The sequence below is a fragment of the Neovison vison genome, chromosome 8 (assembly GCF_020171115.1).
Source record: "Neovison vison isolate M4711 chromosome 8, ASM_NN_V1, whole genome shotgun sequence".
In the NCBI taxonomy this organism is placed as follows: domain Eukaryota; kingdom Metazoa; phylum Chordata; class Mammalia; order Carnivora; family Mustelidae; genus Neogale; species Neogale vison.
The window spans coordinates 142,058,606-142,117,500 of record NC_058098.1 but is presented as its reverse complement, the minus strand read 5'-3'; the positions used below and the strand labels follow the sequence as shown (position 1 = coordinate 142,117,500).

General features: G+C 56.3%; 2 protein-coding genes and 1 pseudogene across 3 annotated transcripts; all 3 read left to right on the top strand.

The window, feature by feature from the left end:
* Positions 1-277, top strand: part of LOC122915501 — a 76,385-nt pseudogene extending 76,108 nt beyond the window's left edge.
* Positions 278-9,115: 8,838 nt separating this feature from the next.
* Positions 9,116-13,911, top strand: RPS7 (ribosomal protein S7). The gene is made up of 7 exons (XM_044262135.1): positions 9,116-9,223; positions 9,444-9,530; positions 9,719-9,790; positions 9,983-10,126; positions 10,429-10,493; positions 13,061-13,211; positions 13,803-13,911. The coding sequence occupies exons 2-7, from the start codon at positions 9,456-9,458 to the stop codon at positions 13,878-13,880; spliced, it is 585 nt and encodes a 194-aa protein (XP_044118070.1). The 5' UTR covers positions 9,116-9,223; positions 9,444-9,455; the 3' UTR covers positions 13,881-13,911.
* Positions 13,912-22,988: 9,077 nt separating this feature from the next.
* On the top strand, positions 22,989-58,184 carry COLEC11 (collectin subfamily member 11). 2 transcript variants are annotated; one of them, XM_044262134.1, is made up of 7 exons: positions 22,989-23,132; positions 26,848-26,991; positions 36,553-36,624; positions 50,950-51,021; positions 53,308-53,361; positions 57,528-57,623; positions 57,793-58,184. In XM_044262134.1, the coding sequence occupies exons 2-7, from the start codon at positions 26,874-26,876 to the stop codon at positions 58,182-58,184; spliced, it is 804 nt and encodes a 267-aa protein (XP_044118069.1). In that variant the 5' UTR covers positions 22,989-23,132; positions 26,848-26,873. The 2 variants fall into 2 exon arrangements, with proteins under 2 accessions (XP_044118069.1, XP_044118068.1); XM_044262133.1 differs by lacking the exons at positions 22,989-23,132; positions 26,848-26,991; positions 36,553-36,624 and adding an exon at positions 46,143-46,192.
* The last annotated feature ends 711 nt before the right edge of the window (positions 58,185-58,895 follow it).

Here is a 58,895-nt window from a genome sequence, read left to right as displayed (position 1 = left end):
CACTGACAAGCCTCGGTGTTCCAACGACCCTGGTTTCCTCCGGGCGCTCAGTCGGGCGAACCTCACCCGACACCTGCCGTCCTCGGCCCAAGCCCGGGGAGGCACGGCTGAGTGGGGCGGGCTGAGTGCGGGCATCCGCACGGACGGGGACGCGCGGGGGACGGGGACGCGCAGGCGAGGGGTCAGCCGGCCCCGCAGGGCGGACTCGGACAAGGAGACTGCGGGCAGCGGGCGAAAGACGGCCTTGAAGGGCGGAGAGTTCGCTCACGTGCATTAGGCAGAGCGCGGAAAGAAGGGGCAGCAAAGGGCAGACGGGCCTTGCTGTGGTCAGGTGTGTGTCTGTGAACTCAAAGAACATCCATTTAAAAAATTTCCGCTTTCCTCATTTAAATTTAAATGGGCTGCAGTCCATTCCTCCTTTCTATTTTTACTGCACTTCTGGATAGCCTCTTAAAAAGTCGTCCTGCGGCACCTGGCTGGCTCACTTGGAAGAGCGTGGGCTTCTTGATCTCTGGGTTCTGAGTTCGAGCCCTATGTTGGGTGTAGAGCTTACTAAAAAAATAAATAACCTTAAAATATAATTTAAAAATTGTCCCTAAAAATCATTAATGGTTGATCATGATATATCTTCTCATGTAGCTGTGAAGCCCGGAGATGCCCCTGCGCTCAGGGTGACAGCAGCCCCTCTTTTTACTGCAGTTCCTTCTGCCTTCACTCGAGGCCGTGGAGCACCAGTGGCCTCTGGGTGACCTCAGGCTACACTTAGGACAATTTATTTCTAGACTTGCTTTCCTCAGAGACATCACAAGCTCATCCTTTCTGGGTGGCAACAAGTTCGGTTAGGGACGCAGATGGCACTGGAAGACCTGGTTCCAGGTTAAGAGGCTGACTGGAAGAAGATCCGGGCAGTGGGCGGAAAGCAAAAGTCTTCACTTTAAAACTCTGAGCTGGCATAGTCAGTCTGCTCTGAAATGTTGACAGAAGTACAGGTTATCGACACAGCTGTGCCCATCGTGTTCCCCTGGGGAGGAGGAGGCTGAACCCCTGGCAATGTGCTGCCCCTCCCACTGGTTGATCCTGGGGTCAGATGCACCTGGGACTTTCTTCTCCATGTAAAGTGGCTGGCTGTGGTCCTTGATCACAGAGCACTCCTCATCCTGCTAAAGTTCTAGGTTATATCTGAATATGTTAAGAAAATTACCCATGTGGCTTTCTATAATTCCAAAACTGTTTCTTCTGGTGTTTCATTAACCAATTGCTCATCTGAAAATCTTTCCGATCTTAAACTCTGGCTCCAAGTGGATGTGATTTACCCATCCTGGGCAAATGCTGGCCCATTCTCAAGAGGGCACTGAGCACCGACCCGGAAGTCAGTGAGACTCGACAGCATTCCAGATGAGTGAACTAGGTTTCACTGACACACACAATCATGGATAATTATTAGCAATATGATACTAACTGAATAAAGCAAGTCCCCACGTGGAGATAGGACATCCTTTGTATAAATGAAAACGTGTACTCCCTGAGTTACGCATGCATGCAGGAAGCCGTAAATCTAAAGGTAGAGAGGCGTGTCCTCCACATCAGACATTACCGACATTTGCAAAACGTAAATCACTGTTACTCTTCTCACTTTGGGGGCAGAGATATGGTTTGTTTGGTTTTTTAAAGATTTTATTTATTTATTTGACAGTGAGAGACAGAGATCACAAGTAGCAGAGAGGCAGAGAGAAGCAGGCTTCCAGCTGAGCAGAGTGCCCGATGTGGGGCTCGGTCCCAGGATCCTGGGATCATGACCAGAGCCGAAGGCAGACGCTTAACGGATTGAGCCACCCAGGCGCCCAGGATATGATTATTTTTAATAAAACATATTACTTATATTAACTTGAAGTGCGTTTACTGTTTTAATGAATAATTTAAAAATTTTCTCCATTTTATGTTCCACGTGGTAAATATCACTAGTCATAATGTTAAAGAAAAAATTCTCCAAGGTTTTCGATAACTTTTAGAAGTTCAAGAGCCTGAGGCCAACATCCTAGGAACTGTTGACCTAGAAAATAATTATAGATCAATATAGGAACACATGAAAAATAATATATTCAAACTCTGTGCTTGTAATTCCTGTTTATACTTTGCATGCAAATTGTATTTTTGAATAAAAATTTCTACCAGTCTATAACATGCTTCTGTAAAACACATTAGGATTTCCCAAAATGTGCAGTTTGGGATAGGTAAGTGTATGAAGCCATCCGTTGCTTTGGAAGAAACACTTTTGTTCATTAGCTACCTGCAGTGTGCAGACGCTGTGGAATCACTTTTTACCGTCAGAGCAGATGCTCGGGAAGCCAGCTCAATGTCCCAGGCACTATACCAAGTACTACTCTATGCGCACAGCCATATATGACGACCCTCACGGAGTTGTACTAACGTCATCTTGTTTTCCGATGAGAAAGCTGAGGTTTTGAGTGATCAAGTACCTTGCCCACAGCTGTGCAGACAGGCAGGGCTGCAGCCAGTACTCAGGCCCCAGCCCAGCACCCATCCTGGTAAACCTGTCACGGCTCTCACAGCGTGGCCCTCAGACCAGCCACGAAACCATCACCTGGAGCTTGGCAGCAATGGGAATTCTGGGTCCTGCCCCACAGCAGCAGGGCTGGAACTCCGCCAGCTCTGCAGGGGAGTAGGGGAAGCGAGGGGGGAGCTCAGCAGTGTGTGTTTGGGCAGCCCCCCGCCCCCGGGGTTGAGGACACCCCTCCCCTCGTAGCCGGCCGCACTGCTTCATTTCTGGCACTCTGTTTGCTTCCCGCCCCAGTCCTGGCAGACCTTAGGTTTATTTGACAGAGAAGGCAGGCTCAAGGAGCTTTTGATGACTTGCCCAAAGTCACCAACTTAATTCTGGTACTGGAACTTGGTCCGCAATCTTCTCGCTGTTAACTTGAAGCTGTGACCAGCATCAGTGAGGAATCCGGGGGCAGTAAGGTGAGAGCAGAAGCCAGCGAGCTCATTTTGCTGCCTTTCATCAAGGAAGAGAGGTGGAGCCCCAGAGCCAGGGTTCTCTCCGTGGGCCTGGCCACTCTGACAGCAGCCACCAGACTCCATCCCCTCTGAGCCACCCACGGGGCACGAGGATCACCTGCTGCATTCAGGATCTTACAGCTCACGCCCTGAGGTCCTGGGGTTAAGACAGTCAGCTCATCCAGAATCTGCATGAAGTGTGGTTTGCCACAAGGGTCAGTTCCTCATCTCAGTCCTCCCGAGAACTCGCAGTCACCCAGTCGGCTCCCGCAGGCATGCACTCCCCGACAAGGGCACGGCTCAGGGGCTCTGGTCTTGCGGCAGGCACGGCTGGGTGCAGCTCTAGGCGCCAAGTTCTCTTGCATTTGGACCATTTGTTGAAGCCAACAGGGGCAGCTCAGTGACTGTGAAGACAGAGAAGTTGTACTGGAACTTGCCTTACTTCACTGTGTCATTTCCTGTGATCACTTGTGTTCTAACTTAGTGAAATGGCTGCGACGGATTTTGGGGGCACCTGGCTGGCTCCGTGGGAGGAGCGTGTGACTCTTGATCTCAGGGTTGTGAGTTCCAGCCCCATGTGGGGTGTAGAGATGACAGAAATAAAAATGAAGAACAGATTTTAGTTTGTACATTAAATATTTTACTGAATTTCAATGATGCTTTGAAGATTGAAATTTACTCTTTTTAGGGATGCCTGGGTGGCTTAGTCGTTAAACATCTGCCCTCGGCTCAGGTCATGATTCCAGGGTCCTGGGATGGAGCCCCGCATGGGACTCCCTGCTCGGCGGGAAGCCTGCTTCTTCCTCTCCCCCCCCCCCCACCGTTTGTGTTCCCTTTCTCGCTGTCTGTCGATAAAATCTTTTTTAAAAAAGCAAAAACTAAACTTCTAAGGTTTAACAAATTATTCTTTTAGATGTTAATGATTGATTTTAGAAGAGTGAGTTAGGAAGATAATGATGACCACGGCATGGTGGTAACTGCAAATACCGTTGACTGGAGGACGGGAATCATAAGCCCCTCGGCATCACACATGTGGGGGACGCCCCTGCCCCCTGCTCGCCCCTAACACAGGCACCCAGGTTCCTACTGGTTGTGGGTGGTTCCCAGTCTCGGTCTGAACAGTTGCAGGAAATGCCCCCATGTGGCCCCAGGAACATGGTTACTGGGCAGAGGGCATTTCAACTGCAGTCTGTTCCAGAGACAAGGACTCCTGGTATCTCCCTAAAGATGACCTGTTACCAAGAACAATACCAGCAAAGTGTGGTAGCGGAGGACCAGCAGGTCTACAGGGCTGTCAGTCACCTTCCTCAACCTCCGCAGGCCCTTGGTAATGGGGGTGTGGTTACTGGTGTGCTAGCCCCGCGGAAGGGTTGTGGGACTTGTGGAGTGCACAGGATGAGCACACTGGAGTGCGTGAATCCTGTCCCCCAGACCCCTCCCGTTCTCCTCCAGCCCTGACCTGTGCAGCTCACACACACGGGACAGCAAATTCCAGCTCTACAGTTTACTACCTGGATACATTCGGTGAGTTGCCTCAAGTCTGTTCTCTCATCTGAAAACTGGAGACAATGACGCCGTGTGGGGGGCTGTGAACACTGCATGCAGCTTCTAATCTGGTCTGATACACTAGCGTGTTCCCAATGTCACATTCCTTCTTTCATCCTGTACATGTTTCATGAAGGCTCATGAGAATGATGTTGCTTTTGCTGAAATATGTTGAAGATGAACAGATTATCAGTTTATGATAAAAATCAAGTGAACTTCTCTGTATCTTAAATATTCGTATTTGAATGATTACCTCTCATCCACCTGATAGGTCACCCATGTCTACAGATCAGACACTGCTACATGGGAAGAGTGATTGAGACCTTCCAGAAGCCAGTGACCTTGCTTCATTCTAGGCGTGGGTTTTCACATTCGTCGCAGGCTTCCGACTTCACTTCCTTCCCATGCTCCCCACCCGCCACCGAGTAATGATTTTGAAAACCCTGGCAGTAAGTGGTTGGGAGAAATGAAATCTTTTGCTAAATTCAATCCATTAATTCTTGATCGGTCAGACAGGTCCATAAATTTGTTTTACTTGCAAGGACTCTGCGGTAACTCTTGTCACTTCATCAGTAACACGGGGAGCAGCCGTATGGAAAGGAGCAGCTTTGCAGTCTGGGTGCGCTCCTCTGTCTGACCTCTAGGCTTTCTGCCTCAGGGGCTGACATTACACATCCGCCCTATGGGGTCCCTTGACTTTACACAATGGAGAGCTAATATACAGAAAGGGGAACATATCTTTGGTGTTTAACTGCACCCCCACCCCTGCAATATTCTGTCCTGGACCAGAACCACCCGGGCAGTCTCTTGGTTCGTCTAGGATGAAACTATAGATTCCCTAATTCATTTCCTTCATGCTGAAAGGGATCTTTCTTGGTTCCCTGTTACTACTGCAATTCCTCTCGACATCCGGCCCCCTTGTTACTCACTGTGGTCCCTGGATCAGTCTCAAGGGCATAATCTGGAGGCAAGTTACAAGTGTAAAATATGGAGCCCTAGCCCAGAACTTCTGAATCGGAATCTGTATCTTCCAATGATTACCAGGTGATTCCTCTGCATGTTAAAACATTGATTTTTTAAAAATATTAATTTTGTGTTTTAGTGACAAATGAATGCATAGTTGGGGAATTCAGGACATGACATGTTTGATTTCAAGTAAGCATTTTTTTAAAATAGCTGAAGATTTATGGAATTGTGATGTAAAACACGAGACTCAAATTGCAATTACACTGTTATAATTACACATATTGGTGTCTTTTATGAAACAATTCTAGCAGGATTCAGACAATCTGAAAATAACGTAAACCTATGGGAAAATTTCTACTTGAAATGCTAGATATGATTTAAAGGTATAATATATAACATGTTTCCCAGGTATTTAAAAATTTGATTTTATATACTCTGATCATACTTTCTAACATCCCTAATTGGCTTTAGGAAGTTTCAACTGGATTAGCATTAAATACTTATGTTTACCCAAAGTCTTCTGAGAAATCTAAGTTCCAGTTCCACATTTATGACTTTCTTTCATGACCTTATTTGTTTGACAAACAGAGATCACAAGTAGGCAGAGAGGCAGGCAGAGAAGGTGGGGAAGCAGGTTCCCCACTTAGCAGAGCTCGATGTGGGGCTCGATCCCAGGACCCTAAGATCATGACCTGAGCCAAATGCAGAGGCTTAACCCACTGAGCCACCTAGGCACCCCAACATTTATGACTTTTTTGAGATTTGAGGGAGCAAGAACATACACATGCAAGTGTTGGGGGGGAGGGACAGAGGGAGAAGGAGAGAGGGTTGTGTAAGAGATGTAAAATTGCTGTTCTGTGACATGTGTTTTTTTTTTTTTATTCTCCTCCTGGAAAGAACTATAAGGTTATAGATACACAAGGAAGGGTAGTAATCAGTCACAGGAACTTTTTTAAATTTTTGTTTTATTTATTTGACAGACAGAGATCACAAGTAGGCAGAGAGGCAGGCAGAGAGAGGAGGAAGAAGCAGGCTCCCTGCTAAGCAGAGAGCCCAATGTGGGGCTTGATCCCAAGACCCTGGCATCAGGACCTGAGCTGAAGGCAGAGGCTTTAATCCACTGAGCCACCCAGGCGCCCCAGTCATAGGAACTTAAGAACACTTACTGAAGATCATCATACTAGGTATGAAGACCAAGGCGGCCTCAGGAGAACCTTCATGAGGTACCCTTGTGCCAAGATTCTGGTCTCTAATACCATTTTTCCAATAAAAGGAGCCAAGGCTTTTTGGAGAAAAGGTTAATCCCATGTCTGAGAATGGTATGAAACTAGCCTGGGTTACCGTGTGCTAGAAAAGCAAGATGTTCAGAGATGAAGAAGCTCATTTAAAAGGGGCTAATGTCCACAATACTAACAGGCTAGGAAGAAAACCCCATGTGATCCTATTGACTGGTGCATAAAAAAAAGCTGACATAATATCACTGGAGATAAACTCTCAGGAAAACAGGGATAGAGGGGATCTATTCTTCCCCAACCTGATAAAACACACCCACAGAGAAACCTAATGCTAACATCACACCTATGATGGACGATGCTTTCCCTACTTTGCTACAGTGTGGCAGGGATGAAGGCCGGGCATGCAGCAAGGACACCCACACGGTTCAGCAAGCATGCTCAGGAGGACTTGCCCAGGTGAGACCGTGAGATCGGAGGAGCAGCTCTACTTTTCTTTCTGTAACAAGTTTCAAGTTGACTCTTCATTTTGCAAGGAGACAGTAGCTTTCTTTTTCCCCCCCGCATTAAGAAAACCTATCTAACTTTACAAATACGATGAACATGGGGCACCCGGGTGGCTCCGTGGGCTAAGCATCTGTCTTCTACTCCGGTCATGAACCTGGGTCCTGGGATGGATCCGCACAGGGCCGTCTGCTCAGTGGGGAGTCTGCTTCTCCCTCTGCTTCTCACCCTGCTCAGGCTCTTTCAAATAAGTAAGTAAAATCCTTAAAAGAAAAGCTGATGAATGCAATAGGTCCTGTCACCTAGTGTAGTGTTCCCAGCATCTTCTCGTGCTTGGCCTGTAGGGGACACTGACTGCTGACTCTGAGACATGAGGAGACTGAACCTCAAGCAGATGAAATCTTGCGACCACAGGCGGAGAATCGGACACAAGGAGTTCCCCGTCTGGAAGGCTCTTCTCCCCGGTAAATAGTTCTTCCTTCGCTTCCAAAACCTTCCCCGACTTCTTAAAGCATGAATTCGCCTCGTCCCCTTCGATGTGGGAAACAAAGGCAAAATAAAAACTCAACTTCCTACTGCTCACGGCCCACCGACAAGCCCTTGAAACAGGGGGCGGGGCTTTCCTCTGGGAGCCTGGCTGCCTGGACACTTTGCTGAGGACACAGCTGGCCTGGCCCCCGGAATCCTGGGCAGGTTTAAACACACAGGACTTCCTTTGGAATTCCCCCCAATCCACATGCTGACAATCGCCCCCAAGCACACGGCTCCCTGATGCACGTCGGAAGGGCCTCATGACTCGGGTTCTATCAGACCCTAATAAATGACCCTTTCTCAACAGCAGCTGCCCCTGCAGGTCCGGAGACCTGCTCGCAAACGTCTGCGGGCCTGCGGCTACTCCACCCAACCCGGGCGTCCGTGACCGGCCGCTCCTGACCCCGGGGCAGCTCTCCGCCCTCAGGTCCTGTCCCTGTCCTTTAACAAATTCACCTTCTCGCACCCGATTGTGTCCTGGCCTCGGCCCCAGGCCCAGCGCTCCCAGCCCCTCGCCCAGCCGACTGCGGGGCGCCCCGCGCTTCGTCACTGCGCAGGCCGACCTGACCTCCCCGCGAGCAAGGACGCGGCCTCGCCGCGCGCGCCCCCCGCAGAGCTCGCAGAGCACGGACGTCACACACCGCCCGTGAAGCCCGGTTCGGGTCCTCTCGGGGGCACAGTCCACGTCCACGCGGGAGCGGGAAGCGGCAGCGCGGCACAGCGCCGGGCACCCTTCCGGTCAGCGCGCTCTGAGGGCAGCGGGGTCTCCGCGCCCTACCCCAAGCTCCCCGCGGGCCGGCCTGACGTCCGCCCATCCGCACAGACCCCCTCTGGCACTGGCCCCTGCGCTCGTCGGGGACACCCCAGCCGGCGCCGTGGGGGACAGCGGACGCCCGGCACCTGCCCGCGGGCCCGAACGACGGCCGACGGTTTACGGCCTGAAAAGCACGTCCAGTCGTAAAGCACCTCGCCTCCGAGGCGCCCTGACAGACGTCAAGCCAACGGGCTCTCCACGGGCACAGATGGACTCCGAGTCTCTGGTTCCTTCCATGGCTTCAGCGGGGAAATGAGTCCTCGAGTTAACTGAGTGTTTTTTAAACGTCGTCTTCGGGACGGAGTTGTTTTTCGCGGGTCCCCGACTCCGCTCAGACGCCGGCCCCGCCCGGCCGCCCGACGCCCGTCCGGAACTTGCGCCGCTGCCGGGCCACGCCAGCCAACCACAGCCGACAGGAAACGCGGCGGGCGGAGGAGCGTTACCAACGCACCGGTCCCCCGGAGCCTCTTCCTGGGACTGTCTAGGCTTCGACCGCTTTTCACTCGTCCTTCCGGTTTCTCTACTCGCACTGTTCCCGCCTCTTCCCTTTCGCCGTCGGGATTTGAGGAGCTCTCGCGAGACTCAGGCCTCTTTCTAGGCCGGCGTCCCCACCAAGGTAGGTTGGCGGTCTTCTCGCTGTTGACTTTTCGTCCAACTCTGAGGAGAACGCGTGTCGGAGTTTGGCCTCCATGGCTGGGTCCTGCTCGCCCGGCGGGGATACGGCCGATTATCCGGGCTGTGTCCCCCGATGGCTTCTGCGGGGTGGCGCGGGGCCCGGCTGAGGGCCGGCGGGGGCCGGCGGGGGCCTCCTCAGCGGGGACGCTGTGTGCTTGCAGGAGAAGAAGGCCATGTTCAGTTCGAGCGCGAAGATCGTGAAGCCCAACGGCGAGAAGCCGGACGAGTTCGAGTCCGGCATCTCCCAGGTGAGGGGGCAGGGCCGGCGTCCGGGCGGCGTGTCCCCGTCCCCACCCGCCAGCAGCGGGACCCGCGGGGAGCTGGGCACGCGGGTCCCGGGGGAGCCCGCGAGGGGCGGCGGGGCGGCGGGGCGGCGTGCGCGCGTGTCCCCCGCCGGCCGAGCGGGCGCTGAGGCGGCTCCGCTGCTCCCCCGCAGGCGCTGCTGGAGCTGGAGATGAACTCCGACCTCAAGGCGCAGCTCCGGGAGCTCAACATCACGGCCGCCAAGGTGAGGCCCGCCCGGGAGGAGCTGCTCGCGCGGGGCCCGGGCTGTGAGAGGAGGGGCCGGGGGGCCGGGCCGCTGCGGGTCCGTGCTGCCCCCGGTGCCCGCGCGGCCGTGCGGTGGCGCACGTGTAGGCCTCGCGGGACGGAGGCGGCGTGGCCGGGGCGGGCGGTGACGTGCGCCGCTGTCCTCCCTCAGGAGATCGAGGTCGGCGGCGGCCGGAAGGCGATCATCATCTTCGTCCCCGTCCCTCAGCTGAAGTCGTTCCAGAAGATCCAAGTGCGGCTGGTCCGCGAGCTGGAGAAGAAGTTCAGCGGGAAGCACGTCGTCTTCATCGCTCAGGTGTCGCGTCGCGGGCGGGCCGGGGCGGGGGGCGGCGGCGGAGCCGGCCTCGCGCGCTCCGGTCTGTGGGCCGGACGGGCCGGACTGCGGGGGCCTGGCCGCGGGCGGTGGGCCTGGGCCGCGCAGGACGCGCAGAGAAACCCGGAAGCACCTCCCGGCTCTCGGGGGCGGTGGACCTTCGCAGACCCGGGGTTCGTCCTGAAACTCTGTCTTCTGAGTTCGGTTTTAAGGCTGCTGGACGGCTCTGAGTGTTCTCTCCGCTAAAGGTTTTTCTCTTTTCCGCGGTGACTTTTCCCTTCCAGAGGAGAATTCTGCCTAAGCCAACTCGGAAAAGCCGCACAAAAAACAAGCAGAAGCGCCCCAGGAGGTGAGTGTTTTGTGGCTTCGAGAAGTGCCCCGCAGCGCCCGGCGCTCAGGTCTCCGCCTGCGGGTGGTGAGTTCAGGCCCTGGGCTGGGCCCCTCGCTAGGCTGTGGGGCTCCATGCTGGGCGTGGAGCCGGAGTAAAAGAAAATCCTGGCTGGCGTGGGGTATTTCTGGAGCGAGCCTGGCGGTGGGTTTCTGAAATGGAACAGTCGTAGTGGAGGAAAACCTTTCACGGGGGAATTTTCACTGAGGGACGTTTTCTCTGTAGTTACGTAGGTTCTAAAATCCCAGAGGCGGGAATCGCGCGTACTTACAAGGCAGGAAACACAAGGTAGCCGCTGTCTCCAGAGACGAGACTCGTGTGCGGGCGCAGCTGCGGGCCCTGCGGGGCGGTTCATGCAGCGCCGAGGCACCCAGCGCTCCGGGCGTCCTGCAGCTGCGCTGGGAGGCGTGTTTGCTTGGTTTCTGCCGTGAGTTAAGGCTGAGGAATGAGGTGGATTTTCCAGGTTGAAAGGGCTCCTGTGAGTGTAGACACCGTGTCCTTTAAGCTCGACTGACTGACAGGTCATTTGGCATAAACTCAGGTGCTGAGTGTCGTTGGCTTCCTGAGCTGGGCCTTGTGGTGTTTCACGGACGCGTGGTTTCGCAGACGGGTCCCTGATCCCTGCGGGGCCTGCCCGGTGGGCCAGCCTGGGAGGACCTGGACTGGCGTCGCTCTTGCCAGATGGGCAGCGGTCTCAGCGGGTCTGCGCTTGGTAGGACTTCTCCCACATGGAGGAGGGAAAGGGACGCAGGGCCTGGGGAGGTGCTGTTTCAGCGACTGCTGCTAGTGCCGGGATTTCTGACACCCAGTCTGGCTTGCAACCCGCTGGGAGGTCGTGATGGGGCTCCTGCGGGCAGATGTCGCCGTGAGAAGGGTGGTGGGGAGCCTGGAAGGACGGGAGCGGAGTTCTGGAACTTGAGTCGTCCGGTGCAGTACTTGAACCTGCTTTGTGGGCAGTTGGAGTCCCTAAGAATTGAGGGATTTTTTGGTATTCTGGATAGTTTGTGAGGAGACCATTAAGAACATCTAGTCTGTTAGAGGCCAAGTTCCTGCTTCGAATATGAACACAGACCCTTGCTTTGGCTCCAGCGGAGTGGCCCGTCCACAGCCTCTCATCCCAAACTTGTGTTTTCCGCATGTGCTCAGGGGACGGCTTGCCTGGGTTCCTGGTGGCCTACTCTGCACATCGGGGCTTCTGTCGAAGCTCTAGGCGGCAGGCACGGCGGTTCTGCCGCTTCTCACTGCCTGCAGGCCTCTTCTCCGTCCTCAGCCCTTCACGACTCCTGCACGGACAGGTCCTGACACTGACCTGTTTTGGTTTCTAGTCTCAGCAGGGTTTCCGCCACCTTTCCTCCGCGGCCTTCAGCTCTGCGGCTGGTGATGATTAGTGGTGTGGCCTTGACTTCCCCCTCGTTAAAGCTGGTGTTGGGATCTAAGAGGAGGTGCTCAGGCTGGCTTTGATGGCGTGTGGATTTGTTGTAAAGGAGACAGTTGACAAATTTCTGTATTTGTGCGCCTTCCTAGTAATTCACGGTAGCAGTGATCATTCGGGTCCTCTGTGTCATTTGCTTTCTGGAAGGTGATGGAGGCTTTGGGAAGTGGATTTCCTTGAGCTTGTGGAGCAGTAAGACCTTTGCAGTAAGATCTTTGAGAGCCCCCACAAAATGTGGGAGCTGCCGGATCTGAAATGCAAACGCGTGGGGTGCAGCGTCTCTCTGCTGCGCGTGAGACGTTCTGGATGAGTTCTTACTGCAGGGTAGGTCTAGAAGCACTGGAAAGAACCACCTCTTCATGCTCTCATTCTTGGCGTCTTGGTGGACACGACAGATACCCCCAAAGCTTGGAATTGGTCGAATCTTGCTGTTGGCATGCAGGCAGATGGGTTTTGAACTCGAAGTGCCTCCAGGAGAGGAGTGAGGTCACTGCGGCAGTTTATGTGATGGGGTGAAGATGGGGTTCCAGGTGGGGCCGCCATCACAGAGCGGGTAACGGAGCAGTGCGTCCCTTGCCCTAGAGAACAAGGAGGAGCCTTGGAGGTGTTTTGGAGGCCATGGAGAGCTCTCGAAGGGTCTTTCCTAGTAATGTGGTGTAACCGTAGGTTTTTTAGATGAACTTGGCAGCCTTGGAGGGGGTGGTTTTGGAAATGAGCAAGACGTAAAGAAGCTTCTGCAGCATTTTAGTTGAGAAATCATGAGTGGAGAGAAACCCAAAGAGCCCCTGAAAGGGGAAGCCCTCGTGAGCCTCCGTTCCCTGGAGACAGTCACCTGGGACTTGGTGTGAGTGTCGCCTGTACGGTTTTGTGGTTAACATATCCTGCGCTTCCAGAACAAATCAGTATGGGGTTTGTTACCCTGTCTGGTGTGGCAGCGGCTCTCGTGTGATCCGTTAAGTGTATGCGTCCTGTTTGAAAAGTGGTGTTAATTTGGTTTCAGAAATCTGGGGTTTGCTGTTGACGTTTGGACTTTGGAGGGGCTCCCCGGAGGGCAGGTCTTCCTGAGCGTCTTACTTTTGTGACTGTGTTCTTTCAGCCGCACTCTGACAGCTGTGCATGACGCGATCCTGGAGGACTTGGTGTTCCCAAGCGAGATTGTGGGCAAGAGAATCCGTGTGAAACTGGACGGCAGCCGGCTCATCAAGGTCCATTTGGACAAAGCGCAACAGAACAATGTGGAGCACAAGGTAAGGGGTGGCAGTGTTGCCGGAGGCTGTGCGCGGGTTGGGGGAGGCAGCAGGACCCGACTCCACGTGCCGCCAGGGCCAGTAAGAGTGACCTCAGCCCGCCCTCTCCCATCCGAACCTCTGCTTGCTTCCCTGCAGATTGTACGTCGGGTTTTATAGTGGGGATTGTTTTGAAAATTGGAATTCTCTGCCTTTTAAATTAATAGGAAAATTAGAGGTAAAGGAATTCCTTTTAGTAAGTTGTTACATCCTTTGGGGGTGGGATCTTGGTAGTGTTAGAATCTGAGAGGACTGTCCCCTCACGTCGTTCCTGGTGAAGTGTTGCTAATGTGGACAACCCCTGGGCCCATCATGGACTCTTGTCTGCATGGCCCAGAGGAGCGCTGCGCTCCGGCTCCGGGATGTGACTAGAGCCCTGTCCCGTAGCACTGGGGGTGAGCCCGTCCCCAGGCTTGTATATTCCTTGTCTCGTCAGTCCCTGGTTGCTGAGCGGAGGAACCATACAGGGTACAGCCTCACAAAACCATCAGGCTTCAAGCAGGATGTGTATGTGTAAAAGTTTCGTGATGAATTTTTTTTCTTTCCTTGTAGGTTGAAACTTTTTCTGGTGTCTATAAGAAGCTCACAGGCAAGGATGTTAACTTTGAGTTCCCCGAGTTTCAGTTGTGAGCAAAAATGATTAAATAAAACTTTGACAGTATTCGGTTTGAGGCGTGATTTTCAAAAGTTCAGAGATGTCGTCGTATAGCAATCTACATAGCCAGCAGCTCCCTGCATAGGCTGGAAGATTTTGAACAGAGGGGGTGCCTGTGGGATATACCAGGCAGTCTGATGCATGGGAGAGATATACTTGTATCCAGGGAGGTTGTAATGGGTACAGTCCTAGGACATTGGCCCAGGTGGCTGAGTATTGGCACTTGGACAAGTTCAACCGAAGGATCACACAGGTACCAGGGTTGTGAACGATCCGATAACATAGCCAGCCTCCTAGTCCCTGTGCCGCGCTCTAGGAGAATCGAATGCCGGGTCTCCTGGGAAGCCTGCCTGCCTAGAAGTCCGGGGTTCAGAAGCACCTGAAATCGGGCCAGGAACGGTTCCTTGGAAACGGCGTGATAGAGCAAAATGGGGTAAAGTGGTGTTCTCCCTGAATTTTTTATTGTGGTAAAAGACATACAGAATTTACCATTTTATCCTTTTTTAAGTGTCTGGATCAGTGGCGGTGAGTGCTTACGTTGCTGTGACACAGACCTGCAGTTTGCCAGGTGGTGTTGGGACCGAGGCTTCCTGACGGCAGCCTCTTCCCCTCTTTCAGATTCCCGGAGTTCACACATTCACTTCCGGTCTCGTGGATGCGCAAGACCCGTCAGGCGTAGGTGGGATGAGACATTGGGGTCTCCGTGTAGCCGCACGGCTGCTGAACGGAAGCATAGCCGGTGCTGCGCTTGCGTTTGCGTCTTTCCTAAAGGGTCCTCGGAGAAGACTGTCCATGTACGCGAGTCTGACGGACGTCTGATGTGCTCTGTTCCCCTCACCCAGCTCGAGCCGGTGCCGTTTTTCCTCAGTCTTGCTGAGTCTGCTCCCATGCCCGCCCTTTGTTGGAGATTCTTGAAGCAAGTTCTAGACGTTTTATTACTTAGGAATCTTTTAGTGGTGACAGTTACTAAAATTCAGTATCAAATGAAGAACCACATTTTTAAAAAGTATTTTTTATGTTCAGTTTGCTTGCATATAGTACGTTACTCGTTTTTGATGCAGTTTCGGTGATTCATTAGCTGTGTACGACACAGCACATGCTCTCAATACCCATCACCCGGTTACTCCATCCCCCTGTGCCCCTGCCCTCCGTAACCCTCAGTCTGTCTCCCGCAGTCGGAGTCTCTCATGGCTTGTCTCTCTGATTTCTTCCCATCCAGTGTTCCCTTCCTCCCCCGGGTGGTCCTCTGTGCTATTCCTTCTGCTCCACACCCGAGTGAGACCGCAGGGAAATTGTCTTCGACTAACTTACTTCACTCGGCATCGTCTGCTCCAGTTCCATCCACGCCCGGGCAGATGGCGGGCGTTCTTTCTGACGGGTCCGTGGTGCTCCGTTGTGCAGATGGAGCGCGTCTTATCCATGCGTCTGTTGAAGGGCAGCTCAGCTCCTTCCGGTGTGACTGGTGGACGTGGCTGCTGCGAGCATTGGGGAGCATGTGCCCCTTTCACTACAGTTCTCTTTGGGGTAAATACCCAGTGCATTTGTTGGGTAGGGTAGCCCTGCTTTTAACTCCTTAGGAACCTCCGTACTCTTCCCAGAGTGGCTGCACCGGCTTGTATTCCCACCAGCAGCATAAGAGGGTTCCTGTTTCTTCACATCGTTGCCAACACTTGTTTCCGGTCTTTTTTAAATTTTTGCCGTTCTAACTGGTGTGACGTATCACTGTAGTTCCGATTTTTATTTCCCTGATGCGGAGTGATGTTGAACGTTTTTTCATCTGTGTGTTGGCCATTTGTGTGTTTTTGAAGTGTCTTCATGTCTTTTGCCCATCAAAGAACGAATTTTTCAAGTTGCTAAATCATGACATTAAACCAAGTTTAAAAAAAATTAATCATAAAGCTTTCCCTAGAATTAATATTTATTTGTGTCCATCTAAAACTTTGGTTTTTATGACCACATGCATGCTTTTTTAGGACTCGTGTGCTTTCTATAATGTGTTAATGACCACATGATACTGGAGATGACCTCAAAACTACTCTGGGGTGTACAACGAAATAGTTTGGGCACTAAGGTGCTAAACATTGTCACTACAGTTTTCCTCGGTAAACTTGCTGTTGAAAGAAGTAACACAGTAGACTTGAACAACACGGGCCAGGGGTCCTGACTCCAATGTCGTTGAAAATCCCCTCCCTCCAGGACTCAACTGTTCCCTTTGTGTTGACTGGAAGCCTCAGGAAAACGGGTAGCACATTTGGGCTGGCTCTGTCAGTGGAGGATGTGATTGGATCTCAGGGTTGTAAGTCTGAGCTTCGTGTTGAGCGTAAACACCACTTAAAAATCATCCCTAAAAAAGAAAACACATTCACAGTGTCCCACTGTATTCATCAAAAACAAAATCCACATAGAAGTAGACCCTCTGAGGGCCAGCTGCATAGGCTATTCTTGAAGGGCTCGATCTTAAAGGTGCAAGGGTGGGTATGTGTCATCAACAGGAAGTGACTGTCCAGATCTTCCTTCTCCCTCCTAGTTGGTATCCGGTCCCGTCTTTCCTCCCCGACTGACAAAGGTGCACGGAGCTGCAAAGCTCCTAAGTAGTGGAACATTTTTCAGCTTTTTTGAGGCGCTGAGATGCCTAATTTTAGATCTCTACTATTAATACTTGATATTTCTGAACATGTGTGACCATACAGTAAAAGCACAGGTCGCGGCAGCAGGGACCCTCCGGTTCCCAGAGATGGTTCTGGCTGCAGAGATCCCGGTTACTGTTTGAGACGCTGCTGATGCCCGCGGCTCTGGGTGAGGGTAAGAAGCTCAGTCTGAAGCCTCTTTGGCCGTTCATTTTCACTCTGAATGCTACCCAGACACAGTCAAGTTCGTGCTCGGTAGGAATGTCTTGGAGGCTTCAGTTTCATGTAGCACCTCCCCGGCTGCGGCTGACGCCGTCTCCGCGCCGCACTGAAAGGGGACGAGGCGGCGCTCGTCTTCGGTCAGGAGCCGACGGCCGTGCACGCCCCACGCAGTTGCTGTTCTGCTCCTGTTACTTGTAACTGTCCGTCGGGCAGTTTGCAAGCCCGGAGCAGCCCAGACGGCCAGCGCTGACCCCGGTCATGTAGTCCACTGCCGTTCGGGTCTGCACCCACGCGCGTATGGTCACCGCGGGGCTGGGGCTGCCGCCTTCCCTGAGCTGCCTTGTTTCTGTGACTTCAGATCTCATTCTAGAACGAGGACCGGCCGGGACTAGCAAGGTCTCCTAGTTCTTCCAGTTCGAAGGGTCACAGCTCTGAGTCCTGGAGCCATCACTGCAGACTACCTCTCAGCGCCGGTCAGGGAGGTGCGTGTGCTTAACAGTGCCTGGCATGGAGTCTTCTCACCTTGATGTTGTAAGAATGTAGGAGCTTTCTTGGGTTCCTGGGGGCTCAGTCAGCTGGACGTCCGGCTCTTGGTTTTGGTTCATAATCTCATGTGGGGATCGAGTCCCACATTGGCCTCCGCACTCCGTGGGGACCTGCTTCAGACTCTTCCCCTGCCCCTTCCTCCACTTGAACTGTCTCATGCTCTTTCTCTCTTTTTTCTTTTTAGAAAGAAAGATTTTATTTATTTAACAGCACAAACGGGGAGCAGGAGAGGGAGAAGCAGGCTCCCCACCGAGCAGGGAGCCCCATGTGGGACTCAATTCCAGGCCCCTGGGACCATGACCCAAGTGGGAAGAAGATGGTTAAACACCTGAGCCACCCAGGTGCCCCATAAATAAATAAATCTTAAAAAAGAAGAAGAAGAAAAAGAATATATGAGGTTTCTTGTCCTTGAAAACCAAATGGGTCGTATTACTTCCAAAGGGAGGATCAAGAATCGGGAAATCAATCTCCTGATGAGCAGAGTGTTAGGGCCCGAGAACCATCCCAGAGACACAGGGAAACCAGATGACAGAGCCGGGTCTGTCGCGCTCCGACCTGTGAGAGGAACAGAGGAGGAAAGTCGACATTTTATTCTCTTTTATCAATTGGTTGCTTTTTCCATTTCGTTCCGTGTGGCTTTCCTGAAGTCTTCTAATGTCCCCGGGCCTCCGTGCCCTCTTGGTAACATGAGGGGGTTGTGTAAGGATAAACTCTTAAAATCCCTGCCCACTTAAGGGACACGGTCTGGGACGTGGTGTCCGAGCCAGGGTTGGGGGGCGGACTGGGAGGTGGTGTCCAAGCCAGGACTGGTCTGGGAGGTGGTGTCCGAGCAGGGGGCCCACGTCAAGCACCTCTTGGGGGAGCACAGAGAGGGCATTGCTGTGTGAGTTTCTGACTGGCGTATTTCAGACAAGACGTGACTTTGGACAAAGGCCTTGAGCCGAGACAACCGGCACGTAGTTAGTGGTCGGTGTATGTTGATGACTTCGCGGTAATCCGGATCATCGACTTCACAGCTAGCCCGCCCGTCACCCTCGGACCCAGCCATGGTTGAATGGCGTGCCAGTGCCCGGTGAGGACGGCGGTACGGCTCGGGTCCCCTTAGGCTGTGAAGCCGGCTCCGTGCCGGGAAACAAGGCGGCCTTGACTTCGTCACTGAGCGGTGCGCCTAGGGCTTGCTTTCCTCCGGCTCACGGAAGCCATTCCTTTGACTTCTGCTTCCCGGGAGCAAGGTGTGCAGGAGCGGCTTGGGAGGGGCACAAACACACGGAAGGCCGCAGCCCAGGAGTCCCCGGTGGAGTGACCAGTTGGGACAGCCGCCTCTGCTGTTCACCTTCACGCTGCTTCCCCGGCGCAGGAGGCAGCCTCATGGGGCCGCTCACCTCGGGCCGTTGCCGGGCCTGACCATGGGGTCACATGCTGGCTCCTTGCGGCTCCCACGTGGCTGCCGTGAAGACGGGCGCCGTGGCGAGCAGGTCTTTCCCTCATTTGGTCCGGGGCTGGTTTGTTGGCTTTCGGTCCCTGTGCTGGAGCAAGAGTGTGCGGTCTTGTGGGGCGACCGAGGAGAGGAGGCAGGGAGCGAGAAGGTCAGGACAGCGCCTCGTGACTCGTGGGTGTCCCGCGCGTGGGGCCCTGCGGCGGGCCACCTACTCTGTCAGCCCCAGGCCTCACAGCACCCTGTGCGGGAGGCAGCGGTTGGCAGAGTGGTCCCTGGTCCAGCAGCCCCAGCATCGCCCATCGCGCGGGAACTCGGTAGAGTCGGGGGTGCCCGGTCCCCTACCCAATGCCGGCTCAGAAAGTCTGGGGCGGCGGCCCAGCGGCCGGTGCTTTCAGAGGTCTGGGCAGTTCTTGGTGACGCTCACATTTGAGACCCGGTGATCTCGGGCGCCGGAATGACCTTGGACGGCACGATGTCGTCCGATGAATGGCATTCACATCCGTCTTGCTGGCGAGCCACACGGTGACGCCAAGGCCGCATCTCCCGGCCACGCGGTGGGCTCCAGCTCCGATGAGCGCGGCTGCGGTGCCGGCCCCCGACCGTCCGGAGACGACGTCCACAAGGGCCGGGTGTGGGCCCCGTGCTGCTCTGCACGTTCAGGAGCTCTGGAGAAGCGGAGCCGTCGGGCGGGGGCAGGGGGGCCCAGGTTAATGTCCTAAAGGACGAAGTATCCGGAGCGGTGGAGGCCTGGCTGGGTGACCTTCAGGAGAGTTCCCACCCAGAGGCAAGGGGGTCGGTCTGGCTGGCTGTGCAGATTTCTCCGTTATCTCTGGGAATGTAAACAGCCCCCGGGAGCTGAGCCAGGGTCTCGTTCTGACCCGCTGTGCGGCCAGGCAGCCCGAGGGGCCCGAGTTCGGGGGGAAAAGCCTGTGCCCAACAGCACGACCTCGGCACTTTCAAGAAAAGGCGGGGAAGGAGGGAGAGCGGGAGGGCTGGAAGCCAGAGCAGCCTGGAGGGAGAAGGACCTGCTGGTTTCCCGGGACTTTTGGGGGCGTGTTTGTAAGGCAGGTGCACACAGGATTTCTAATGGCAAACGGCTCTGAGAGCCTCCTTGAAGCAGGTCGTCAGTACAATGTTGTCACTTACTCTGTAACCGAGACTAATTCTCAGTTTGGGCACTTAAAAGCCCTGAGCAGCTGGGGACACAAAACAAAAGAGAAGTGCCCGGGGGGGCGGTGAGACCCCAGGAGAGTGTGGCCAGGCTGGTGGCTGCTGCTCTCCGCCGTCCGGAAAGCCCGCTTCTGGGGAGACAGCGCAGGCCCCGACCTGGCACGTGCCCCAGCGGCGGCATCTGGGCAGGCACCGTCCTCCTCTGCTCCGGCGCTGGAGCTCAAGCCGGAGTACCCGCAGCTGGCTGCGTGCGCAGCTTGTGAGGGCTGAGCTCGTGGCTGCCTGGGCGGGCCTCGCTGGGACCCCGGCCCGGCCCTTCCTCCAGCGGCGTCCCACATGCGCCGAGGGAGCACAGCCCGCCGCACGGTGCACCGTCAGTTTCCACCGCGTCTCAGGCCTTGTGCTGGGAGTCACTGGGGTAGCCAGAGGCGTCCTTGAGATCTGGCTATGGGGGTCGTGTGTGAGCACCGTCGCCGGCTGGGTCTGGGGGGGCCACGTGTGAGCGCTCTCGCCCGCTGGGTCCTGGTTACTCTTTGCGGTGAGGACCTTCCAGTCCATCGCAGTTCCCGGAAGCCGGTGCTCCGTGCCCCTGACCCCACGGTGTGACAGTATCTCCGGTCACACGTCCCGGGGAGGGAGTGGGACCAGGGTGCGGCTGAGCTGGGGCTGTGTTCCTCGGCACTGAGGTGGGTTGAAGTTCTGACACCGGCTGTGACGCGGATGAACCTTGAGGACATGACACTCCAGGAAAGAAGCCCATCACGGTGGACTGCGATCACACGAGATACTTAGGATGGTCGGAATCAGGACGTCCAGCAGGCGTGGCCAGGCGGCCAGGAGGCTGAGGTGGGCTGTCATGCATTGGGACGATGGGGACACAGCGGTACGGGGACAGAGGCTCAGTTTCACAAGGTGCGACGACCATGGAGACGGATGCTAGGGCTACACGGCATCACGGACGTAGTTAATATACTGAACTCTACACTAGAGCGTGATTGCAGTGGTAAATTGTCTGTTCTGCATTTTACCACAATAGTAAAAACCTCCAGGCATTTGTCTGGTCCGTCCCACTGGACAGCCCGATTCCTCCTGCTACATCCTTCATCTCAGAATTGTTTTAGCTCCTGCTCCCTTTGTCTTTTCATATAAATTGGAGAATAATCCTGTCTCTGTCTACAAAATGTCTCTCTGGGATTTGAACAGGAATCGTGTTAAGCTTTAGGTCACTCTAGGGACAATCAGTGTCTCCCCCCAGCGCTGAGCCTCCCAGTCCGGGAGCGCGACTCGGTGTCTTAGGGCTGCTGTGACTTTCCTGGTTGGCACTTTGGTCCGGACGTGTTTTGTTAGATTTACCCAGAGGCACTGAATTTCTTTGAGTGATTGTAAGTGATTTTAAGTTTTGGAGTGTATGTGCCCGTTGCCAGCTCGTAGAGGTTCGCCTGGTTTCCAAACGTTCATGTTGAGCTCTGAGCCTCGCAGAGCCCCTTCTGGATTCTAGGAGTTTGTGTGGACTCTTTTGCGTGTTTGTACTGTTTCTGGTTTTGGTCCGGGTCACACCAACTTCATAAAATGAATTGGAAAATGCTCCTCCCTCTTCTTTTTCCTGGAAGAGGTGTGAAAAATTGGTGTTAATTTTTCTGTAAAACTTTGGTAGAATTCTCCCGTGAAGTCATCTGGCCTGGAGCTTCTTTCTTGGGAGTTTTTGTTACAAAGTCAACCGTCTTAGTTGTTAGGGGCTGCTAAGCCTCTATTTCATGTTGGGTCCATTGTGGAAGGTCGTGTGTTTCCCAGGATATCGCCCATTGGGTCTAAGCTTTCAGATTTATTTATGCTATATGGTGGTTTTATTTATTTATTTATTTATTTAAAGATTTTATTTATTTACTTGACACAGAGAGAGATCACAAGTAGGCAGAGAGGCAGAGAGAGAGGGAGAAGCAGGTTCCCCGAGGAGCAGAGAGCCCGATGTGGGGCTCGATCCCAGGACCCTGGGATCATGATCTGAGCCAAAGGCAGAGGCTTTAACCCACTGAGCCACCCAGGCACCCCTATTTGGCGGTTTTAATAAAGAATCCAGGGTGCCTGGGTGGCTCAGTGGGTTAAAGCCTCTGCCGTCGGCTCAGATCATGATCTCAGGGTCCTGGGATCGAGCCCCGCATCCCCGCGTCGGGCTCTCTGGTCAGCAGGGGGCCCTCTCTCTCTCTGCCTGCCTCTCTGCCTACTTGTGATCTCTGTCTGTCAAATAAATGAATAAAATCTTTAAAAAAAAAAAAGATTTTATTTATTTATTTGTCAGAGAGAGAGAGACATCAGGAGAGCACAAGCAGGGGGGAAGTGACCGGGAGAAACAGACACCCTCCCCACCCCCGGGCAGGTAGCCTGATGCGGGACTCGATTCCAGGACGCCGGGATCATGACCTGAGCCAAAGGCAGCCAATGCACTGACTGAGTCACCCAGGAGCCCCTGAATTTGAAAATCTTTACAAAATTTGTAATCTGTTGTGACTTCTTTCAGCCTAAATAAAAATGCATCTCTGAATGTAGCCTTTTGTGATCGTAATTGTATGTGTGTATCTTTTTCTTAAAGAAGTCCCCTCCCTTCCTCCGTAAGAGGCAGGAGCCGGACCGCCCACCATAGACCCTTGTTCTGCCTTCGTGAAGCATCAGGGAGTGCCGTGAGTTTGGGTCTTGCGTGGGGTAGGTCTGGACAGGCAGTAGACAAGCAGGGAGTGCCTTGAAGTGAAACCCTACAGGGAGAGTGGAAGGAAGCGGGTCCGCCACATTTATTTCTGTCTGATGTGGCACCTGATGGTGACCGCTCTCCCTGCTTCCCTTGACGCCCAGCGCGCTCAGTACTCACGCTTCCTTCTTCAAAAGGAGAAGAGAAAGAGAACAGAGCGGACGCCAGAGTCAGGCTGGGGGGCTCGGGGTGAAGAGCCCGAAGGGCATCTCTGGCGGGTCCGTGACCCCGCAGTGGCTTCCCGCATTCCCACACCCTCCACCGCCCTCCCGCAGGACCGCGGATGTATTGCAAACAGGAAGCTCTTTGCAGATAAGGCTGAGACCCAGCCTGATTTGCTGGGAAGCCTGGCGGCCCGGGCCACGCTCGCCTGGCCTGTGGGGCTCAGCGGCCTCTGTAAATAGCGGCTATGAGGCTCTGGGGCGCAGTGTCCTTGCAGGTCCCCGACGGTCAGGACGTCCCCTTCGCCTGGCGTGCACTGCAGGTAGGGGCGCTCTGCCGGGTGACCTGGCAGCCCTGGGGAGTGTGGGGGGGGTGGTCTGCCAGTCCACGGGGACACGCTGAACTAGGAAGGCAAGGTTCCCGAAGAGGCCAGAGGGAGGACTCTGGTGGAGGGGGCGATGGGATCTGTTCTTTGGTCCCCGCGACGGATGGGGTCTGTCCAATGGATCCGACTCTAGAATTCCAAGGTCTGAGTAATTCAGGAGCTCATGCTGGAGACTCCATGGGGCCAGCTCACGAGGGCACTCACAGGAGGAGGCTTTTTCTCTCTGCACTCGTTCCAAAAGGTGGGGCTGTGTGTTCTCGAATCCCCATCCCTGTGTGAAAGGTGGCTGCGGCAGCATGTGAAGGTGGCCAGAGCGTGCTCGCGGGGAGAGGCCACCGCCTGTGGCTGGGGCCACGTGGGCCGCAGCGGTCATCTGCGCTCATGGCCCGTGGCTCTGTTCTGGGCTCAGCAATGGGGCAAAGGCAGGACCGGAGCAGGGACTTCTGGTCTCCCAAACCGGGTAGGACGTGGTATGACGGGGTCCCTTCCTCCCTGGCCAGCTGGCTTCCGGCTGAAGTTAGGTACTTAGGAACTTAAAAGACAAAGTGGGAAAGCCGCGGCACGTGCATAGCTAGACTCTGATCTGGTGGGAAGCGCTCTCCTTGCCCGGCAGAGTGAGCCTGGGCGTCCACCGCGATTCCGGCTCATTGACGGCTTTGAGAAATCTGGGGCCTGTGAGAGGACAGACGGTTTGCAGAAAGCTGGGGGAAGGGCCTCTTCCTCCTCAGTGTGTGCCCTCTGGTTGGGCCCTGGGGAGACCCCGTGTCACCGTGGGGAGCAAGCAGCTGGGTGAGGGTGGGGGGTGTCTGTTCTCGGAGCCCCTGGTGCTTCCAGATGGTTCTCAGGCTGTACATGCTGCAGAGCTTAGTGAAAAGGTAGGATTGTGAGTTTGGTAAATTATACTACATTTTTTTTCATTGTCTGTTTCTTTATTTTTTTTAAAAAAGATTTTACTTATTTGAGAGAGAGAGAGAATTTCATTCTTACAATGAAATTCTACTAAGAATTCCAAATTGAATTTCCCCTCGGAAACCCTGGCTTCCTGCGCTCAAGGGAGGGCTCTGGCCGGATCAGGATGTGGTTCTTAGGGCCCAGCGGGCTGCGGCTTCTCTGTTTACAGACCGGATTCCTCTCCAGTCTCCCAGGGCAGAGCTGGAAGTCGCAAGAGTTGGAGCCCCCCTCTCCCCCCCACCAGGGCTGCCTTGAGGGGACGCAGATGCAGGAGCCAGTGGTGGGGCGCAGGTGGCGGGGGCAGGTAGGGCTGCGGGGAAGGTTCCAGCTATGGCCCCGGGGGCCTTGTGCGGGCTCTGTGCGGCCCAGGTGGCGACCGCTGTGGCTGGGAGCCGTGTGTGGGAGCCGGGGGTCGTGCTGAGCAGCGTGGCTGTCCCCGGACGCAGCTGTTCTCAGCCGGACACGAAACTCCCACGTCAGCTTCGGACCCTGAGATGTTCAGAAATATCTAAAGCCCCTCCGCCCCCGCAAACACCGAGAAGCAAGTATTGTAGACTTGAGCCCAAATGTAAGTTTATCATGACTTTTGTTAACATTATCATCACTGTTAAGAGCTACATTCTGGAAAGAACCCACATGAGTGTAGAGCCGCAGCTCAGCTCGACACGGTGAAGGACACAGCATCGCAAACAGGCTCTGAGGAATTCCAGGTCCGTTAATGCAGGGCCGGAGCCACTGCGAGCCCGTCCCGCACCGGCCATGTCCGAGGCGCTGGCCCCGGTCCCGTGTGGACCTGAGGCATGAGGAGCCCTTGGGCAGCGAGGAAAAGCAGTCGCAGGGAGGGGAGACCTTAAATTCTAGGTGCTGCCGTGGTGAGCTTCTGTCCGTCCCTCATTCGCTGCTTCACGCAGCCTTTCGGTCCTCAGCTCAGTGCCCGCTAAGCGCCTGCCTGCGGTCCGAGCCTTTCCCGGCTGCAGGAGCTGCTCACTCGTGGCCCATTTCCAGAGCAAGTCGCCGGCCCGGGGCCCAAGGCCCAGAGGCAGGGGGGAAGCGAAAGGGGCAAAGCTCATCCCTGTGGGCTGTGGGCAAACCTTCACCCCTTTTCCCTTCTCCTCAGAGTTGCTCCCTCACGCAAGTGAAGGCGGCAGGCCCAGCGCAAGCTGGGGGGTGGGTGGGGAGCTGACTGTCCAGCCTCCAGCCTCCTTGGCACCATTGCATTGAGGAGCCAGGTCCAAGGTGGTTTTGGGAACTAAATGAGGTTTGTGTGCCCACGTGTGGTAGTAAATAGTGGCTCCTTGTCTCTCTCGCAAGCGTGAAACAACACAGTGACACCTGCCACCATAGTGTAAGGAGGTGTGCGGCCCCCGCTCCCGGGCTTGGTGCTCGGACGGCCGACAGGAGCAGAAGGGAGAGGTCAGGTGTGCCAGGAGGCCCCAGGTCCGACCCCACCTCCCCACCTACTAGAGGGGTGCTCTGGGCAGCTGACTTCACTTCCCTCATCCCTGGTTCCCTGGCCTGTGAAATGGGAGCGACGTGCTGGGGGCGGCCGGCCTTCTACGGTCCCCCGTCGGGGACACAGTGCGTCCTGTGCCCCCGCCGAGGGGAGCAGGGCCCTCGCTGCAGGGTGTCACAGAGCACACACGGGTTCTGCCTGCATCTGTCGCACGGAGAACCTGGCTGGAGCAGTGGCTGGGGCACAGGCCCTCTCGGCTCAGAGGCTCTGGCTTCCTGGGCCCGGAGGGCCTGCAGGCCGCGGGTCCCTCCCCGTGTGCCAACAGTAGTGCTGCGGCCGTCTCGGCGAGCACCTGCCCGGCACACTTCTCCGTGTTTCACGTAGTTGCTCCTCGCACGGACTCCTCCCTCCCCTCCACGCGGAGGCCGCCCGCCAGCGACGGAGACATGGTGAGCCCAGGGTCCTGGTCCCGGGGCTGCCAGGTGCACGGCCATCCCCAGATCCTGCGCCGTGTGGACATCAGAGTCTCAGGGGTGGCTCTCTGGGTGCGGCCCCCAAGACTTCCTCACCGGCCCTCTGGGGAAGAGTCAGCGTGCCTGATCCCCATGGGGGCGCAGGGCCAGCTGTGTCCTCCTGTGAGTCCCGGCCTCCGTCCCCCTCCCACACCCGCTGGTGACGGGTGCTGTCACAGGGACAGATGACTGACGAGCTAGGGCTGCCGTGAGCCCCGCAGCAGTGCTGAGTGGAATAGGCTTGCTCGGACTCTGCACACAGCCCGCAACGGAAAGCTCCACGCTGGGCCATCGGGACACTGGTCAGTTAGGACCGCACTGGCGCGCGGTGATGCTAGGAAGCCACGCGAGACGCGCATTCACAGCCCAAGAGCGCAGCTCCAAGGGGTTTGGAGGGGTCCTGGGCCCAGGGACCATGGGGGGCTGGCCCGTGCTGGGGAGCTGGCTGGGCTGTATCCTCTGTTCTGGGCGGCATGTCAGAGTTGTCCTAGGACCACACGTGTGCCTTTGTGTGCGTGACGTCTCAGCCACAGAGACTCAAAGGTGAGAATCTGGCAGCCGCGCTCAGGTTGGGGGTCCCAGCATGGCCGGGATGGGGAGGCGAAGGTGGGCCGTGAGGGAGAGACCTGAAGGCTGGGAGGGGCCCCCGACATCTACCAGCACCCCGGCCCCAGCCTGCATGCGGTCACGCCCCGGTGTCTGAACGCTCATCGCTGTGTCCCCTTCCTTTGTGCAGGAGCCTGTGTCCCCCGAGCGCTCGTGATGAAGCAGCGTCTGGCTCTGATCGGCCTGGCCTTCCTGTGGCTGCTTCCCGGGGGACACCCTCAGCAGACAGCGGAGGACGCCTGCTCCCTGCATATTCTTGTCCCAGGCCTCAAAGGTAACCTCGACCGCGGCCTCCCGAGTGTGGCTGAGGCTGGAGGGCTGGTGCCGCCGCCGCCCGGGGTCTGAGCAAGGTGCGCCTCAGTTTCCCCATCTGCCAAACTCCGGGTCGACTACATAAAGTCTAGTCTTCCTTTGGCCAAGGGATTCTGAAATTCTGAAGCTAGCCGCCTATCTGCACCCCATAAAGGACACTAACATCGTTCCGGGTGCCACACACATGACCTCGAATGACTTTCTGAATGAGATGGTCTCATCTGGTCCATTTTGCAGATAAGGACATTGGAGGCTCAGGGACATTTGGCAGTTTGCCGGACCGGGTCCCACCGCTTCCAAGCCAGTGCTCCGACACTGGTTCCTGAGAGCTCCTAATTTCTTCTTTAAAAAACAAACAAACAAACAAACAAACAAACCCCAAAAGCTCTTTGCTTGCCGGCTTGCTTGTAATTTCCTTCCAGTTGGAGTCTGCTCTGCCGAGCAGATGTGGGGGCTGGGGGTACCGGCCCCGGGAATGAGCGTCTTTGTTTAGAAAAGACCCTGGTTTCTCCACAGCACAGGCAAGAGATTCCCAGACCTTGTAATTCCCAAGAAGGGTGGAGGGTCCAGTGCAGGATGGACATGTGGGCTCCAGCTCAAATGCTACAAAAACCCTTGAAGCAGGCGCAGGGCTTGTGACACACATCAGGTGGGCAGGCTTGGGCCTCTGGCTCTAGGAGCAAGACACCAGGCTGCAGCGGGGCTGGCCCAGGACTCACTCCCCAAATTCCCTTCTGCCCTTTGCTTCCTGCTCCGTCTACACGGACCCGGCCGGGACACTGGGCCTTCCGTGGGAATGTCAGCTCTCCTTGCAGAGACAGAGGAAGCAGACTCACACTTAGGGGCTTTGGACCCGTGACGAGAACGACCGCCCCCCAAGACAGAGCTGGGATTCTCTGGAGACCAGACCCTCGTGGGGGCAGACGGGGCTTGTGAGGGCAGGCTGCAGCTGAGGGCTGCCAGGGCAGATGGCCTCAGTGAACTGGACGGGGGTGGGCGCCCTGGAGGACAACGCTGAGGCAGACCCTGTGCCCAGGGGCTCGTCCTCCAGCAGGTGAACCAGACTCGTCCCCAGGTCATGTGGAAGCCGTGGGGGGTGGTTTGGGCTGTGGAGCCTGCGATCCAGACGCCCTGATGAAGCAGCGACGTTGCCCCATAGTCTCGATGGCCACAGTCTGTCCACACCAAAGCCACAGTTCCAGTAGAGAAACTTTTTTCCCCACAATTTGTTTATTGGAGAGAGAGGCAGCGTGCGAGGAGGGGGGTCGGGGCAGAGGGGGAGGGAGAGAGAGAATTGCAAGCAGACTCCACACTGAGCGCCCAGCTCCATCTCCGATGCTGAGATCATGACCCCAGCCAGAATCGAGAGTCGGACGCTTTTTTTTTTTTAAAGATTTTATTTATTTATTTGACAGAGAGAGATCACAAGTAGGCAGAGAGGCAGGCAGAGAGAGAGGGGGAAGCAGTCTCCCCGCTGAGCAGAGAGTCTGATGTGGGCCTCGAACCCAGCACCCTGGGATCATGTCCTGAGCCGAAGGCAGAGGCTTAACCTACTGAACCACCCAGGCGCCCCTTTTTTTTTTTTAAAAATACTTATTTATTTATTTGACAGAGAGAGAGAGAGACAGAGACAGAGATCACGAGTAGGCAGAGAGGCAGGCAGAGAGAGGGGGAAGCAGGTTCACTGCTGAGCAGAGAGCCCGATGTGGGGCTCGATCCCAGGACCCTGAGATCATGACCTGAGCCAAAGGCAGAGGCTCAACCCACTGAGCCACCCAGGTGCCCCAAGAAGCTTCTTACCAGACTCCCCAAAGTCCGCACAGTCGGGTGTCCTGTGCTTGTCTCCAGCTTCACTGAGCTGTAACTGACAGGTGGAAGCTGCGTACGTGCCAGATGACGGGTGAATTCACAGAAGCCTTGTGAAGTGACGTCACCTCCCATCGTCCCCGTTCTGGAGGTGGGGGTGGGGGTGGAGGCCAGGACTGGGGGTTTCTTGTTCTGGCCCAGGAACAAGGGGACTGCACACCTTTGGGGACTTTGCTCCTCTGAGACATGGAGCGGCTGGGGCCTGCTTCCTCTCCCACTGCGGGGGGACGTCCACTGTAGAGGCAGGCGCTGGAGAGTCAGGAGCACCCACGGCCCTTCCTCAACTGGCCGCAAAGACGGCCAAGTGCCTGAACCAAGTACCTGATGTCTTCCTTGTTGGGTCAAGAATGACCCGAATGCCATTGAGGCAACAGCTTTGTGCTTAGACCTTCTTGATACTGGCAGGGAGATGAGTTAGAAGTGAGTACTAGCCACGTGTGCTTTGCACGTGGGAGGGAGGAGGGAACAGGTTGTCAATGATGAAGAATGAACTGGACACTTTAAATGTTAGCCTCTCCGGGTAGAGACATAACTTGCCACGTAGAACGTCACACGGTCATTGGTGCCAGATCTCTGCCTGCTAAAGGAAAGGCTGTGGGGAGAGGACGTTGGGCTCCCCGGGCACACAGTACGGCATGCACGCGAGCTGTGGGCACACAGTAGAGCGTGCGTGCGAGTCTGCGGGGAGAGGCTTCGAGCAGTACCGTCCTGAGGTTCTCATCAGCGGGGCCGCAGCTCTGAATGTCCCTGAGACCACGGATACGGCGCAGCCCTGTCTTCTAGGGCGCAGTGCACCCCGTCCTCGGGGTTGGGGGGCTTACCCAACCACGGGCTCGGGAGGCTCTCTGCCTCTGAGCTCTGGACGCCCCCCTCCCAGGGACCACCCCTGCTCCCCAGCACTGGGCGAGACCGTGATGCAGAATCTTGGGGAGAACGGTGTTCGAGGGACTTTCTGATGATCTGAGACGAGACCCATGAGAGGTCACGCTCTTAGAAAGTTTTTCATGATATAGTAGTCCTCTCTCCTGCCTTAGGAAGAGGACTTGTGGGCTCAAGGTAGCACTTGGTGCTGCCCAGGGACTTTCCGTCCTCGGAGCCTTGCTACACATGCGGGTGCCACACTCCATGTGGCCTGCAGCAATGGGGGGGGCGGGGGCAGCCGCCGGGGAGCCCGCGACAGTCATGAGGCCTGTGTCCTCACTGCTTTCTCTCCGGGAGTAGTGCGGAGCTGGGTGCGCAGTGTTGGTTCACTGGCGGTCTGGGGATCTCAGTCCTTCCCCGTGAAGGGTTGGATGCACTAGGGAGGGGTGGTCGAGACCTGCCGCCTCCTCCGGGCCTGGCTCCTCCTCCGTGGGGTGCACGCGATCCCGCCTCCCGCGGTGGGGTGAGCTCGCTGCGTGCACACGTCGGGGAACACAGCAGGCAGCCTTGGGGCTCCTCTTCCTCCACAAAAGAAAAGCTGGCGGCGTGCTTGGTGTACTTTTCCTACAAGTACGGACAGAGCGCCTTCGTGGTCAGGGCCGCTCCGGGGTGCGCCGGGAGACCCCGAGCTGGCAGGTGTGCTCTCGGGCTTCCAGGGGTTCCCGCTCAGTCGGGGAGCTGGCGCGCGGGAGCAGGTGCAGTCCCACAGGCGGTGACACAGGCTCGCCTCGGCCCGGACCCCCCCAGGGGTACACGTCCCGCTCTCCCTGACACACGGGGAGGGCACCGCCCCGTTTCCCAGCCCTCGCTGGCACCTGCGCACCTGTCACTTCCATCCTGGCCCCTCACCTGTGCAGGTAGGCCCCCCTCTCAGAGTGTCTGCCCGTTGGGCGCCTGGCTATGGCGGGTCTCCACCAGTCACTTCATCAAGAGCCCTTTTCTATCTCTCAGTCTCGATTATGGCTTTTTTGGGTTGAAATTATTGTCATATTTTATCTCCTTTACCTTATGTCCTGTGCAGCTAAGGAGAATTCCCAGGTCAGCCTGACTCACGCCGGAGCCGCCGTCTTCCCCACCCCCCCTGGGGACGGACGGGGTCTTCTCTTCACTCCCGAGGTTCTGCAACGTCACGGCGTCGCATCTACGTTGCTTTCCCTCGTCTCTCACGTGTGGTTCCCTGTGGCGCTGGCGCTGTGGCCTTCCGTGCCTTCCCCTGGCGCTGGGAGGCACAGCTCTTAACCTGGCCAAACCCTCACGGCGTCAACTGTCTGTTGTCCCTTTTCTGGAATTCCTCTACGGTGCACATGGGCGTCGGTGGGGCTTTGCTTCACTCTCCACTTGATCACTTTGAATCCAGACACAGCTCTCCAGTCCTTGACCTCTTCACGTTGCACCGTGAAAACATTCTCCGTGCTGACCCGTTTCGCGGCGAGGCTCGCGTCCTCGGCCACCCTGCGACTCGCCCTTTCTGTAGAGAGATTCGTCTCAAAATTACGTTCATGTACACTACAGCTTGATGAGCCATTCCCTTGTTAAATGAATATTTGGGCCGTCTCCAGTTTTTTTACTGTTAAGAAGAAGGTTGCAATATAAGACAAAATCAGAGAGGGAGACAAGCCATAAGAGACCCTTAACTATGAGAAACAACCTGAGGGTCGACGGAGGAGAGATGGAGGAGGGGCGGGCTAACTGGGCCATGGGCGTGAAGGACGGCGCGCGCTGTAGTGAGCACCGGGTGTTACAAGCGACTGACGCGTCACTGAAACCCACCCCTGAAACTAATAACACACTAGATGTTAATTTATTGAATTCAAATAAAATAAGATTATTAAAAAAAATAAATTTCATAGGCACCTAGGGGGCTCAGTCGGTGAAGCCTCTGCCTTCGGCTCAGGTCATGATTTCAGGGCCCTGGGATCGAGCCCCATGTCGGGCTCCCTCCTCAGTGGGGAACCTGCTTCTTCCTCTCCCTCTGCCTGCTGCTCCCCCTACTTGTGCGCTCTCTCTCTCTCTCTCAAATAAATAAATAAATAATTTAAAAAATTGATTTCACGTACAAGATTTTAGTTGGATCTTTTTTTTTTTTAAATTTCTTTTCAGCGTAACAGTATTCATTGTTTTTGCACCACACCCAGTGCTCCAAGCAATCTGTGCCCTCTCTAATACCCACACCTGGTACCCCAACCTCTCATCCCCGCCCCTTCAAAACCCTCAGGTTGTTTTTCGGAGTCCATAGTCTCTTGTGGTTCACCTCCCCTTCCAATTTCCCTCAACTCCCTTCTCTTCTCCATCTCCCCATGCCCTCCATGCTATTTGTTATGCTCCACAAATAAGTGAAACCATATGATAATTGACTCTCTCTGCTTGACTTATTTCACTCAGCATAATCTCTTCCAGTCCCATCCATGTTGCTACAAAAGTTGGGTATTCATCCTTTCTGATGGAGGCATCATACTCCATACTGTATATGGACCACATCTTCCTTATCATTCGTCCACTGAAGGGCATATTGGTTCTTTCCACAGTTCGGTGACCGTGGCCATTGCTGCTATAAGGGGTATAGATGGCCCTTCTTTTCACTATGTCTGTATCTTTGGGGTAAATACCCAGTAGTGCAATTGCAGGGTCATAGGGAAGCTCTATTTTTAATTTCTTGAGGAATCTCCACACTGTTCTCCAAAGTGGTTGCCCCAACTTGCATTCCCACCAACAGTGTAAGAGATTTCCCCTTTTTCCACATCCTCTCCAACGTATGTTGTTTCCTGTCTGCTAATTTTGGCCATTCTAACTGGTGTAAGGTGGTATCTCAATGTGGTTTTAATTTGAATCTCCCTGATGGCTAGTAATGATGAACATTTTTTCATGTGTCTGATAGCCATTTGTATGTCTTCATTGGAGAAGTGTCTGTTCATATCTTCTGCCCATTTTTTGTATGATTGTCTGTTTTTTGTGTGTTGAGTTTGAGGAGTTCTTTATAGATCCTGGATATCAACCTTTTGTCTGTACTGTCATTTGCAAATATCTTCTCCCATTCCGTGGGTTGCCTCTTTGTTTTGTTGACTGTTTCCTTTGCTGTGCAGAAGCTTTTGATCTTGATGAAGTCCCAAAAGTTCATCTTTGCTTTTGTTTCCTTTGCCTTTGGAGACATATCTTGAAAGAAGTTGCTGTGGCTGATATCAAAGAGATTACTGCCTATGTTCTCCTCTAGGATTCTGATGGATTCCTGTCTCACATTGAGGTCTTTTATCCATTTTGAGTTTATCTTTGTGTAAGGTGTAAGAGAATGGTCAAGTTTTTATACATATAGCTGTCCAGTTTTTCCAGCACGATTTATTGAAGAGACTGTCTTTTTTCAACTGTATATTTTTTCCTGTTTTGTCGAAGATTATTTGACCATAGAGTTGAGGGTCCATATCTGGGCTCTCTACTCTGTTCCACTGGTCTATGTGTCTTGGTGATCACAGCTTTGTAGTAAAGCTTGAAATCAGGTAACCTAATGCCCCCAGTTTTATTTTTGTTTTTCAACATTTCCTTAGTGATTTAGGGTCTCTTCTGATTCCATACAAATTTTTGGATTATTTGCTCCAGCTCTGAAAAATACCAGTGGAATTTTGATCGGAATGGCATTGAAAGTATAGATTGCTCTAGGCAATATAGACATTTTAACAATGTTTATTCTTCTGATCCAAGAGCAAGATCCTAGCAAACAGGATCCAACAGCACATTAAAAAGATTATCCACCATGACCAGGTGGGATTCATCCCTGGGCTACAAGGATGGTTCAACATTTGCAAATCAATCAATGTGATAGAACAAATTAATAAGAGAAGAGAGAAGAACCACATGGTCCTCTCAATTGATGCAGGAAAAAGCATTGACAAAATCCAGCATTCGTTCCTGACTAAATTCTTCAAAGTATAGGGATAGTGGGAACATTCCTGAACTTCATCAAATCTATCTATGAAAGACCCACAGCAAATATCATCCTCAGTGGGAAAAAGCTTGCAGTCTTCCTGCTGAGATCAGGAACACGACAAGGATGCCCACTCTCACCACTCTTGTTCAACATAGTGTTAGAAGTCCCAGCAACAGCAATCAGACAACAAAGAGAAATAAAAAATATCCAAATTGGCAATGAAGAAGTCAAACTCTCTCTCTTCGCAGGTGATGTGATTCTTTATATGGAAAACCCAAAAGACTCCACCCCCAAACTACTAGAACTCATACAGCAATTGAGCAACGTGGCAGGATACAAAGTCAATGTGCAGAAATCAGTGGCTTTCTTACACACTAACGATGAAAATACAGAAAGGGAAATTAGAGAATCGATTCCGTTTACTATAGCACCAAGAACCACAAGATGCCTGGGAATAAACCTAACCAAAGAGGTAAAGGATCTGTACTCGAGGAACTACAGAACACTCATGAAAGAAATTGAAGACAAAAAAGGTGGAAGACCATTCCATGCTCTAGTTGGTTCTTTTCAGTGCTTTTTACTTTTGATCGTAGGTGTCTATCCTCTCTTGCCTTTATGAAAATATTCAGCGTCTTATTTCAGTGTCAGACGCCAATGGCCCCAAGGGTCACGTTCCTCTGGTAGTTCTCTTCCAGGTGTTGGTGTCACTTGGGTGTGTGCAGGCTCTGGGTGGTGGGCTCAGTCTGTTAGTCGGTATTTCTTGCGGGTCTATCAATGTGTCCCCAAGTATTTCTACTGTGATAATTTCCTTTCTTAAGAACCGTAAAGTACGCAGAGACTTAAGGGCCATGTGTGTGCTGGGCGTGTGTGATCCCACCCTTCAGCCAGGGGCTGCGTGGAGCCTTCCCCTCAGGAGCATGCAGGTGACCACAGGCTGTTGCTGGCACTCTGCTTTTCTCTGTGTTTGGGGAAGTGTAAACGGGATGCCCCCTCCTTCAGGCCAGACAGTCAGTCTGGGGCATCTCGTTGGGGCATCTGTAAGCTCAGTTAAGCTCCTCATCAGGCTTGAAGGCCCAAGGAGGGTCACAGAGAACTGAAGTAGCCTGGACGGTGGCCGGCGTTGGGTGTACCTGGGGGGTTACGTGGACCCCTGCTGGCACACGCAGCCTCGTGGGGGAGCGGTACAGCCGTCGGGCAGACGAGCCACGTGATATGGAGCAAGGGTCTGGTCACTGGGGAGAAGAGGCAGCCGGTGAGCGGATCCGAAGCGCAACCTGGAGGGTCCGGTGGGAAGGTGGGATGGTGGGACGGGGGACGGTGGGACGGGGGACGGTGGGACGGTGGGACGGTGGCCGTCACAACCTGGGCTCCAGAGGAAGACCTCCCAAGGACGGTTTTAGAAATGAGGCGTTATTTGTCTCCACGTTCAGCCTGTTGGTGGTTTTAAGAAGGGACATAACAGGGACGCCTGGGTGGCTCAGTGGGTTAAAGCCTTTGCCTTCAGCTCAGGTCATGATCCCAGCGTCCAGGGATCGAGTCCCGCATCGGGCTTCTTGCTCTGCAGGAAGCCTTGTTCTCTCTCTGCGTCTGTCTGCCTCTCTGCCTGCTTGTGGGCTCTTTCTCTCTCTCTTACTGATAAATAAAATCTTAAAAAAAGAAAAAAAAAAAGAAGGGACATAACATAATGGGGTCTGTGTTTTAGGAAGAAGGTTTGGGTATGGATTAGAGTTGGGTGGGGAGGAGGCCTGGGGAGGGACCCTGACGTCTCCGTCCAACTCCAGCCTCTGCTCCTGCCGCCACCTCCGCTGCCCGTGGGCCTCCCCACATGCATGCACGTCTGTCCTGCGTGGGCCGTGGGAGCACGGTCCCCAGAGCCGCAGGGAGCCCTGGGCTGGCCCAGCTGGGCCAGGGCAGGGAGTGGGCCAGTCCGACCCCACAGAGCTTGGCAGAGGCTGCGCTCCGCTGATGAGGGAGACGGAAAGCAGAGACGACCCCGGGCCTGGGGCTTGCCCGGGAGAATCTGTGTGTCCGCTAGAACCAGGAGCATCTCACTTCTGGGGAGACGCCATTGGGTCGACGTGCGGTGTGCGAAGCGTGGGGCATCAGGAGAGGAATAGCCCATCTCCCCGCTTCAGTTCTGAGTGAGACCAGCAACAGATCAAAGATGAGCAAGTGACTGCCCAGACACGCCAGGACCCGTGACGAGGGCCGCCGGCATGCGGCCTGGGACAGCAGGACACACCCGGCCAGGGAACCCGAATCGGGTGGATGTGCCCACCGGGTCTCAGGCTCCCCACCCCCGAGCGTGTGTTGCTTCCCCTCATGCTGAAAGGACGCAGGGATGTGGACGTGAGCGCCTGTTTATTCTTCCCTGGTGCACCTGCCGGATACAGATACAGCCAGATACAGAGGGACACCTGGCACGGGAGAGCCTCGAGATGCCTGCTCTCCTCATGCTGCCCTGAGGGCAGAGGGGCAGGCACAGGGGTTCTCAGGGAGCGCTGTGCACCAGAGGGCAAGCTAGCCCAGAAGGATATTTGGAGAAGGGGATGCAACATCCCTGGAGGGGGAAAGGAGGGCCCAGAAGCAGAGTCCCAACACAGATCTGGGGCAGGGAAACCTGAGAGCCTCAGTGATGGAGGGTAGGAAGAGGGGAAAAGCCCCTGGGGGTGGGAGATGGTCAGGGTAAGAGATGAAATGTCTGGGGCGGGGGCAGAGGAGAGGAAGGCCAAGGGGCTTGGCTGGCCGCCACAGCGTGAGAAGCTGAGGCTGGGATCTGTGCTCAGAAGGAGGTCCTAAACACAGTGACTTCTTCCACAGGGGATGCTGGAGAGAAGGGAGACAAAGGTGCACCCGGACGGCCTGGAAGAGTCGGCCCCACAGGAGAGAAAGGTACCTGACGCCCCGGCCCCGCCAGTCTGGCCCTTCCCAGCCCCCGGGGGGTCTGCCCAAGAGGGTGCAGCTGGTGCTGCTGCTGCAGCCACGGGGAGAGGAGGGTGCGGGGATGCGAGCGGGGTTTGGTGCCGGTGTAGCGAGCCAGGGTGCAGAGTGCTCCGCACGCCCAGAGACGGCGCGGCCGGGGAGCGGCGCACAGCACCAGCCATCTCGTGCGGCTCCTCAGCCTCCTCTGCAACACGGGGCCATTCGGGAGTGTGACATGCACACGTGCAATTGGGAGGGTGTGCGAGAAACTCTGAAGGTGTGCCCAAAGTTACGGAGGCATGTGAGCAGACCAGGAGGCGTGTGATCAGTGATAGAGGAGTGTGAGCAGATCAAGAGGTGCATAGACAGATGAAGAGGTGTGCAAGCAGTGAGGAGGTGTGTGAACAGATGAGGAGGTGTGCAAGCCATGATGGAGGTGGGTAAAGAGAGGAGGAATGTGAGCAGAGGAGGAGGTGTGCAAGCAGCGGTGCAGGTGTGCAAAGGACCGAGGGACAGACTTGGGTGGGGTGTGGGGGGTTCTACAGGCGAAGGCTCCTGTGGCCAGCCGATTCTAATTGCTGAATCTGTTTCCTTCTAAGTACAATCGTGTAATTCTCCCTTTCCCCTGGGGTTGTGCTGAGTCTTACAGGGAAGAGTTGTCGGTGCAAAGTGGCCGCGCAGTAAAGGGGGTAGAAGTGCTTTGTCGGCGTTCGCGCTCCGTGCTCTGGGACTCCAATGGCGGCCCGTCCCGCTGGTCCCCCAGCCAGCCCTGCAACACTGGAGAGCGAGGCGGTTTCCAGTTTCTGGAAAGTTATTATGACGATGCAGATACAGGCCACTGAGTATATATATTCAAGCCCATGCACTGTTTTTTCACTTTTTTGAGGTACAATTTATGGACATTCTCCTTTTGATGTACAAGTGATGACTTGGATAGCTGTGTCCACCCGGGAAACCTTCGTCACATTCGAGACCCAAACATTTCTGTCACCATCCTTCCATTAGCCTTAATAATTTCTATTTCCTTTTTTAAAAATTTTAAAAAAGATTTTACTTATTTATTTGATACAGAGAGAGATCACAAGTAGGCAGAGAGGCAGAGGGGGACAGGGGGAAGCAGGCTTCCCGCTGAGCGGAGATCCTGATAAGGGGCTCCATCCCAGGACCCTGGGATCATGACCTGAGCTAAAGGCAGAGGCTTAACCCGCTGAGCACCCCCAGGTGCCCCTGATTTTTATTTCTTGTTTTCTCCTTTACTCATTAAAAAAAAAACAAAAAACAAAAAACCAGTTAAAAAAAATAAATGAACTATTCTCCTAGTTCAAAGTTCGAAGCATATAAAATGACTCACAGTGAACACTCTCCTACGTTCCAGGCCCCCCGGCACCTTCCCAGCAACAACACTGGTGGTTGACTTCTCTTTACAGATGTATTTTATGAATCAGCAAGCACACAGGCAAACATACACCTGATTCTTCCCTCCTCTTGTACAAACAGTCGCACCATATACATATGGTCCTGAATTTCCCTCTTTGACTTAGCAAAGCGCCCTGGATCGTTCCACAGAGCACAGACACGCCCCCTCATCCTCTTGTGTCATCTCTTGTGCCATGACCTGCTATCCCGTGTGTGAACTTGCCACACTTTAACTGGTCTCCCATTCCTGGAGAGAGTGATCTCGTATGTGTCATTTGTAAACGTCTGCGAGTACAGCCTGAAGATAAACAGTGTAATTGCTAGATCAGAGTGAGGTGCATCGAAATCTCGGTAGAGGTGCCCTCCGGGGAGATTGAGACAGTGTCACAGGCAACACAAGGAATGCGTCTCCTGCCACCCTCACTGACTTAGGGAAGCCACCCGTCTGACAGTCATAAAATGCCACCTTAGTGACTATGACTTTGCTTCTCTTATTATGAATGAAGTAGAGTCATCATCTGGGCATTTAAAAGTCATTTGTATTTCTTTTCTGTCTTTTGGGTCTTCTCTTCCTTCTTCTTTGGTTGTCTTCTTCTATCTTTGAAAAAAGTTTTAGGTTCTTATTCTTCTTGATATATAAGATACTTTTGTACTTGTGTTTTCTGTGCATATCTCTGAGTATTTCCTTCGAATAAGTTGCCTTAAGTGGAATTTGGAACTTTAAAGAGGCCATCTGGGCGTACATTCTCATGCCGGTCCATGCATGTCACCCCCGAAATGAGCACTCTTCCCGAGGTTTAAGGAGCACTTCACCCCTGCAAATGCAGGAGTGAGTGAAGCAGGAGCGCCTCTCCCGGGGCCCCCGTGAGAAACAAGGTAGTGGCCATCCCCGCAGAGGCCAGCCCAGCTGACCAAGTGGAGAGCTGACCAGGGGGTTGGCGGGGCGGAACTCTTCTCAGAGTCTTGGGTTGTGATAAGGTAACAGTATCGCACAACTAAAGCGCTTGTAGTTTTTATTGTTATACTTTTTATGGAAGTGCAGAGGAGAGTAGACAGATTGTCTTATTTTATTACCGAACTAATTATGAAATTTACAGAGCGATAAAAGGGATGTTCCTCTACTTCTTTGTGTGGGTGATTTGATGTTCCACAGTCAGGAAGTAGATAGTCCCCTACTCTAGACAGTCTCAAAATCATTTCACAATCCTATTTCATCGATTTTTTTTCAAAGTAACGATGTTTGAGCTCAGCATGCAAGTGGCAGTTGAGTCCTACCTTCATTAAGTAACTGGCTTGTTTCCAATTTTTCCAACATATGCTTGCAGTAGAAAGTTTATATACACCTGACGAGGTGAGAAAATCACCCATAATAAAACCACTGAGAGACTGGCACTTACTTTAGTATGTTTCTTTTTTTGTGCCTTTTTTTGCTTTGCTAAAATTGTGGTGTCCACATAAATTTGCATCTTACTTCTTTTTTTAATTTAAAAAATTTTTTTAAGTAAAACAATTTTTTTGATGTAGTGTTCCATGGTTCATTGTTTGTGTATGACACCCAGTGCTCCATGCAGTCCGTGCCCTCCTTAATACCCATCACTGGGCTCCCCTATTTCCTCCCCTCCCTCCCCTCTGAAACCCTCAATTTGCATTCTATTTCTTAAATTTAATGTGACAATTTTTCATGCTGTGAAATAATTTTAAGGGATGCCCAGTGTCCACGGGTAACAAAAATCCCACCCTGGGCGGAGTGCTCTAGTGTGGAGTTCTCTGTGGGGTTAGGGTGGAGAGACGAGCCTGCACTGGCCCTTTACAGCCCCGTGCGGCAGCGGCCAAGTTAACCAGCACCACTTCCTCTGAGCACGCCAGTCCCCAGTCTCGAGAGTTGGGCTCATCAGGGGTCTGGCACCGCCACTGACGAAATGAGCAGCTCTGGTTTGGGGTCTTCGTTAAGTGCAGAACACAGAGAACACGTGAACCCAAGTTCATGTACTTGGATCCCTGAGAGGTGGAAGCAGTTATGCGGAAATGTCGGAAGTATCTTTTGGGGCGATCTTTAAGATCAGGATCGGCCCCGACCTGACACATGGGAGAGAATCAGACACAAGAACAGACAGAAGAACAGACACAAGAATCAGACAGAAGAACAGACACAAGAATCAGACACAAGAACAGAGATAAGAACAGACACAAGAACAGACACAAGAATCAGATACAAGAACAGACAGAAGAACAGACAGAAGAACAGACACAAGAACAGACAGAAGAACAGACACAAGAACAGACACAAGAACAGACACAAGAACAGACAGAAGAACAGACAGAAGAACAGACAGAAGAACAGACACAAGAACAGACAGAAGAACAGACACAAGAACAGACACAAGAACAGACACAAGAATCAGACACAAGAACAGACAGAAGAACAGACAGAAGAACAGACACAAGAACAGACACAAGAACAGACACAAGAATCAGACACAAGAACAGACACAAGAACAGACAGAAGAACAGACAGAAGAACAGACACAAGAACAGACAGAAGAACAGACACAAGAACAGACACAAGAACAGACACAAGAATCAGACACAAGAACAGACAGAAGAACAGACAGAAGAACAGACACAAGAACAGACACAAGAACAGACACAAGAACAGACACAAGAACAGACACAAGAATCAGACAGAAGAACAGACAGAAGAACAGACAGAAGAACAGACAGAAGAACAGACACAAGAACAGACACAAGAATCAGACACAAGAATCAGACACAAGAACAGACACGACTGATCGAAATATTTACACAAAGAGAGAAAGGACGGGAAAGAAATAACCCAAAACATCAGTAGTAATTTCTGGGTTGTAGGATTACAGGCATTTAAATGTTCTCTTTTACTCCTTTCTGTGTTTTTAGTACTCCCAGCAAAGACCGTGGGCTGATTTTCGATGTCAGCGCATTTTTGTAACCGGAGGCACAGGTGTGTGGCCTCTGGTCGCCCCCCGCAGACATGCTGACGCGGTGCTCCGGGTCCAGCCGGCCGTGGAGGGCCGTGGGCGACCTCAGAAGGCGCTCCCGGCCCCCCTGCAGGAAAGCTCCCAGGAGGGGTGACCTCAGCTGCCGTGGCCTCTGTATGGCATGGGCGTGGGGCGGGAGCTGTGCCGGGTCTCGGGGTCCTCCCGCCCTCTCTCCCCCGCTCCCCTGCTTTCCTCCAGCCCTGGAGGCTTCCCAGCTCAGCCCGGTTTAGCCGAGCACGGCCACTGTTCAGGTACGCTGCTCCTGACGTCCAGTCTCTGACTTCTATAGCTTCCGGAAGGCTCTTCGCTCCAGGGGAGTGAGAGTTGCAGAAACCCGGGGTGGGGGTGGGGGGCGGCGACTTGCCTGGTTTCAGGGTGTGAGCAAATGGACTGTTGACTTTTTCATTTTTCAGAAATTATTTTCCCTGGAATCATTTTTTCCGTGTAAATATTACTGGGCTCCTTGGGAGGTTTTTAGAATTTTATTTATTTATTTTTTAGATTTTTAAAAAGAAGATCTTATTTATTTATTTGAGAGAGAGAGAGCGAGCACGAGCAGGGGGAGCAGCAGGCAGAGGGAGAGCAGGGAGCCCGATGCGGGGCTCAATCCCAGGACCCCAGGGTCGTGACCTGAGCCGGAGGCGGATGCGCAACCGACTGAGCCACCCAGGTGCCCGGAGAATTTATCATTGTTCAAATGTCTCACATTTTACTGATTATCGCTCCCGCCTGTGAGCTTTCTCCTGTGTCCACTTGCGCTGGGTCGGGTCGCCGGACTGGAACGCCCCGTTCTCGTCTAGAGACTACACCACCGGTTCTCAGTTCCCGGTGGGCCTTTGCCTGCGGCCTTGCAGCCGGTGTCCGTTTTATCTTGCGACGTGATTTCCGCTGGTGATATCCTTTAGGAAATTGTTAGAAGACTAATAGCTCCTGTCGGTGACCTTGCTAGTGTGTGAAGACGGTGTGCAAATTCCCTGCGGTGTTACGGGACCGCCGTTTCCGGAGCCGCTCCCCAGCCTCGGCCTCTCTGGGCTCCCACACTGGTCTGTCCTGCGGCAGCCCTTCCTCCGCGTGCCAGCTGGCTGCTTTCTGCCGGCTCTGCGTCCCGTCTAGGACCTTCTGGCCGCAGGACAATCTCACCGCTGGTGGCTCCTGGGACACACGCCCGTCTCTGGGGAGAAGCCAGGACAGGCTGGTGGCCACAGCTGGGTGGGGGTGGGGTCCCCGAACCCGCGTCCCTGCCCTGCTCAGGCAGCTGTGGCTGGGTGAGGCGGGGCACAGAAGGGCCGGAACCATGCTTCTCGCGGAAGACAGGATTGCAGGCCCCCCAGACTCACTGGGAAGGGGAGGCCGTGTTCTGCAGACACCCACTTGCCCTGACGCCGGCTCAGAAGCCTTGGCCAGTTGGGATCTGACTGGGCCAGCCAGGGCGTGGGTCCCCTTGTGGTCCTGGGCCGCAGGCAGTGGGTCCTCCCGCTCCCTTCTGGAGGTGCTCTGCCGGGACGCAGCGTCATGGGACCCAGAGCCCCTCTTCAGCATCTTGTCCGACAGCTGCAAAAATGACCATATGTAGACCTTTGTCCTCAAAGTCTTCCATGTTTCATCTGAGGCTCCATGGCCTTGAGTTGTGTGAGTTCTGGCCATGCCCCAGAGCCTCCTGTCCTTCTGGCACCTTCTCTGGGTGATTCCCCCTGCGTGAGGAGGGTCCCTTCCTTGGATGTCCATAAACCACTTTCCGTAAATGCTGTAGAGCAGGGCTTCCTGCCTTCTGGATCGTCCCAGACTGGACGGATCCATGGTCGCCAACCCTGCCTTCCTCCTCAGTCCCTCCTTCGCTCTTGGACGAACTCCCTTCCTTCACTTCCAGGGCCAGCAAAGAGGTGGCAGGAGTCGCTGGTCCGGGGCCTTCTACTCCCCCAGTGCAGAGAGCTGCTCCCGCCCCGGCTGCTGGAAGTGCGGGAGGGACCCTCAGGTTCATCGAGACCCGCCTACTGCCCACTGCTCTATGGGGACCACCCGCTGGAGCTCGCCCAGCCCGGCCTGCGCTGTGCGTCTCACGGGCTCCCCGGGGTGGGGGTGCAGGGCCGTGCGTCCTCCTGGCCCGTGGCTGCTGTGGCCTCCGGCGGGCACGTCCCTCGCCCTTCGCTTCCACGGCTAGTTGCTCTCCCTCCCTTCTCCCTATTCTTTTCTCTTTTTCTCATGCTTTGCTTGAAAGATGACATCATACAGTTCAGCTAAGGTAGAAAATATTGGAGAAGAAAAAAACATCCTCATGTATAAGATGAGGTTATTTCAGTGAAATTCATGCTGTGAGGTCCCGGGTGTTCGGTGGGGTGAGCCGCACAGGTGGCTCACGTCCTCACGTCGGGGCCCGAGGGAGACACCCGTGGTTCTCCAACTTACTCTTCTCCAGGGGAAGCAGCCTGAGTGTGGTGGTGTGGGGGGTTGGGGGCATCACAACCCTCCGGCCCGACCACCTCCTCTTAGGGCTTCCCAGGGCGCGAGGACCGGGGGACTCAGAATCCATCAACTGCCTAGACTCGCCAACCGCCCTGGCGTTGAGGCCTGAGGGACACGTCCCCTGGGGTCCTCGGGAGTGGTCCTTTGTGGCAAGTCCTGCCAAGTGTGCGGTGGGCACGGCGTGCCACAGCCCTGTCATGCCCGTTTCTTCATACACCAGACTCCAAGCAAGATGGTGGGCCCCTGGGGCAGGCGCCCTCACTCTCTTCTTAGGGCTCCAGGGCCTCCCGGGAGATGTGGCACCTGGAAGCTCCTCGACCCATTGGAAAAGCTCTTGAATTCAGTATCTTTGAATATCTTTGCAATCTGTAGTGACCCCGTACCCTGTGCTGAGGGTCCGGGGCGTGCGTCTGTGGGCCCTGCTCCAGGTGGTAGAGGGCAGGTCTGTGGCCACGCTGAGCCGGGCTCTCTGCCATCTGCTGACCGCAGGGCTCGCTCTCCCGATGCCTCTCAGACTGCGGGACGCAGCAGCCCGCTGGGCTCTCGTTAACGTGCGGCTGAGATGCGGGCATCCATCGGCAGACGCCGCCCGGAGGAGCTGTTTGCGTGAGGTGGCCCAGGGCCTGCCGGTGGGTTGGGAGGTGACGGGTCCTGAGTGCCTGCACGCCCTTGCAGCCCGCTCCACCGCTTGTGCCCATGTGGGTCAGGCCGCAGGGGGACTGCCTCTGGCGGATGTGCGTGTGCTGGGGGGTCTCAGCTCAGCCCGCGGAGCAGCCCCCCAGCCCGGCCGGGAACTTGAACAAGAGGAAGTGCGTGCAAGCTGACGGATGCCTTTTCTGGAACCACAGAGCCAGGCCAGGGTGTGCAGACGCCTCCCGCTGTCCTGTCGTTCACCGGAGCACGAACACCTCCTGCCTTTCTGGCCTGCGTTGCTCCGTGGCAGCGGCTCAGAACTGCGTGGCTGACACCGCTTCTGGCGTCACCTTCGTTTTCAGGGCTCCGCATCCCCAGATGCTGCTCAGACGAGATCGGGGAGGCTCCTGGGCCACTTGCCTTAGGCTCTGGGGACCCTCCTGGCATGTGGAGGTGGAGGGTCACCCCATGTCAGTGACAGGCCCTTCGTTACAAGTCGCTGGGGAAGCTGAATTCTGAGTGCCCCTTTGCCCCGATCCCACTTCAAAGGACTGTGTGAGATCATCATTAAAATTAATAAGAGTTACCTGCCTGCAGAGCGGCTCCCCTTCTCTCGTGCCTTGTGCATGTCTGGAGGACAGACGTGGTCTCGCACACGTCTCATTAGCCGGGTGCAGGGGCATTACCTCGGCTCCCGGCTCCCGGGGGCCTCGGCAAGAAGCTCTTCAGGCAGAAGGGGACAGGACTGCAGTGTCTGGTGCATTTCTAATCATCTCCTGCAACTGAGGGACAGAGATGTGTGTGCTTCTTGTAAGAAGCTTCTTGTCATTTGGAGGAGCAAGACGTTTCTGGAAGCGGGAGAAGGTGGTGGAGCTCTTGCTCTGACCTGAGCTCCTCGGACAGCCTCTGGGTTTGCAACCACAACAGTCTTCTGCCCCAGGTTACCTCCCAAGAAGTGTCTGCAGGTAAAAACAAGTCAGCTGCGCCAGCCACCTGGGATTGCCCTGGAGAACCTGTCCACAGTCTCAGGGGATTGGTTCTCACCCTTTCTTTTCAACACATGAGAGAGATAAAACGTTCCTCCTGGAGGGATGGCCCTTCCCATGATAGGTGTAGGGGGTGATGCATGGCACCGGGGCGAGTGTACAGGGGCTAGGGGGCCTCTGGGTGCCCTGGAGGTCTGGGCTCAAACCCAGCTGATGGTTACCAGCCTCACAGCCTCGGGCGGTGTGCTTGTACACACGCACGTGTGTGTGGCATGTGTGTGCGTGGTTGAACAGGTGCAGACATGTTTGCACACACGTGTGCACACACGGGGCCGTGTTTCTAGGTGCCTGCGCATTAGCATGTATGGGCATGAGCACGCACGTGTGTGTGTGTGTGTGTGTGTGTGTGTGTGAACACTGCCCAGCACCAGCGAGGGTGGCTCTTCCCGGACTGCTCCGTCGGAGCACGTGTCCAGCGGGGTGGGCTCTCTGACCGCCCGTGGGGCCTCCTGTACGGCCACAGCACCATGGGGCAATGACCAGGTCTTCTCGAATCTCAGGGCCTGCGGGGCCCAGTGGAGGAGGCCGAGGTTAGAGCAGGAGGGACGGGCTGGTGTGGGTGAGGCAGGGCAGTCCCGCCCCCCACTGGTGCGTGTCCTCAGCCTCTGAGTCCCAGCCGGGCGGTCACAAGCCTGCGGCGTGCACTCAGCCCGGCTGCTGGAAACTGGCTCAGTGCAGGACGTCCCTGGCGCCGGGAAGCCGCTGTCCCCAGCCTGGCGTGGGGTCGGGAGCCCCGGTCGCGGAGCACGGGCCTCTATCTGTGTGAAACTCCTGTTCCCAGGTGCTCAGCGACACAGGTGCCGACCACCGCTGTGATGCGTCTCGAGGGACGAGGCCGCTGAGGCTCGTGGGTGGTGACCTGTCCAAGGTCGCACAGCTCTGCTCCGGGATCAGGGTCTCGTCTGCCTGGCTGTGGAGTCCGTGCTCGGGTCACAGAACGGCAGTCTTCCCTGTGCTGTGTGACTTGAGGTGGGTCACTTGGCCTCTCTGAACTCGTTTCTCTTGGGGGTGCAGAGAAATTGTCCTGGTCTTCTAGGGCTGCCGTAACAAATCCCACAGACGGTGCTGCTTAAACATGGACGTTTGTTCTCCCGGGGTTCCGGAGGCTGCTGAGGTCAGGTGCCGAGTGGCTGGCTCCGGCCGGGGCGCAGTGAGGCCTCCCACCTGGCAGGGGCACCCTGTTCCGTGAGCCTCCGGTTTTCCTCGGAACGCCCCAGGCAGCGTCCCTCTCTTCTCCAGGGGCAGGAGCTGGGTCTGGTACCCGTGGGGACAGTGGCACCTGGCGTGAATGTTTGACTGTGTGATTCAGAGGTGGGCGGACAGCCCACGGCTCTCCGGTCCTCTCCGGTTACAACTTGTCCGCGACAGCAGGTGTGTGCTGGACCCCAGGGCGGCCCAGGGGTGCGTCGTTCTGCGGGGGTGGGGAAGGCACGTCGGCAGCTGTGCTTCGGACAGCGGGCGTCTGCATCCAGGGCTCTCCTCCGCCGGCACGCGTGGGGCGCCGGAGCTGTCTGGGTGGGATAATAGGGCGCTGGTGGCGTTTCGAGTTTCTCAGCCAGGGCCTCAGGGAGAAGGGCTCCCCTCCTGCCTTTCTTGCTGGGGTCTTCCTGGCGGGCAGGGACCCTCTGTTCACGTGCCAGGTCCACCCTCACAGCCTGCCCGTGCACTGATGTGATGCCCACACTCCTCCGGACCGTCGGGTTTTGGGCGGGAAGGCACATCCCTTTATTCTCAGGGCTCTGGTGACCCTGCCCCTGTCTCGTGGGGATTCGGCCGGGGGTGTCCCTGTGTGTTGGAAGCAGTCCTTCCCGCAGGTCAGTGCAGGTGCAAGTCCCTGGGTCTCTCTGGGCCTCTGTCTTCCCATCTGAAGACAGGGTTCGCTGCGACGGTCTGCACCGAGACTTCCTGCTCGGGCACTGTCTTCGCTGGAGCACCGTAGGGAGCTTGTGTTGTACTTACTCCGTCTGAACGTCCCCGCGAGGATGGGTACGGAAGGTCACAGCTGGCCGCTGCTGACTGCTAGTGACAACAGCAGAAGGACCTCACGTTTGGGGGAGACACGAAAGTTAGGAAAGCTTAAACACGAGGTCCTCCTGACCTTTATCCTGCAGCTCCAACCGACTTTTCCCGCGCTCATGGTCCGTTCTGGATGCCAGGAAGGGGGTGCACTCCAGAGTTAGGGGACAGAGAGCTCAGCCGTTTGGAAGCAGGCTGGGGACGGGAGGCTGCCCCCGTGGGGCACACAGGGTGTGTACGCGTCCCAGGGAACCCTGCTTTTCTGCAGAATGCTCTTCGCCAGCGGCTGAGCAGAAACGCTGCAGTCAGCTCCGGGATTCTGACCTCATCAGTGGGCACGAGCGTCGGGACAAGGGTGGGGACGTGGCCGGCCGGGCTGCAGGAGCAGACACCGCACGCCGGACCACTCCAACAGCAGACCTGTGTTTGTCACTGGGTCGGCGGCTGCACGTCCGAGATCCGGGCGCCGGCCTGGTCAGGCTCTGCCGATGAGGTCGTCCCGGGAAGCAGACGGCCGTCTTCTCCCGTGCTGGCGAGAGACAGCGAGCTCTGGCGTCCCTCCTGACTGCAAGGGCAACAGTCCCGCGCTGGGCAACCTGCCCCCTCCCCATGACCTCACTGAACCCCAGTCACCTGCCAAGGCCCACTGGCAGCCCCCATCACAGGGGACCAGGATTCAGCACTGGGCGGGGAGGACACGCTTCAGTCCCCTGCGGGAGGTGACGGTGGGCAGGCCATGCAGGGGCACTCAGCCTGGGCGGGGGCCGCTCCTCGGAGGAGCAGACAGCATGGACTGAGCCCAGAGGGAGAAGCTGCGGGACGAGCAAGCTGGAGGGGCAGGTTCCGGAGAGAACAGTGCTTGTGCATCTGCAGGGCCGGGTCGTGGAGATGGAGCAGTCCAGCGCGGGGTCTCTCTGGCACGTGGCATGAGAGCCGCGGGGCGCATGGGGCAGAGCCACGTTCTAATCCCTGGGTCAGTCTCGGGACAGGCTGTGGCGGAAGGGGCCCCAGAGGCGTTCCAGACCGTGGCTTCCAGATGGCGGGGGGCGTGGTGGTGGCCGAGCACCTGCTCCTGCTTCAGCGGGAATTTAGGCCCCTTCCTCGGTGCCTCAGGCAGGCGGCAGCCTCTCCCTTGACACTGAACTTGAGGCATGTTTCCCACAAGCCAGCGCTCAGCGGTGACGGCCCCCCTGTCTGGAGCAGGGTTGCCGGGGGCGAGTGTGTGACAGGCTGAGTGCTGGGCTCGGGGTGATTGAACACGGTTTGCTCTTGTTCCCTTCCCTGCTGGCTATTCTGGGGGCTCAGCAGTAGGGTCACTGGGGGTGAGCCTGTTCTGGGGACCCTGGTGGGGGGAAGGGCCGGTCAGGAGACTGGAGAGGTCAGCAGTGACCCAGGGTCCTCTGGCCGCAGGGGCGGGAGGGGCAGGACTGGCTCCGGTGGGCAAGGACGGAGACCGAGGAGCGCAGAGCCAGTCCCCGGCGCTGCCCCCCACGGCCCCCGGCCCCACACAGGGATGGCGGCGTTGACGGGCTGCCTCCCACTAGGCAGCGCCGTCTCCACACCCTGCTGCTCCTTGCTCGCGGCCCCACGCTAACTCTGCCCCACGGGGAGCCCCCCATGCTCGGCCCCAGGGTCCCCGTGAGCTCCCAGCCAGAGGCCTGTGCCTGGCCTCATCCCAAGGCTTCTCTGCCGTGTTCAGCCGCTGACCCCGCTCCCGCCAGAGCCTCACGCTAGTCCCTGTCTCACCACACAGCTCCGACCCTGTGGGCACCCCCCTTCACCGCCCCGCAGGGTCGTCCGGGCCTGCCCCTCCTGTGGGGCCACCTCACCGCTACCACTCGCTGTTGGTCTGGGGCCTTCGCAGAGAAGGCCGCTGCGGGCCCAGCCACACATTCCTGCCGTGGGGGTCCCTGCGGGAACAGCCTGCTTCCCGCTCCTCTCCCCATCCCTGCCTGCCCAGGGTCCTCCCCAACGTCACCCACGCCTGACCCCTTCCCAGAGGTGGCATTCTCCCACCGCCCTCCCTGCCCCCCGACCCTGCTCCTGGGCACCTGTCTTCAGCTCTCACCTGCTCCCTGACCGGGAGCCCTCGCCCCCTCCCAGCCCCTCTGCGTGTCACCAGATGCGCGTCAACCATGGATCCCCTTGCCATTCTCTTCTAGCTCCCCACCTGGAGGTTTGTGTCCCTCGGGGCACCTTCCCCACCCCCTCACTCGCCAGGGCTGCCTCACAGCCCCTCTCCTGCTTCAGCACACCTGTGACAGGTGTCCGACCGCTCCCCGCCTCCCGCCGGGCTAAGTCCTGCTGCACCACGCGGAGCTCATGGTCCACAGGATCTGTGGCCCGAGTCGTCTCTGTAACGGCTGGGCCAGCCTGGCCTCGGCCTCCCTGGGGTCCCCCGTCAAACGTGGTGCCAAGAAGGGGGCGCTGGCTCTCAGATCTGCAGCCGCAGCTGTCTCGGGCCTGCCGTACACTGGCCGTGTGACCCAGACCAGCCTCCCAGGCCCTCGGGGCCTTGCCTGTGCAGGGATCGCTTCTGTGACCCAGCAGGAGCGGGGGCGTGAGGGTGCTTCGTGAATAAGTGTGTGTGAGTGTCAGCCATTTCCGTTCACGGGATGCGTTTCCATGTCAGCCGGGCTTGTCCCCAGGCCTGTGTTCTGTCCTCTGACCTCTGTCTGTCTGCAAAGCTACAAGTTCCCGGCTGGGAAGTCCTCAGGGTTACGGAGAGAGTTGGTGTCAGAGCGGGACAGAGCCTTATCTGTGCGCAACCCCAAGTCCTTCCTGTCCCCTCCCCGCTGCGGAGCAGCTTCTGCTCAGTTTCCCTTAGTTTCGGTATTGAATGAAGTCTGACTGCGTGTTTCTTTTACTAAGTGTTCTGTGTGTGTGTGCTGTTTGCCGGCTGGGTCTGGGGTCTGGGGTCCGCAGCGGACCAGCAGGGACGGCCGGAGAGTTCAAGAGCACCTGGGGGAGGACACGCCCTCCGCCCGCATGACCCCCGCTGGGAACGGGGGAGGACCCCCGTCCTGGGTCTTAGCGCGCTGGTCAGTGAGGACGGTCCTGTGGGGTCAGGGCGTGAGGATGGTCCCCAGGCCGGCCTGCAGGGATGGGCAGCGTGGGAGAGGCAAAGCGAGGGAGCTGCAGGGGGGTGACCCTCCAAGCTGCACGCAGGGAACAATGGGGCTGTGTGGCCAGGCCCTGCTGGAGGACTAGACTCCTCGGAAGCACGTGACGGAGCATCCCCGGACCCTCCTTCCCGCCCCCTCCCCCAGCTTCCTGTGTGAGTGAGGCTCCCCCTCTCCCGGGAAAGGGGCCTCGGTGGTCACTGCACACCCCGCTGAGGCTTCCCGGCTCCCGAGAGCAGCCCGCACGCCCTGGATGGAGCGTGGCAGCTCGACGTGGGCCGGGCCGGGATGAGCACATCTCTCTACCGATGTGAGCACAGAGCAGGAGGGGCCTGGGCTGAGATCGGGATGGGTCCCACCGGTGGTCTCCTTGGTTCTGCAGTGCACGTGGCTTTTCGGGGAGGTGTGTCCTCCTCTGGGAAATCTGTCAACAAGTGACTGTGAAGAGCCTTCGGGGGTCAGTCACGTAAAGATGAGAGCCGTACCCGTTCCATCTCCTCTCGTGTGTGTGCACGTGCGTGTGTGCGTGGGTGATGTTAAATGAACTACCTGCACACCAACCAATTTTGATCTTGTTGTTTTCTGCAGGAGACATGGGTGACAAAGGACAGAAGGGCAGTGTGGGTCGCCATGGAAAAATCGGTCCCATTGGTTCTAAAGGTATTTGCAACGCACCCTTGTTCCCACATTCCCTCCCGGGGTTCCGGGGCGGGCGCTGGAGAACGCTTGCAGACTGGCCGGTTGCTTCTTTCTGTGTGCTCTACACATGATACCTCTGGTCCCAGGGTCTGCCTCTGGGGCTGCTCAGGGTCTGCCTCTGGGGCTGCTGCTGGCTGGGTGCCCACCAGGGTGGGGAGAGCACGCCCCAACCTGCGGATTCACGGGGCGCCCTGGCGGAGAACTGGGAGCGGCTACTCAGACAAGACCTTTCACTGCCACATCCGTAACCAGTTTAAGGAAGCACCGAGCCCCATCTGAGTAACAGGAGGGCTGTGCTCCAGATACACCGTCCACTTCCAGCTTCGGTGACTTTTTGAAACCGTGTTGGGGGGCGGTTTCCATGAGAACGGGACCCAGGAGGCAACAGCCAGTTGAGAGCATCCATTTAGGGACAAGACACTTGCCCTCGTCTGCGGCTATCTGGCGACCTCGTCTGACCACATGACCCTGAAGTGGGGACAGGCCAGGAGACTGAGGCCCAGGCAGATAAGGAAGGCTCCGAGCCACCCAGTCAGCAAACACTCTTGGAACCCCTGGGGCGTCCTGCGCCTGTGCCGAGCCCTCGGGCCCCGAACTTTCAGAGAGCGATCCCGTAGAGGTCTCCCCACCTTCCCCTTGGTGCTAAGGAGGGGCCCAAGGCGGGGAGGGCTGGTGATTGGGAACGTGGCTGAGCCTGTGTGGCAGGGAGGGGGCTCAGGGTGGTCTGCCCAAGCCTGGCGCTGGAGTCCTTCTGCCTCATTAACTTCCCGGGGGGTTGAGCTGTGAGTGGGTTCGGGTGGTCGGTTCTGACGGTGCCAGGCACCGCCCCCGGCCGCAGCTCGTCCCTGGCAGGAAGGGGTCCTCGGCAGGAGGGTGGCGGACACCAGCCAGCCCAGCATCTGTCCGGGGAACCCTGCGGGGAGCACCTGCTGGCACGGCTGCTGGCTCGCTCCGGAGCACGTGGGTGTGCGCGGCAGGAAGAGGGGCCGCTGTGCTTCCCAACGGCTTTGAGAGATGGTGGTAAAATCGTCGTAACGTGAAACTGGCTGTTTTCGAGTGCGCAAGTCCGTGGCAGTAAGCACCTTTGCATGTCGAGCAGCTGCTCAACCTTCTCACCCCCCGAGAGGAGCCGTGTCCTGGTGAGGCGGGGTCTCTGGTCCCTCCCTCGGCCGCGGTCCCCCTCCTCTAATTCCAGTCTGCGAGTCGGTGTGTTCCAGGCCCTCACGGGTGTCTGACTTACTCACTCAGCAGCACGTGTCCAGAGATCACCTCCTTCCTTCTTAGGGCTCGATCATGGCATCTCTATCTGTTGAGAGAGAACGGGGTTGTTGTCCCCTTTGTGCTGGCCACCGAGTAGGGACGCGTGTGCCTTCCATGTACTACGTGTGCTCCGGGCAACGCCAGTGTCTCACCGAGGGGCCATGTGCAGACAAGTCCCTCGTTAGCTTAGTTTACCTGATCTGCTTCCCGGGCCTGGTCGGGCTGACCTTGCAGACCTCTCCAAGGCCTGAGGCTGACCAGGGAGTCCCAGGGATGCTGCAGACAGGGCAGGCTCCCCCGCTCCCCACGTGGACCGGATGCATGGAATCCACAGAGGGAGGGGGCGCTGCTCCTGCCCCCTCCCACACGACTGGGACGTTCATGTTGTCTCGGGGAGGAGAGAGCGCGCTGCGGGAATATTCATGTGCCTTTAATAGACTTGTCTAAATTTAGAGCATCCAGAAAGTGTTGGCACACTGTGTCCAACCCCTTGGCTTTATACACTGGGAGGCTGGGGGGTGGGGTGCGTTGTGTGGCGTGGCCTCTGTGGGAGGCTGTGCCTCAGCCAGGCGGGAGCCCACGTGCTGCACTGGGGGGGACTGTCCCCAGGTCCAGCCAGGTGCCAGCATCACTGTCTCCCGGCCGCCAGGTGGGTGAGACTTGGAGTCAGATTTAGTTGTTCCTGACCCAGGGGTTCATGACATGGTATCGACAGACCGTTCTATGACACAGCCGGACTTTTCAGACTCGACTTACAGAAGGGGGTTGGGTCATTTCTCAGATCTCGTGATGGGCATATGTTCTAGGTCACATCGACAGAGCCCGAGGTAATTACCTTAGAACGCAACTCCCTGTGTTCACAGCAAAGACAGGGTCTGCGGGAAACACTAGGACATCACACATGGAAGAAACAACATTGTGAACTTCGGCAGTTTTAACCTCAAGGGACGCACCCCACCTCTGCTTGACCTTGCTCTCCTTTTTCAGGTGAAAAAGGAGATTCTGGTGACATGGGACCCCCTGGCCCTAATGGAGAACCAGGTATGGCACATGGGCTGCCGGGCTTGAAAACATGCATGAAAATTTGCACTTCCCCCTGTTTTATTGAGAGATAATTAACATACCTTGCTGTAAAGGTTTAAGGGTTACAGGACAGGGGTTGGATTTACAGATAATGTGACAGATAGTCGCCACCATCGCTTCAGCTAATATCCGTCTTCTCAGAGACACAATAAAAAGAAAAGAAAGAAGAGAAAAGGGGAAACAAATTATCTCTGGGATGAGAACTCCAAGGACTTGCTCTCTTACCAGCTCCCTTGTGTGTCCCATGAAGGGCTGTGGTCCTCACCACGCGCATCCCTGGTGGGCGTCTGCACCTGCTGGCCCCTTCCTCCTGCTCCCTCCCCCCACACATGGAAGGGAGAGCCTGCAGGGTTGGCCCTTCTCTGCCTGACTCGCTTCCCAGCAGTAATGACTTAAGGGTCCATCCTTGTTATCACAAATGACAGGATTCCCTGGGGCGCCTAGGGGCTCAGTCGGTTGAGTGTCTGCCTTCGGCTCAGGTCATGATCCCAGGATCTGGGATCGAGTCCCGCGCCTGGCTCCCTGCTCAGCGGGGAGTCTGCTTCTCCCTCTCCCTCTGCCTCTCCCCCTGCTTGTGCTCTCTCTCATGTTCCCTCTCATTCTCTTGTGCATGCTCTCTCTCTCTCTCTCTCTCTCAAATGAATAAACAAAATCTTAAAACAAATGACAGGGTTTCCTAATTGTTTGCAGCTGAGTATTACTCCACGTATACATGTCACAGCTCATGAACCCTCCTCCGCGGACGGACACGTAGGGTGGCTGGCTGGTTTTGGTTCCTCTTGGAAACAGTCTTGAAGGGCTCCCATTTCTTACGGGGCTTATAATGTCGGAGAACCAAGCAGGAGGCACCACACGCTGTGCCATGAAACGACAGGCATGGGGCTGGTGTGACATTGGCATGATAACTGTCCCACAGACCAATGGGGCAGAGCTGAGAGCCCAGAAACAAACCCAGGCACATTTAATAAGGGAGCCACGAACACTCAATGGCGAGAAGACGGTCTCTTGGGAAAACAGGACAGTACGTAGAAAAGAATGAAACTGGACCCCCATCTTACACTGTTCATAAAGACTAACTAGAAATGGACCAGAGACTTAAATGTAGGACCCAAGACCCATGAAACTCCTGTAAGAAAACAGGAAGGAAGCTCCCCGATGCGGATCTTGGTCTCGAGTTTTGGGGTATGACGCCCAGAGCAAAGGCAACAAAAGGAAAAGTAAGCAAGTGCGACCTCATCAAACTCAAAAGCTTCTGCAAATTCCCTACTACTCTCTAACGCCCCTTGTCCTCCATGCTATTGGTTATGCTCCACAAATGAGTGAAACCATATGATAATTGACTCTCTGGGTAAATTGGAAGGGGAGGTGAACCATGAGAGACTATGGACTCTGAAAAACAGTCTGAGGGGTTTGAAGTGGCGGGGGGGTGGGAGGTTGGGGTACCAGGTGGTGGGTATTATAGAGGGCACGGCTTGCATGGAGCACTGGGTGTGGTGAAAAAATAATGAATACTGTTTTCTGGAAATAAATAAATTGGGAAAAAAAAAAAAAGCTTCTGCAAAGCAAAGGAAACCACCAAGCAAGTGAAAAACTATTAGCGAACCGTACATTGGATGATGAGCCGATCCAAAACCTGCAATGAGCTCATACAACACCTCAGCAGAAGAGTCGGTTAGGAATGGGCAAGGCAGCTGGATGGACATTTTTCCCAGGAAGATGCGCAGAAGGGCCACGGGTACATGAAAGGAAACGCGGGATCTCTAGTCACCACGAACCAACAGCACAATGAGCTGTCACCTCACACCTGTTGGAACGGCTGTGACCAGGTGCTGGCGAGGAGGTGGAGAAAGGGGACCGTCGTGCGTTGTCGGCGGGAGCGCAGCCTGGTGCGGCCGATCTGGAAGACAGCGCGGAGGTCCCCCGATGGTAGAAATAGAGCTACCGGGTTCTCCAGCGATCCCACCTCTGGGAGTGTATCCAGAGCAGGCGACACGAACTCGGCCGGATGTCTGCACCCCCGTGTTCACAGCAGCGCTGGTTACAGTAACCAAGACGTGGGGAAAACTGCACTCGGCCGGAAGCGCGAATCATGCAATGAAAGCCCTGTGGTCCGGAAAACGGAGCACGTGGCTGGCATCCCCTCTCCTTGTCTGTCACACCCTCTCCCAGACTATTTCAGTATTCGCCTCCCTTCTACCTGAGTATTTTCATGTCCTTCTTGGGACCGCAGTGCTCACCGACCACACGGGTAGGCTCAGATACCCCCGTCCCCAAGCGCGTGTTCCTCACTTCGAAAAGCTTCCCCCTTCCTCCGACCACGCGCTCCTCGGGAAGCACGTCTGCGCTTTCTCATTCCGGAGCCCCCTGCAACCTCCTCTGAAGCCCGAGGTCACCCGGGACCCTGGCTGCTCAGGGGACGTGTCCAGCTTCCTGGTGCCGAGGACGGTGGCCTCTCTACCTGCTGTCCTGCGGCCACGGCCCTCTCTGTGGAGCTTGTCTGCGGCCTGTCCTCCTCCACGCGGCTTCCCCAGCCACATGCCCCCTCGGTGGTCCCTCCAGTCTGGACTTATCTGTCCGCGTGCTTGGTGCACGTCCTCCATGTCCCGCTGTTCACAGGGGTCCAGCCACCCCTCGCTCACATGGCATTTCCCACATGGGTGTTGTCCTCCGTGTGCTGCTGGCCATTTCCCTGCCACGACTGTCCTCTGTCCCACGCTACACACACCGCCCCCCACGGTTCCACACTGTCTCTGCCGTCCTCCACGGTCCCAGGCCGTCTGCACAGCCGTCCCGTGTCCTGTCCCTGCATCAGCACCTCGTTCAGGCTCTTGTGATCTCCCTGTGAGCTTGCCGTCGGGCCCTGGGGGACCGGGTGGAGGGATCCTGGAGCCGAACGGGCTTCCCAGTGGTTGGGCCTGCCCGTCCCCTCCAGACCGCCGTGTGTGTGGCATGTGCTGGCATCTGCTTGTTGAATCAGCCCGTCTTTCTGTCTCCACCAACCGTGTCTCCACTTGCCGTCATTCACCCTGATGGTGACATTCAGAGAGTAGCCCCGGGCAAGCTCGGAGCTTGGAAACTGGCAACGAAAGAGTTGTCTGAGTAAAAGCCCTTGTCTGGAGGGCTCGTCCGCACTGCGGGGGGTGGAGGAGGAATGGCTGGTGGGCATGGATTTGGCCACGTGCGGTCACGGGAGGGATGGAAGCGCCTCTCAAGGCCACCTCTGGATGTGGATGGGCCTGCAGGGAAGAAGACGTGGAGGGGTGTGGGGCCAGCCTGGAGGCCACGGGACAATTTGAAGGACACGGAGGAACCAGCCTCCTGTTGTCACTGCAGAGAATAATCCAGAAAGCAGGGCAGCCCCGGAGGGCGTGGGCGCGGGTCTGGTCTCAGACGGGCTCTGCCCCAGAAACACGCCCGGGCCGGAGTGTCAATGAGCCGCCGAGCGTGGAAGCGAGGGTGTTCCAGACTCTGGGGGTGGAGGACGGTGAGGTTCTGGAAGACGGGCCCCGTCTCCTGCGGGGGATGTTCTGTCTGGAAGTGCGGCTGCGCTCAGCGCCGTGGGCTTTGCAGGGAGAGAGGAGGTCCTGCCTGCGGGCTGTGGTACGGCCAGTGCAGGCCGGACATGCTCCGGTCCGGGGAAGGCAAGGGGCTGGCAGTGGCCAGGTCCCCGAGGCTGGGGATGGGGAGCTCCTCATGGCAGCAGCTCAGGGGCCCCGGGAGGGCCAGGACCCCCGACCAGAGGTGGCACGGCTGTGCTGCGTGAGAGACCCTCAGGCCCTGGGGCCCCGCTGTCCTCAGACGTGCCGGCTTCCCTGCATCTGCATGTCCCTGCCCCGAGCCCCTTGTCCCCTGAGCTGCTGCCACAACTCTACCCCCCAGCCCCATCTCCCCCATCTTCCCCTTTTCCCACCCAGAGCTCTGTCTCAAAACGGGTCAGTCCCGGTGCCGTCCCGTTGATGTCTCTGGGCTGCTTCTCCTTGTCTTCGGGATGAAGCCCAGAATCTGCGTCCGGCCTCGAAGGCCCATGGGGTCTGCTGGCCGAAGAAGCCTTCTGTGTGGGTGGGGGGCCACTTTCCTGAGCCAGCCCCCAGTTGCCTCTAACGCGGGGGGCTGGGTCTCCGCAGGCATCCCGTGTGAGTGCAGCCAGCTGAGGAAGGCCATCGGCGAGATGGACAACCAGGTCACGCAGCTGACGACCGAGCTAAAATTCATAAAAAATGGTATGCTCTCCGCGTCTCCCTGCTCCCCCTCCCCCCCAACCCCGCGACCGAGGGGCCGGGCCGGCGCGTCCCGCCCGCGCCCACGGGCGGCGGGACTCGCGTGTGCCGCGCACCGAGCGTGTTTACAGAAACGCGAGTGCTCACTTTCCAGCACTGCCCTCCCCCGCAGCTGTCGCCGGCGTGCGCGAGACGGACAGCAAGATCTACCTGCTGGTGAAGGAGGAGAAGAGGTACGTGGACGCGCAGCTGTCCTGCCAGGGCCGCGGGGGCACGCTGGGCATGCCCAAGGACGAGGCCGCCAACGGCCTGATGGCCGCCTACATCGCGCAGGCCGGCCTGGCCCGCGTCTTCATCGGCATCAACGACCTGGAGCGGGAGGGCACGTTCGTGTACGCGGACCGCTCGCCCATGCAGACGTTCAGCAAGTGGCGCAGCGGCGAGCCCAACAACGCCTACGACGAGGAGGACTGCGTGGAGATGGTGGCCTCGGGCGGCTGGAACGACGTGGCCTGCCACGTCACCATGCACTTCCTGTGCGAGTTCGACAAGGAGCACGTGTGAGCGGGCGGCCGGTCCCCTCCGCCCCCGCCCCGGGCCGCCCCTGCCCCCCGTGCCCCTGCCCCCTGCGCTGGGGCCCCCACCCCGCCGGCTGCGTTTCTGGGCCGCGGACAGCGCGGTGCTCGGGAGCGAGGCCGCGGGGCTGGCTGGGGGCCTGGGGGCCGAGGAAGTCACGTGTTACCCCTGCGCCGCCGCCTCCTGCTCCGTGGGGAATTGTTACTCAGAATCGCTCTGCCTTTGCCCAAACTATCAAATAAAAGCTTGAAATACGACCGTAGTTGAGCACAAACAGCGGCAGCAGCGTCTTCCGTCCCGTCGTCCCTTTCACTTCTGCGCGCAGAAGCCCTCCCTTTGGCCCACGGGTCTGCAATTACGTTAAAACGTCGGCTCCTTTTCACTGTGGCCTAAATACGGGCCATTTTGCTTGGGGCAAGCGCAGGTTTCAGGGGAAGGAAACCAAAGTTGTGCAGCTGACGTGCGAGCGCGTGGTGTCCTCGTGGTGTCCTGTCCCCTGGGCGCTGTCCGTCGGCGACAGACGCCTCGCCCTGGACCGAATTCTTGTGACAACAACATTAAGGATCTCACGGTATCCATGGATCTGGACTCTCCTTGGGGTGCAGGCGGACCCCCTTCTGCCCACCGGGGGTGGTCGTGGGTTGGGTCAGGCTCCTTGTCACGGGGGCCTTTTCACGGGCAGCTCCCGCATGGCGGCGG

Bases quoted from the DNA above. Each gene is read 5' to 3' on its own strand.
- RPS7 (XM_044262135.1), top strand. From the start codon at position 9,456: ATGTTCAGTTCGAGCGCGAAGATCGTGAAGCCCAACGGCGAGAAGCCG. The intron at 10,494-13,060 runs GTGAGTGTTTTG...GTGTTCTTTCAG, and splicing joins AAGCAGAAGCGCCCCAGGAG to CCGCACTCTGACAGCTGTGC. The intron at 13,212-13,802 runs GTAAGGGGTGGC...CTTTCCTTGTAG, and splicing joins AGAACAATGTGGAGCACAAG to GTTGAAACTTTTTCTGGTGT.
- COLEC11 (XM_044262134.1), top strand. From the start codon at position 26,874: ATGAAGCAGCGTCTGGCTCTGATCGGCCTGGCCTTCCTGTGGCTGCTT. The intron at 26,992-36,552 runs GTAACCTCGACC...CTTCTTCCACAG, and splicing joins TCTTGTCCCAGGCCTCAAAG to GGGATGCTGGAGAGAAGGGA. The intron at 51,022-53,307 runs GTATTTGCAACG...CTCCTTTTTCAG, and splicing joins CGGTCCCATTGGTTCTAAAG to GTGAAAAAGGAGATTCTGGT.